General features: G+C 35.6%; 1 protein-coding gene and 1 pseudogene across 2 annotated transcripts; both read right to left on the bottom strand.

The window, feature by feature from the left end:
* Positions 1-10,154: 10,154 nt before the first annotated feature.
* LOC113083526 (protein-glutamine gamma-glutamyltransferase 2) lies at positions 10,155-18,481 on the bottom strand. 2 transcript variants are annotated; one of them, XM_026254567.1, is made up of 13 exons: positions 18,352-18,481; positions 17,210-17,389; positions 15,957-16,166; positions 14,813-14,931; positions 14,485-14,613; positions 14,019-14,196; positions 13,359-13,488; positions 12,988-13,091; positions 12,659-12,901; positions 11,987-12,262; positions 11,517-11,677; positions 11,159-11,295; positions 10,155-10,523 (listed from the first exon to the last, which is right to left on the bottom strand). In XM_026254567.1, the coding sequence occupies exons 1-13, from the start codon at positions 18,359-18,361 to the stop codon at positions 10,376-10,378; spliced, it is 2,025 nt and encodes a 674-aa protein (XP_026110352.1). In that variant the 5' UTR covers positions 18,362-18,481; the 3' UTR covers positions 10,155-10,375. The 2 variants fall into 2 exon arrangements, with proteins under 2 accessions (XP_026110352.1, XP_026110351.1); XM_026254566.1 differs by having other exon boundaries at positions 10,157-10,523; positions 15,957-16,181.
* A 1,157-nt stretch (positions 18,482-19,638) lies between these two features.
* LOC113083525 (pleckstrin homology domain-containing family G member 4B-like) lies at positions 19,639-39,296 on the bottom strand (annotated as a pseudogene).
* Positions 39,297-70,885: the final 31,589 nt, after the last annotated feature.

Here is a 70,885-nt window from a genome sequence, read left to right as displayed (position 1 = left end):
AAATCAAAACTGCCTGACATACAAACAACTGATTGAACAATGATAAGGTTTTGAATTAATGACAAGATCTTTGATTTCTTCATTTAATGGATGTCTGTTTTGTAGCACTAGCAGGTTTGACAGAACATGGTCTAAAAAGGGGTAAAGGAAATCGTTCTGTGGTTTCACACAGTGCTGCATGTGAAGGACAGATGTTGTTTCTTTATCTTGAAAAGTGAAACCATCAGCAGAAATGAAAATATACCACTCTTTAAACCGTCACATTAACAGATGATACATATTTGTAACAAATTACAAAAACAAAAAAACATTTCAAATTCAAATTAAATGTCTTTCTTTCTATCTTGCTTTCTCAGCAGGAAATAGTTATGTCAGTTGTTTTCTAATTTGTCGGTGTCATGACATCAAGAAATAGATTGCCACAGCTTGATTTCACAGCTGATTTACTCTAAATTTGATTGTAAAACAATGACAGACAAAAAACAAAAAACAAAAAAACAGTCAGAACATTCATATACTGTATAGTGTAAAGATTAGGTTGTTTTGAATTGTGTATATTTACTACATATCAGAAATCAATCATTTATTACTACTTGCTGAACAGGCCACTTATCTGCTTAACCTTATAATTCAATTAAAATATCAATATCATGTGTTATCTTACCTCCCACGCAGATGAAATATAAGATGAAAGCACACATAGTGATGAATGTGTTTGTTGATATTGCATTGAGTTGTGTTCTCTCGATGATACCTGAAACTCAACTGAGCAGATGGACTTGTGAGGAAGTGACCTGCAATGAAATCACTTACTTGACCTCTACCACAAGATGGCAGTTCTGTACTAAAAATTTTTCTCAAACACATTTCCACTCACCTTTATAACTTTTTTCCAAACTCATAGAAAAATGCATGTGTTGGGCAACGAACAGGCAGACAGATGTGCTTGAAACACAATTAACAGGTTTGTTTTCCACTATAAATAATTCCCTATGTAAAATTTTTGTGTTTATACTTTATCATGTTTTTATGTAATCATTTAACCCCTTTAAAAAAAGTGTGCGTGAACAAGTGAGGTGACGTGAAACCCGGCTTGCTGCAGCTTCCCATTTCTGTTTTCATCTTCTGTTTTCATAAAATAGCCACTAAAAAAGCAGTTATAAAAGAGCTCCACGAGTGATGGGGTGTCTTTTTAAAGATGTCTTTCCACTCGTGTGTTTCTGGATGTGGTCGCTTCTTGGCTCCATCTAATGGTCACGATCACTACAGTGAGGGCTTCCCTGCTGAGCAAATCCGTCACGCTGCTCGGATTGCGTCATATGATACTGCTTCATTGTTGGCTTCGTGATCGAGCTCCGAGATGTGCATGGAAACGTGGCGGATCTACCGGGGTGGCATAGGGTTGCAAATGCCACCCTAAAAGAAATCCACCCCTGCTGCCACCACAGTTGGCAGCAACGAATTAAAGGTTGTGGCCAATTTGAAAATTTACCAGCGCGAATCTTTCGTGATTCGTGATCCCGCTCCGAACTCCCAAACTGACTCAAATGATTTGCGATCCCCATAACTGACTCAAATGATTCGCGATACCGCTACGAACTCCCGATCTGACTCAAATGATTTGCGATCCCCATAACTGACTCAAATGATTCGCGATACCGCTACGAACTCCCGAACTGATTCAAATGATTTGCGATCCTGCTACGAACTCCCGAACTGATTCAAATGATTTGCGATCCTGCTACGAACTCCCGAACTGATTCAAATGATTCGCGATCCCCAAACTGACTCAATAGCAGCAGCAGGCCAGTGCCGCACGATTCTGGTGTGTAAAGACGTTGATAAAGACCGTCACCATAGACTGTATAAAAACACAGAAAACGCAAAGCAGCCGCCAGGCTCACTACAAGCAACCAGTGGTGTCACAGGCCTGAGACTCAGGAGGAAAAGGTAAAAATTGATTATCTATCAATAAATGAGGCTTTAATGAAAGCACAGACTTTGAGATGATATATAACTAAAGTTACAGTGGTGTAACGTTAATCTAGTACGTGATACTCACTTTTAAAAAGCGTGAGGATACGAATTCACCCGTTTGTGTTTGAAAAGCGAGAGGGATTGAATCCCGGAAATGGAACTTGCTGTATAAAGCAGAAAGTCACGTGATTCGTCCATTTTTGAATGAATTAATCAAAAGTAGAGCATTTAATCAAATCTCGATATGGATTAGTGTCTGCAATATTAAAGGTGTTCAGTACCGTGGATCCCTACACACAGAGTACGCAATCTGCCTAGGGCACCATCCCAGTTTCTCCAAAAAAAAAAAAAAGAAAAATTCCTCCATTCTCCCATCCGCCGCTCGCGACCGCTCGCACCTCATGTTTGCTGCTGAATGTTCATGATTGATGGATGAACATCTATGCCCGGGTAGAGTACATCAGCAATCCAGCGAAGAGAAAAGAAAACTAAAAGTTAAAAAAAAAAAAAAAACAGGCATAAAGTTGGCTTGACGTTGGACGTTTGACGAGTCTCAAATTTAGGGACCGTCTCTAAAGTTACATGCGATATTGGTATACACTTTTCCAACGTCAGTAGCATTTGAGGAGAATGACTTGTAGTCATAAAAACAACTGTAATTGTTCATGTAGGTGTCAGCTATGATGTACAATTGAATTAAATGTAAAAATAGCCTGTAAATCATATGTAAATTATGCTACTCTTTCACATGGGCTCAAACGCAAATTTGAAGCTCTGTTCATGTAGGTGTCAGCTATAATGTACAATTGATTTTAATGTAAAAATAGCCTTTAAATCATATGTAAATTATGCTACTCTTTCACATGGGCTCAAACGCAAATTTGAAGCTCAAGAGGATTTGAGGAGAAAGACTTGCAGTCATAAAACAATTGTAATGTGTTCATTTAGGTGTTAGCTACAATGCACACCTTATACATTTTTTAATATATATTAAAATAAAGTGTAAATCATTTAGGTAAAAACGAGGCCCGTTTATCACTTTCAGGCACATTCCTGTGAAAGTTTTTTTTTTTTTTCAGGTTCCCTTACGAAAATTACCCATGGTTTTAACAATAACACCACAAATCATAGTTCTTGTAGCCATGGCAACTGCAAATTAACCATGGTTTTGTTACTTCAAATAATAATTTACAAAGTATTAATATATCGTAATATATATATATTTTTTGTTATTGCTATAAAAACAGACATAAGCCATCAATAGCCTTTAAAATGACTTAAAATGCATTATATAAAAAAATAATGAGGCAATAATGATTGGTTAATAATAACACTTTTAAAATGCATAATGTTGGCAAATACAAAATAAACAATTTATGTACATGTTATTACAAATGCCATGTGATTGCTATGAATTTGTAATTTCGGTATTTCGGTTACAACCCACTAAAATAAGAGTTTGGTCTAACTCAAAGAAATTCTGTAAAAAATTGCTTAGTAAAATATACTTAAAAAAAGATATACTAAAACATTATTTTAAAGGAATATCACACAAGTTTTCATAGTTTTAATTTAAACTTGCCAAAACAATAACACCATATTTTTCAAAAACTATTTCTAAAAGTACATTTGTATTTGTGCCTATAATGCTTATTTATTTATTATTATTGTCAGTTAATAAAACCTATGCTTCAGGGACCATATTCATATAACATCTAAGGTTAAATGTAGCTCTTGACTGGTTGAGTTAGATGATGATTAACACTAAACAGTAGAAAATCAGTTGAGTCTCACCAGCTGGAAATGTCATTGGCTGTTAAAATCTTGTGTTTCTTATAATAAATTGACATATTGATAACACTGAACCTTTTATAACGCTCTTAATTACATGTCGATGCATACTGTATGCATTAGTGAGTTTGGTGGTGCTTATGGGGTATGGTCACTTATTCCTTATATGAACTGTTTCAAATGCAAGCAAGACATTGATTGCATGAGATTAAGTTTGTAAATGATAACCTGTGTCCTTTTGTAGTGTGCACATATATTTATCATCAAACTGTGATAACTGTGACTAATTCAGTATATATACATCTGCCATATGTTGCCACCCCTCAAAAATTCCTGCCCCCTTCTCACCACCACATCAATATTTTTTCTAGATCCGCCCCTGTTTGTGAGATTCTATAATCTCTGTGTAGAGTCAGTGTCCTCTCGTGTACTTGCCTCAGATGGCTGGTAATGCTGTACCGGCTCGGTGTCAATCACGCTTGCTATGCCATACAGGATACATGCGCTTAAGAGCTTCTCAGTTTAGTTTCCCTTTTGGCTAACCCTGTTGAAGTTCCTCCTGCACCCTCGGCAGTGAGGCGTGGTGGAGCGTCAGACGCCAGGTCCAGCACTCGTGTGTATGCCCAAGGTCAGCCCTTGTGCTGGGCTAGGTGCCCGTGTGTAGTGTGTCCCCATTAGGGTGATCCCACACGTGTATTCTTCCACAGTACGGCTTCCATCACAGTAAGCTTGTGTCTTTCACTAGCAGAGATTTCTCTGCCATCTCTGATGTGTAGTGATCTCACCCCAGGCAAGCTGAGTCTGACTGAAAGGGAATTTCTCAGTTGCGTATGTAACCCTCGATCCCAGAAGGAGGGAATGGAGACATTACGTTCTGTCACCACAATTGCTGTACCACCGATGTACGGGCGAAGCACACTGTTTCGACTCCTCAACGAAAAACTTAATGTGCGACTGCACATTAAGTTATATACCCTCACTGCGGGGCGGGGTTGGCAATGCAAATCTCGCGTGCCAACATTCATTGGCTTGTTTTGTTTACACCTGTAGGCGATTCGTCTCTTTAGCGAGATCCCAATTCTTCAGTCACTGATGTAACGTCACTGTTCCCTCCATCAGGGAATGAGGGTTACATACGTGAACAGACATTTCTACTGTACATCACTGCAGCTCAGTGTTGCCAAGTCTGAGGATTTCCCTTTGAAAGGGGCTATTTTAATACTGTTGCCGTAGGGTGACCATATGCGCAGTTCATACAGGACACGTCCCAGCCAGGATTTTAATAATGCCTAAAACATCCAGAGCAGTTTGACCAATAACATGCAGGTTTTGTACATAATCGACCAATCGTTGGGCTGCGTGTGAGCAGGTGAGATCTAGAGGGAATGATCAAAGCGATTCAAATATGCACATGTTTGTTTGTTCCATTGACTTGAAGCGTCGCTGCACACAAATCCCCCAAAAAAACAAAGTGCACCACAATGCTTCAAGTTAAATGAACGACAAACGCATGAAAGCAATTCGAAAGCATAAGGAGCCGTCTGCTCTGCTCTTTATAGCTCTCATGAATGTTACACAACGATCAACCTGCACAGTGCAAATAGCCAAAACCTGGATATTTTAGGCAATATTAAAATCCTGACTGGGACGTGTCCAGTATGAATGGTGCATATGATCACCCTATGTTGCCGCGGGTTGGTTTTCATGTCCGTGGGTTTAAGCGACCCCAATTAGATGTTATTTAGCCTCTTGCGAGTTTTACCAGGGAAACCCCACCAAAAACGTATATTTTACCCCACCGCAATGCGATTACCGGGGGATCCTCCTTTAAATGTACAGTAATTGGGCTAGTTTTGAGAAGCAATTGGGTGGGTTTTGTTGTGAAAACCTGGCAACCCTGTTGCATTTTGGGGGATTAATGGCTTAAGACAGACTGTCCATTTTTTTTCTCTTCAAATTAAGACATGCCTTTGCATTTGTAAAACTCTAATAAATCTATCGACAAAGTTTTTCCAGTAGCACTCCTTTAAACAGTCTGCTAAAGTGAACCAAGTTAAAAAATAATAATTAATTAATCGGAGACATTACAGGTAGCCTACAGGACAACTTTTGGGATATTTTTAATTATTATTATTTTTTTTGGAGACAATGGGTTTTATGCCCAATATTTACATTATAACATAATAGCTATGATGACACAACATATTTGAATTTAGTGATGCCCAGTGTATTGGTTCTTGGGTGTTTTGTAAGTGATCTTTATATGACAGGTTTTAATATGTGCAAAGGTGAATGGGATTTGAGGGTTATTGCAGATAGACAGAAGATGACCACACCCATCTTCTGAATCACTGAATGCCATTTCAATGCAGATTGCTCTTTCTGCAATCTGAAATGGTAAATGGTAGATGGTAAATGTTCAAATGCAAGGGTAAAACTGCAGACATTGGGTTGAGAGGTATACGCTATTCAGGTTGTCACATTAAAATGTTATTGCATGATGGTTTTCTAGGATGAAACACATTTGTTGTCGACACAGCTGTCACAGTAGACCACAATCGATTTAACATACTAGCACAACAAACTAAATGACTGGAAAATATGTAAATTGTGCAGGAACCTGAACTCTCTAATCTTTTGTTTTCATTTCATGTTGGTTCTTTTAGGGGGGTTGACTTCAATTGGAGCATTACATACAAGCCCAAACTAGTATGAATAAATCAGCCCAAATGCAGGATGATTTCATTTGGCATTCGGTTGAGGTGAAAGCAGATCTAGTAAGTAAGAGGAACATGTTCATTAAATATTTATCTTTATTGATATATTTAAAAACTTATTTAGGAAATATAAATATAAAATACACAATGAACATATAATTAGCTACATGTTACTGGTATTCAGAAAACAGTATGTTTACATCAAAGTACAGCAGATCTGCTACATCTTTTATACGTTACTACCAGACAGGGTTTTGCAAGTGGATTAAATGGGATATTCTCCCCAAAAATTAAATTACCCAATCGTTTACCCAACCTCACGTCATTTCAAATCTGTATGTTTCTTTCGGTCTAAAAAAAATCTATTGTAAAAGCCAGCTTTTGTTGTTTAGACCTCAGTGTTCTTTAAAATATCTATGTATTTGTGTTACACAGAAGAAAGAAATCCAGGTTTGGAATTACATGAAGTTGGCAAGAAATAGATTTTTTGGATGAACTATCTTTTTAACTTTGTGTTAGATCACATCTAATATTTCTCAAAAGAAAAGCAGTATTTGTTTTTCTAATGCTTTTTGGTACACCAACATATGGGAAGTACTTTTAGCAAAAGCTGAGTTTTCCAACTCTTTTGAGATAGAGGAAAGGATGCACAAACCCTGTCATGAGCCCAATACTCAATGCCCCAGACCAGGACAAAAGAAACCTCTTTAAATCTATAAGATAATAAAGCCCAAGAGAAATAATCATAGGGCCGTACATAAGCACTGCAGATGCCAACACAATCCGAATGATCCGAAAAGCTTTGAGTTTGTCTTGGTTCGTTGCCTCTTTCCTCTTGAAGTCGTCACCAGGTCCAGGTTGCTTCAGAGCCTTCAGGACCATCAAGCAGCTGAAAACTTTGATGCTGAAAAAAACAAGCAGTTCTGGCAAAACTAATTGATGAAGTTCAATGATGTTCAGTGAAACTATAAAGCTTGAGATGACTGTCAGAATCCATCCGATGATGGATAACGCAATTCTGTATTTCATGGGTTTGAGCTTCAAGAAGGTCACGGGATAGAGAACCCCTACGTAACGCTCCACACAAGTGCAGCTCTGAAACAGAGGACGGCCGACTAACAGCAGCATACCAGGAAAGTATACGCCAAACTTGCAATTGGTACAGTTAAAGAAATACTGCTGTATGATAAAAACATAAGAAGAGCAGAAGACGACCTCAACGAGTGCCGCATTGAAGATGAAGATTTCGGTCGACTGTCCCTGAATCATCTCTTTCACACTCAGCCACAGGATGTAACAGTTTGCCGGTAGACTGAGAACCATGTTGATGCTGAGAGAGAAGGTAATAAAGTAGTTGGGTATAACATAGCACAAGCTGTAGTTACCTGACAAAATCAATGGTGTGCATGTTGAAGTGTTTGTTTGGTCCCACGTCACCATTTTTTAATCTATAAGAAAACAATAAAAATTGGAGGAAGAGATTGGTATAGAAGAAAATAAGTGTAAACATTTTAAAAAACAAAATTTGATCTAAAGAAAAGTATCTCACAAGAAAGTGTTCTTAGGCTTTTAAACACCAACACGTCCAAAGCACGCTGCCAACCGTGCTTCAATTCAGCCGACTGAAGGTGGAACTGATTGTGGTTTGCTTTAAATGCTGCAGAGATGATTCATAATTCAGATTTATGACTTATTGAGGAGTTTCAGACATTTTGAGCAGTTTTGCATTGATGCAATATTCAAATTCACGTTTTTCTAACATGAGCAATGGATGTCAAGCATGCAAATGGATGGCAGTTTATTCCAACCACACTTGCATTTGTAAAGTTGAATAATTTTGTCTGTTCAATGTAAAAAATTATGAATTTACTGTACATAGATTAGTACAAAACAGATATGGACAAATGTATACATATATATTAAAGGTGGACATAGATTAATTTTTTAAATCTAGATTAATCTCACTGTGATCTTGAAATTAATCTAGATTAAAATGGCTCATTCGAATTCTGCCGAAGGCATTCAGAATATGTGTGTTACCCAAATAAAATTGACAAACAGTAAGTCTTTGAGAAGGGGTTTATCAAGCTAGGTGGTGCATTAGTAAAGGGGCTCATCTCCTGTTTCCGAAATGCATCACAAAGTGCTTGAAAAAGCTGTAAACTAATTCCACATTGCACAAGGTGCAAACAACTTTACGCCTGTTTCACACCAATATTTAAGTTTTTTTTTCAAGTTTGTAGGTGTCAAGGTACAGAAACCAAATAATTAGATGTAAAATTGCACTGGATAGTCTTCCATGTAAAAATGAAATATACAATGAAACCTACATTTATTCAGACACCTTCAACATTTCTCACATTATTACAGTTTTGCTATATATATATATCAAAAATTATACCTGGTGTCTGAATAATTTTTGGTTTGACTGTTAAAACTACAAAGTAATTCAGTCAAGAGCAGTGAGTGATTTTCTTTCATGTTCTTGGATTAACATTACAGCAGCCAGTAGCTAAATTAGACGCGGTCCCTTTAAGAGACGATGAACGCATCCAATATAATACACATCCCATTTTTTCCTAAACTGTTTACTTTCACTTAAGAAATAACTGACAGTTTTTTCGAGGACAATTTCCCAGATGAATATTTTGACATGTTTTGTATGTATTTGTCGGCACGAGAGCAAAAAGCTCTGCTCTGTTCACCTTTTCCGCGTCTTGTGTTCGGATGCTTTAATGTTTAAATCGACAAGCGGTAAGGCGTAAAAACATGACAAAAAGATAAGCTTTCGTGACGATGCGCAGCAGTGGCCCGTCAACTGTCCTGAGCATCTTTTTAAGCTGGCCTCAGCGAGTCAGTTATATAAAATATCAAGGTGAAAGTCATCATAGCTCGTCTAGCTCCCAACCGAACTTTGATAATAGATTAACGGCGATATTTTTTTTTATCACCCGATAAGAATCTCGCGTTAACGCCGATAACGGCCCACCACTAATATATATATATATATATATATATATATATATATATATATATATATATATATATATATATATATATATATATATATATAAATAATATGAAACAGTTGCTTAGAATTTCACTTATTTTATGACAACAACATTTTAGATGGCTGTGAAATTTCACAATCCTAGATCCCAATTTTGATACCACAGCAAACACTACTATCTTAAATAATTTAAACTTCAAATATTTAAGAGAAAATGTTTTTAATCCTCGTGAAAGGTATTCAGTTAAGAGCAGTGAGTTCTTCTATTTTTATATTGTTGTTTGATTGAAATTAATAACACAGAAAACAACAGGTTTATTAGGCTGCTGTCACTTTAAGACCTATTGCACTGGTCCAATATACTTATAAATAAAATTTAATGTAAATAGTGCAAAATATTGCAAAAGAACTCAATTCAATGTTTTGTGCACACAGACAGAAATTTCAGACAGCATGCAATTACAAAATTGAACCGTTTAAAGATGACTGAATGTTTCCGGGCCGTTGGGTAGTCATTATTGTTGGCCCTTACACCAAGATCTTATACTGCCCTGAAAGCATTTTCCCTGTTTCTGTGCTTTCTTCCATGTTGTAATGGTAAGCCCATACTGTTCAGTTTTCATACTAGATTTAGGCATGCTGATTGGTTCTAATTGCACACAGTCATGCCTTCTCATTTCATGATTTTATTATAATTTCATTCATTTACACAGCCCTTGTACAAAATATTCATAACTAATTTTTGCAGCAGAACTTGCATTTAAGGAGATTTCATTTTCAAATTGTGTGCATGTTTTTCATGCTGAAAATTCAAATTGATATCTGACTCCACATGAACTAACAGAATAAGACCTCACAAGCATAAGTAAAAACAGTCCATTTATTCATATATGACAAGATTCTCATAGGTCACAACATTGTGAAGTTTATCGCTGGCAAAATCTATCAGTATCTTCCTTTGTCCTGGCAGCTTTGGTGTGAACTGCACTTTGGCAGCGGCAAACTCTTTAGGACCAACTGTTCCAACCCTGTTTTAAAAAAAAAGTGTTACAGCTATACAACTTTTTATTTTTAGACTTTTAATAAACAACACAACTCTAAACTGGCAATAATTCATAAGTATCTGAAATGACATTAAACAAAATCTAAAATGTGATCTTTTTAAATGTCATCTCTCATAAGCAACAAACAGTATATGCTTCTAAATTGTTTCAAAAGGTGGCTATGATGCTCTATTTCCAAGTAGATGGATGGATGCATAGGGACTTGAGGAAACATGCACAAATTGCTGATTGATTGTGCATAATAAGCTTAAATACGACATGCTATTACTGTTTAGTGAATTTACCTCTTTTTAAGGTAAACACAGCTTTGATTGTAAAAATAATGTTGAATTAAAAACTTAAATAGCTAGCTGCTTTTTATGATTAAGTAGTAGTTTCTAACTATTTTTAGAGTAGTCTGCGAGGCTACGATTTCAAAGTACCTTCTCTAACACTGTTTCTTATGCTGATATGTTGTACTGATGCATTACCACCGCTGAAGTTTTTCATCTGTCTTTCAATCTGATCATGTGATGAGTTGAAATGACACCAGGTATGTCTACAGGAGGAATGAGGGAATGTATTTTCACACCCTGGTCCGGGGTGATCGGGTGACTTACTCATGAGTGATGGGTTTGCCGTCGGTCAGGTTGGCACCATGTATAGTGAACACACAGTTCTCCAAGGGCTCCGGAAGTGGATTCTGCAGTGCTAAATCTGCCACCAGGTTCTGGCCCACTTTTGGGACACCCAGGATCTGCGGGGGGACAGAATCACACCTTATTAGAGCCGTGAGCCTTCCTTACAGTATATTGATTCATATTAATTATGTATTGGCTGTTTCACTCCAGTGAGGAACCCAAGACTCTTAAGGGATTTTAAATTCAAACCTAACCAAATTTTCCACAATAACTGTAAGCTAATTTTCTAAAGCCAGCGTACTATAAATGTAAATAGTAGAGAGAAGTTGACGTTTACATTGACGATTATTTCAGGGCCATCCAGTATGATGGTCTTCTTTGCTCTGTAGAAATCCCGTGTCTCTGCATCGATGAGTAAAGCCAACAGTTTGATCATCCTGTCTTGAGTTATGGCTTTGCTGTACTCTGCATATTCCAGTCGAAGGGTTACTTTACCCCCTGAACATAAAACACAATGAGACGGTTACCTTTTTGAATATAAACTCTTACTGGCATAGATGGTTCCATGAAGAACCTTTAACATTCATGGAGCTTTCATTCCACAAAAGGTTCTTAATAATGAACCAAGGTTCTTTTAGATTTTTAAAATGTTCATCACACTAAAATAGTTCTTAAAACCATTAGAAACGGAATGGTTCTTTTGGGAACCAAAAATGGTTATTCTATAGTATTCATTTTATAAAAGACTTTATATGCATGTCCAAAGTTACAGTTACGTTAGTTAAAAACTTAGGGAACCAGGCTCACCTTCAGTCGAAGCCAAATTCATCTCTGTAAACTCGCCCAGTCCACAGGTTTCTCCAAGTTTGCCATTGTAAGAAACTGCTTGGGCGTAGAACATAACTCTACAGGACTTCGTGACCATGGTGTTGTTTTTTAACTCTGCGTAGACGTCAAAATCAGAGCCCATCTGCATGTCCGGGGTCACTTTAATTTTAATGTGCAAACCAGGCTCCTCTCCAGCCTGTGCTAGTTTGTTGTGATGATTTGCCTTCTCATAAACCCTTCTCTCTTCTTCAGAACCTGAACAGAAAACACATTTATCATATAGGGGGCAATGAAAAATGTTAATATAGCATATCGGTACCAGGAAAATGCTTAATCGTCCTACCCTATGTTTTGGATGATTGTGTCTCTATCTGGCTTTTAAACTAGCCTCACCAATAAGTCATATGCTAATACACCAGCTAGTATAAACAAACTTGACCCAGCATATAATCTAATATAATATAATATAAGCTGTTGTGTTTTAGGGCCTTATAGAAATAATTAGAGTTCAAGAGGATAGATGCTCCTACAATAACCTAGAATTAAGTGGCTTGCTCTGTGGTATACTAAAATCAGAGTTTATTTTCCTTTTGGGAATTGAATTTGCATCCAACCTAGATTCTTAACCCTGATAAATGAAAGGCTCCCTACCCTCTGGATACTTGTAGTTGTGTGTAATGTCCTCTCTCTCATCTCGACCCACTGCTTTGGTGCTGATGGATTTCCCGACCTCCGTAGTGGATCCGCCCATCTTAAACACCCTTCCATCTCTCAGTTTGATGTACTCCACCACATCAGCGTTCACCTCGGCGTACACGAACGGGACGTCATATTTGAAAGTGAGCTCGCCCTCTTTAATGGCTCTCACGGGGGCTGGTCCACAACAGAAGACGCCTGACCAGAAGATGGACAGCAGGACTGAGGTTCTCCTTCATTGACTCTACTTCTCCACTTCTATTAGGCATTGATTATTGGCTCACCTTCACTCCGATGCTGAGGTGTTGGGTCGCTCGATTGCCAGCCCTCGTACCCGAGCGTCAGGTCTGGACGTGTCATCCAGTTCTCCACCCAAACATGGAAGTTCCTAATGCAGAACAAGGTATGTTTTTCTTATTTGGATTATATTATTAATAATAAAAGTTCCAAAATGTTTTTTTTTGCAGCAGTGCTATGATAGAACCATTTTGGTTTCCATAAAAAAAGATGAAGATATTAATAATCCGAACTTATTGTGCATTGAAAAGGTTCGATGGATGCTCTTCATCTAAGGTTTTTCAATAAAACCGAAGATGCCCCCCAAAAGTTCACCAATTATCTTTATCTTGTTTAATTTTGGCTGTACAGTGCATACCATATAGAGTCGTTAGCAATGTTCTCATCAAACTCGTTGTAGAAACGCTCCATCACTAGGTCTCCATTGCTGTCACGTGCTGATCCATAGTTGGTGACAACTCTGCATGGGATTCCCAGAGCTCTGGACACTGCAACATCAATCAAACACATAAACAAGATATGGTTTTATCATATCTGAGATAATGTGAAAATGCATGGGATAAGTTTATATAATTGGGACATGAAAAGGAATGGGCCTTTAAAAAGTAAGCATGATTCCCAAAAAAGTGAAGGTTATGAGTCAGGGTTATGATTGTTAACATTTTAAAATTAAAAATAATTTTAAAATGTGTTCATTTAGGTCTAACCACTTAGTTACGAAGGCAACATTAAAAATGTTCATCTACTTTAAGTACAAAAATAATTAAAACTAATATAATAACTATATAGACATATTTATTATTATAAAGATTTCTCATGTTGAATATTCAGAGTCTTTTAATTTCTGGTCTATATTTAAAATTCCCAAAACGAGAAAACCGAAAACAATGGACAAATAAAATGAACAAACCTCCCTATCCTATTGAATTTTCCAGGATGTCAAAAAATATCTGTCTGCTAATCAGGTGAATGACTGTTAATTGACTTGTGATAATTATTGCAGAAGTTAATGGGTCACCTGTGCAGGCAACAGCTGCGAATACCCAGCACTGTCCGTAACGCACCGCCCTGCATTCGTCATTACTCCACTGCCGGAGGATGGAGCAGCTGTCCTTCCATACGGTGGGCTTCACGCCGTCCTCATAGTCATCTGACCAGTTACCCACCAGAACGCCTTTATCACCTAGACTGTTGATCTGGACGGTACAAAACAACACCACGGGGAGTTTTACACTCGAAAGCAGCTCTCACATTTCTTTAATGCATGTAAAAATAATGTTATCATGCTGCTATAGACAAATACATAACTATATATTTTTTTAAGTCTCAAATAAACAGAATTTTATCATTTTGCTCAGTCCGTCAAAAACATTTTTAGATTCCAATTTCAACTGAATAAGATTTGAGCTGGTGATAATCAAGCAGAACACTCATAACTTTTAAAATGAGTAGAACGTCAGTAATATTTGAGGTCTGTAACTGACCATGGCACTGAGGACTCGGGTCACATAAACAGGGTTCCTCCTCTCAGAACAGTCCAGCGCTGCGTCACTTATATAGTTTGGACTCTCATCTAAAATCTGCAAACAGATGTCCAGTATGCCAGGCTCGAACTGTGGAAACAGAAACCAAACATGTCAGTGAAGCACAGATGCTTTGGGCATTAATACTGTTTGAATGTTTTAATGGGTGCTTGGGTATCTAACAATTATTGTTTTAAAAGAAGGCAAATGAATGTATGAATTCGAGGAAGCTTCTGATGAACATGTTGCTACTGTGAAGCAACCCTAGAGATGTTTTGAGTTGTAGTACCTGTCCAAAGGTCCATGGTAAGACTGTGATGCGTTTGGGTATCCCGCGGAAGATCAGCCCGTCCTGACAGAGGACGTATTCCTCCCTCTCAGCATCACTCGCCAGAAACACTGAGTCCTCTGAAACAACCAACACAGACTGAAAATATATTCCATTTTGAACATGTTTTTTGTTCATTTTTATCGAAATTGACTTACAACTGTCAAATGTAAACAGTATTGGCAATGCCACGATTACAAACGTTAGAATCAAGTCAAAGCTAATATTATAATTAAAAAAATGTGTGGTAAGGTTTATAAAGTTCTGATCACTTGCAAAACTTCCTAATATTACATGAGTGAGTAAAAAAAAAAATTATATATAGTACAAAATAAGAATGGTGCTTTTTCAAATGTTATATATCTGTTTCAATGCAAAAATGAAAAATAACAAAAGCATCCAAATGTAAAACATTTTTAAAAATGTTTTAATTGCTTAATTTATTGTCAGAACTTATAATTATTTATAAATAACAAAATATAATTTTGAAAACTTAATCTTTGAATCAGCATCCCAACATTAGTAGAGAAAGAAGTGTTGGATTTTATTCAGCAAATATGATGAGGGTATTCTAATATTATATTATGCATATTGTGCCCAGGATGACAAAAAACATAATAATTTGATAGTTTACACTGAAACAAATATGCAAAAATCCTATTTTAACACTGTTCAGACTGCAAAAAACAAAAAAAAAGATTTATGCATAAAGCCAAAGTCATCTTGATTGTTTGCTCCGGTAAATTTAAATGGATAGTTCACCCAAAAATGAGGGTGACGCAGAGGAGAAGAATTGAATATAGTTGTTTTTTTTGTTTTTCTTTCAGCACATAAATTATTCTCTTAGCTTCATAAAAATTACGTTTTAACAATGTCCTTACTGCCTTTCTGGGCCTTGAACACATCAGTTGTGTTGCTGTCTAAGCAGGGTCAGAAAGCTCTCGGATTTCATCTGAAATATCTCAATTTGTGTTCCAAAGATGAATGAAGGTCTTATGGCTTTGGAAGGACATGAGGGTCAGTAATTAATGACAGAATTTTCATTTTTGGATGAACTATCCCTTTAAGTGCTTCATTATCGGTCACCGATGACAGAACAGCTTACGTTTGCACCAGGGGTTAAAGAGCAGGACAAACTCTCCCAGACTGACTCCTTCTCCCTGATCCAGGATCAGCTTATAGACTCCGATAGGAGCGTTTGGGTGCGAGCACACGGTCAGAGATACAGTGCTGTCAGACGCCTCTGCTGTGGCACTCCAGCTCGATCTGGAGATGAATCTGCTGAGGCTGAATTTGGCTTTGGTTTGTGCCTCCACTGAGGGGATGGGACCTGAAACCCAACAGAAAGACATGAATGGATGGGCACAAGTATTTCCAATGTGACGTGCACGTTTGGAAGCCTTTACGTCATGTTTCTAATAATATACTTGTGAATGATCTGATGACTGTGAGCAGCGTTACTGTCGTTCCTCGTAGCACTGTAAATCCTCTAAATACAGGAGGAACTTCACTGGCATGGAACGCCTGGAAATAAACCAGCCCTGATTTATTTAAAGTATTTTAACAAAGTCATTAACAAGGACTCAGTGCCCTTCATGCATGCTTATTTTATTTATTTAGTTGTTTTTTTTTTGGGGGGGGGGGGGTGATTTATCATTAACATTATAATTAACATAATTTATACACACACAAATGTAGCATTCTACAAATGTTCAAAATTACATTTTCTTTTAATTATAATAATATTTTAGTAATAAAAATGAAAGATTATAATCATGCTACTTATATCTTCTAAAATGTAATTTTATTAAAATAAATTATTTGTTATATTTTTATATTATTTGCTTTTATTTACATTATTATAAAATGCATATGCAATATTGTATATGTTTGTGCTTTTGTCTTTGGATATATAACCAATAAATCACATCTATACATCTTCTAAAATATCATTAAAATAAATTAAATATTTGTTTTCTTTAAATGTATACATGTTGAAAAATCTATTTTGATATAACAGTTTTTTACAATTTATATGCTGTCTTTTTTATATAATAATAAATGTTCAATATGTGGCTAGTTCTTTTAAGGTCATCAGTGCAAAAGCTGTTTTTAGTACATCAGTAGGGACTAATTATTGAAACTTACCAGCTAACCTCTGACCCCTCAACTCCTATTTCCAGACGGATCATGTTAACTTGGTTGTTAACCCTAACCCTAACTGCGTTCATTTGCTTATAAAGTTAAATCTGTCCAACTTTGTTGCATTGCCAGAGGCTGCTTTTACTCGTGATGGTACTGTAAGCTGCTATGGTTCATATTTGTAAAGTCTGAATAGGATGGAAGTGATTGAGGAACCTGTTTGGGCGATGAAGTTGATACTGTCCCCATTCTGAAAGTGAGTCCCCTGTCGCAGGTGAAGTGTGATGGTGAACGGCTGTCCTCTCCTCACGATCAGTCGGTCCGCACCGTTCTGCACCGTGTGGTGGTCCGTGTTGTTCACCTCACACACCAGATCAATGCGTTCGATCTCCACCACTGAGAAGAGAAGAGACAGAACAAAGACATGCAGTCATTTGTGCTTTAAGCTAATTATACTGCAAAGAATGATGATTCTTCTCAGTATTTCCGTCATGTTTTTCAGGATAAATAACTAAACAGTCTTGAATCTTAAACATAAATTTACTTGAGTAGCAAAATTACTTCATAAATTTTGTTTTCTAAAAAATGTTTTAAAAACTTCATGCTTCATGCCAGAGGGGTCAGAAAAATAACTTAATTCAAATTTATTTTTCCGACCACGCTGGCAGATATTTTCTCGTTTTAAACAAAGTCACTTCATTTGGACAGGTTTTCATTTCAAACTAATTTTGCTTTTCAAGTAAATGTATCTTAAGATATCTGTACTGGAAAATAAGACAGAATTATTATTATTATTACTAATGATTTTGAAAATTTTCAATGGCAAAGCACTTGTTAACACATGCTGCTGTTTAAGCATTTCTATTTTTGGTACATGACCCATAAATTCTTGACCAACATGAGAGGAATCAGAATGAATGGGTTTGCATGCTTTTCATTGCACAGGAACATCATGCACAGATAGAAATGAATGCAAAAGGGCTCAAAGTCACACTTTAGCAATCTGAGCTGAACATGTGTAGATATTATAAAACAGGTTAATACCACAGTCACAAGTGATAGTGCAAGATCAGCAACACAGATGCTATTGTAGAAGGAAAGTACTGAGAACTGAACAATATTTCAGCCTTGAGACAAACATTTGCAATGCAGATATCTGTTTGTTTGGATGCAAATAATCAGTTTTGCATGCTTCAGATATCAGATTTCTATACATTGAAGACACATATATAAAAGAACTGACCATGCTTTTGCGTTTCCCATAAATATTTTCTTGTGCATTTCCCCAATAAATATGCAAATGCACCACAAAATCACACTTTTATTTGTTTCTAAAGCTGCCGTGAAGGCGATCCTACCTTTGTCCATGGTCTCCGGGGGTAATGCTCAGCGTGTGACTCGTGTTGGGTGACTTCAGCTGGTGTTGGGGTCACTGGAGAGATATTTCGGGCGTAGCGTCCTAATGTTACGGTGGTGTCAGGGGACGTTCTGTAGACTTTGAACCCCGGCTCTTCCATGTCTTCCATGACTGATGGCATTAAATCACATTACAGCATGTCATATTACATGAGTCTATTTCTGACAAACGGTCTCTGTGGGCTTGTAGAAGCACATTAATTATGATCTCTCGTTTTTCAGTTTTAAATGTTCATTTTCGTTAATGCAAACAATGCAAACATCAACATTAGGGAATGTTCCATTTTTGAACATTCTGAGTTTACTTTCATTTGTTCTCTGAGCATTTTTAAACAATTAGTAGTATTGTATGATTAAAAATGTTAAATGAACATCAAACTGAAACAATTCCATGAATTATCTATGAATATATTACATTTTTGTGCTTTAATGTTTAACAAACATTATTAAGACCAGATAGCTTTAAACTTTGTTCTGGTATTGCTTGGACTTTTACTGTAGTTAAGATACTTCATAATTCATATTATTGTAGAATGTCTCAAATGAATGTCATCAGGTAAGAAGCCAGTCTGGGTGAGTGGATGTTTACTAACTTTATTTACATATATCAGTTTATTCATTCACTAGATGCTGATTGTATCAGTGTTGTGTATGTGTAGTTATTATCAACTAAATCTGATTTTAGTTAACATTAAAGTATAAGCTGAAGGACCAACATTATTTAAACTAAAACTGAGAAAAAAAATAAAGCTTAGTAGAAATAATTTAAATATATTTTAAAACAAAAAAACGAATATGATAAACATAAATATGCCAAAAATAAAAATGACAAACTAAAAATACAAGCAAATAATTTTTTTAAATACTTTTATAGTACATTAATAATAATAAAATAACACAGGATTGTATTACTGCTAATGCATGTTCATCTGTCTATCTGAATCAAGACACAAAACAGCAACAAGCTGAATAAAATTAAATATAACTTACTTTTAATGTTTAATAAAGTTGAATACAAATAAATATATTTTAAAGCAAAAAAGAAAACACAAAAATGACAAGCACAACAAATTTACAAAAACTTTGACTAAAATGTAAAATATACAAAAATCTAAATAATAAATAATACAATAAATTTAAATGATACTAAAACAACAGAAGATTATGGCTGCTAATGCATATTCATCTTATTGTCAATATTTCTTAAGAAAGACACAAAACAAAGCAAATTATAATGACCTTTTATTTATTATAATTTAATAAAATGCAGTTTCTCTCTCCACTGAGGTCCTGTCATCTGGTATATTAACATACACAAAATTAATTACATGCAATTGAATAATCAAAATTATTATTTTTTCAAGCAACTGTGTATATATTTTCAAAATTCCCCGAACCTCATAAACTATACTGAGGTTTTTAAGGTGGATACATGTATAAAGCACAACATTTCAGTGTTACAGCAGAAAGTATGATAATAGAACCGATTTTTGGTTATTGGTCTGAGTTGTGTTATTAAACATTACATATGCATTGCATCTGATTTAAAAATCAATTTCATGCAAATTAATTGCACAATGAAGCTTTAACAGAATATTTCTGTTGTTATCCAGGAAAGCGTCCTTGTAGGTCCACAGATGTGTCTTTCTCAGATGGTCAGCACCAGAAGTAAAGAACTGGTCCACAGTCTCAGATCTGGTCAATATCATCTTGTTTATGTTCTTTATTATTTCCCACTGCATTTTCTTCAAACAAATATCTAAAATCTGTTCTGTTCTGAGCTCTTCTTCATCAGGTGAATCCATCTTACATGAGTTTCCTGTAGATTTACCTGGTTGATCTGACATCAGTGAACTTCTTCTGGAGAGATGTAAGCATGCCTGTGGAAATGTTGCATCATTAGTATCATTCAGAAAATATGTAATTTATCAGTTGCATATATTTAATGTTTGCACATACTTAATAATTCCATTTATAGAGCAGGTACTAATCAAGTAAAATGTATTTGTACAGTATAATATACTGTATATTGTATATGTACAATGTACAATATGTACAATATACATTATGCAAAGCAGCTTTACAGAAAATCATGATGTTCATGTTTATAACATCTTAATATCTTCATGCATTATAGTTGCATTTAGCAGATTGGAGCTGGGCACCAATATAGTTACATTTTGCAATGATACAAGCAATCAAGCAGTTGTGATTTTCTGTATAGTAGCCCATAAAAGGTATACCACCCTACAAGAGTGTATTACATGATTGAGTTGGACATACTTGTATACACAGCTTTATGATTTGTAGCTGTATTAATATAGTGTGTAATGAATCACTGTCTGTAACTCACCTCAATCACAGCTAAACTTCTGTTGATGCCTTGGAACGAATCGGCTCTTGAAACTGACCATACAGTAAACACAAAAAACTTAATTAACATCCATTCTGAATTAATTATTTTCCTGATTGAATATCAGTATTCAGCTATGTCTCAAAACCTAGTTTTTGCTAATTTTAAGTGTCAAAATAAACACTTAAAAGTGTATTTTGACATTTTTCTTCCCACTTATAGCCCAAAATCTTCAAATTGACCTGTGCATGTGGATACATAACAATGTTTTTGAGTGCAGTGATCTGCTCTAACATCTTTAAAGTCAGCATGGCTTTGCCTGGAAATGTTGCCTAGAAAGGCAGCTCAGTGGGTTTTGAACACAGCTGACGTGTGTTTATTTCTCAACCTTGAGAGAGCCGTGAGCATCTGTTTGTGGACCGAGCTTCTTCCTGGACAGAGCAGGTGAGCCGTGGTGAAGATCATGAGCGGGAGACGCCTGACACGCTGAAGAACTGGAGTGAAGCAGTGATGACACAGACGCTCTTCTTCTTGTGGGACAATTATGATCCGCGCAGCTAAATAAACCTGTGTTCTCAGTAGAGGAATCTATAAAGAAAGGACGGAGAGAAAGATTTTAGATTCAGGCCTTTCCTGTATTATACAGAGACTATTAATTTTCCAGTAGGAGTCTTTGCTACCGTATTTTCCTTGGAAAACGCTGGGTGACATGGAGCCCCGCCCAGACGAGGATGATGAGTGGCTGCCTACGGTTGATGTGCTGCTGCCAGAGCCAATCGAATCTGGCCGTGGCAAAGCCACGCCCCTTTGAAGGACAGACACCAAGGGGTTGGGTCTTTTCAGTATTCCTACAACTTCTGTCAGAAAAACAGTAAGAGAAAATTCAGGTAATGACTGAAAATGGCTTTACTTTGTCATATAAAATTAAAGCAGCTAGAAAAGAAGCAAGTTTCTTCAGGGGCGTAGCAACTATTTTACTGTATGTTCTCACATTTAGACGACAATCATTAGTCTGCATTTGAGCAAGGCTGATTTTTAGGAAAGCTTGTTTCTGACAAAGGATCAATTAAATAAAAAGGTCATTGTGAATTGCAATTCTGCTATTTTTCCTCAGTACTGTGAGAAATAAGCCTTTAATACCTTTTCTTTTCTTCTGTGGCAGAAACAGGCTTCCATAGTTTAGTTTTTGTTTGTTTGTTTGTTTGTTGGCTGCAGTGCAAACTAAATGAAATTGTGAAGAGTTACTGTGTGAAACAACATTCTTCCAAATATCTTTTTTGTTCCACAGAAGAAGGTCATACAGGTTGGGAATGACATGAGGGTCAGTAAATGACAGAATTATAATTTTTGGGTTATTTCTTTGATCTCTTTAAGATCCAGCAGAAGCTGGGATTGGGTTGAACAAATGCACAAGTGTTAAACGGTAACTATATTATAGCTAGCATTCACTAACTATTATCTGCCTCTCAGCAAATTAGTCGCAGATTAGTTAGCGTATTATCCCAATGACCCAAGCCACACCTGGTAAAGCTTGTGTGCCAAGACTCTGACAGAAAATAAACTACCTGATGAAAAAAGACAACAGAAGAGAAGTCATCTTTGATAAAGCTATGCATTTTTAAAGGTAATTTTCATAATAAATACAGTGGAATAACTAGCATTTCAGAATATTTTTCAACCGTTCCTACGCCCTTGAGTTTACACCATGAGCTCAGATATATGCATGCAAACTGTCCCCGCCTGTGATTGGCTGATAAATACCTCTTCCTGTGACATCACCATTCACGGCGTGATTGCTAACGGCTGCGTTTCTGGGTTGAATATCGGAAAAAGGTTTCCAACCCATTCCCATGAACATCCTCTCCTGTCTCCTCAGCTCTGAAACACAAACATCTGTAGATCTACACGGATGTACAAGCACAAACAACGCACACAGTAACCTGTAAATGCCTAGTTTGATACATATATAGTGTTGTATGATGTCCTGACCTCTGCTCTTCAGCGCTTGTTCCCACAGTATGTGCTCCAGGTCTCTGGTCCAGGCCTCTTTGGCGTCCCGTGTCTCTGCCTGCAGGATGTAAGTGTCCTGGGACCGTCTCCTCCTGAACCAGATCTCAAAACTGCGGCCGCTCACCCCGCACGAGTGAGTCATTCCTATCTCACAGGTCTACAGACAAACATTAAGCAAACTTTAATCATAACTAAATTTGTAAAAAAGAAAATGAGTATTGGCTGTTTGCAAGATTTTCTGTAAATTTTGACTCTGGTGAATGGGCTTGACTCCCATGGAAAACACATGAATATAAAATATATATCTAGGATCAGTTATTATTACTATTTTATTTATTTATATGTTTGGGAATGCATTTGCAGATATAGTTATTATTTAGAAATTTGTTTTATTATACAGTACTGTTAAAAAAAATCTGGGGCCTGTAAGGTTTTTTAAAAATAATTTTGAAAAAAGTATTCTGCTCGTCAAGACTGCATTTATTTGACTATAAATGCAGTAAAAACAGTACAATTATGAAATATTATTACAATTTTAAATAGCTTTTCTCTATGTGAATATATTGTAAAATGTAATTTATTTCTGTGATACAGCTCTGAATTTTCAGCAGCATTTCTCCAGTCTTCAGTGTCACATGATCTTCAGAAATCAGTCTAATATTGTGATTTTCTGTTTTTATTATTATCAATGTTTGAAACCGTTTGATGCATTTGATTTGTCAGGATTCTCTGATTAACAGAAACACTAATATTCTCACACACGTACCTTGATAGACATCTTGTAAACGTACACATCATCTCCACGGTCGTTTTTTTGGTCTTGGTGAAGAGGATGACGTCCTGGAAGAGAAACACTCGTCGGAGGGAACGTTTCTTGCGGAATATTACCCAGAATTCATCCTGCCGAATCAGTTGGCCCTGCTCGTTCAGATTCAGCTAACGAAACAAAATGACAAATTACTTTACAATGACATTACTTCTTGCATTTAATGGAAAAACAGGAAAATCAGGTTCAGATGTGTGAAAAAAAGACCTAAATTTGTATCCCAAAAGAAAAACTATGTCTATATGGTGGAGTTTGTTAAACAGATTTTTCAGCGTGAATCTGGTAGCTTCACCACTAACATCGCAGCCGCGGATGGCGTCCATGGTGAGCAGGTCGTTCCCGTGCCGCAGCTGGAAGCGCACCACCTCTACAGCCGCCTGGATCTCCTCTCGCTCTCCGCTCTGATCCGGCACACATTCGTCCAGGATCTCCTGCAGCAGCAGACTGTATTTACTGATCCTCTGGACCGGCTTCAGCAGGTACGACGAGAGATCCATGCTGTCACCCAACTCCATCTGCTTACACTGGGAGAAAAGAGCCTTCAGTTCATTCCCATTCACTTCAGTTCAACTCAGAAGAAACAGCAACAGATGCAGAAATAAGTGTAGGATTCAAATATATAAAATATATTTAATTTAATTTAATTTAATTTAATTTAATTTAATTTAATTTAATTTAGCAGATGCTTTTATCCAAAGTGTATATATATATATATATATATATATATATATATATATATAATTTGTTTTCCATGTTTTATTTTATTTAAATATTTAAATATATTTTTTAATAAATATATTTTAAATATATAAATTATATAATACATATTATTTATATTAAATAAATATATATTATCATTTAAATAATATATAATTTGTTAATATTATTTAAATAAAAATACATACAAATGTAAAACATTGTAAATTATAATATAAAATTATTTTATATATTCATATTGTCCATGTATTATTTTATTTCAATATTTCAATATATTTTTAATGAAATATTTTAAATATATAAATTATACAATGAATATTATTTATATTAAAGAATATATATTCACATTTAAATAATATATAATATTTTGGTATTATTTAAATAAAAATATATAAAAATGTAAAATAATATATTGTAAATTATAATATAAAATACACTATATTATTTATATGAATATTTTAGTATATCAACCTTGAAGTATCTGTGATGTTGGATCAGAGCGTCAGACTGGGGTTTGTTCTTGCTGTAAAGGGCGTAAAGTCCGAAACTCTCTCTCTGTTTGAATAGATATTTATACAAGGTTAAAATGATATTCTGATGAAAATGAAAGTGTTAAATCCACAGATCTGTCTCACGTGGTTGAGGAAGCAGCGTCCGACTCGGAGCGGTTCTGCTCGACAGGCCTCCAGTTCCTGCTGGAAGTGCTGGCGGTGGAAGTCGTACAGTTTCTCCAGGTTACCGAAGATACGTCCACGCTGACCGCGCAGATCCTGCGGGACGTCCGGCCGGGACAGCAGGGGGAAGTAATGGGTCAAGATGTAGCCGAGAGAGCGAACATACTCCACCTCCGTCAGCAGGAGCTCCTCCATGATGCGATGAAGCTTCCTGCAGAGAAATTATAATAAGAATGCATTTCTAAAACAATCATAATCTATAATGCAATATCAGCCTTTAGAAAAGTATCCTTTTTATACGTGGCACCATGGAATTATTTCTATAGAAATTATTATATCATTATAGAAATCTATTATTATGTTTACCATTTGCATTACAATTGTAGTGAAACCACTACTTTAACATTAAACACTTTTAAAATCCTTGATTTACTCTTTACTGTAACTTTACCTTTCTGACATCAGTGTAAGCTTTTGGATAGAGAAAGAAATAGCATGAAAAATATTGAGACTTGTTTTTTTTCTCTCCCTGTTATACACTGCTGTTCAAATCTGTGGAGTCTATAATATTTATTTTTTGAAAGAATGCAAGGATGCATTAAACTGGTCAAAAGTACAGACATTACAGTAAAGACATTTTTCATTTTACAAAAGATTTCTATTTCATGCTGTTCTTTTGTATTTTAAATTAAATTAATCTGTTTCCACAACTGTTTTACAACGTTGATAATAATCAGAAATGTTTCTTGAGCAGCAAATCATCATATAATAATGATTTCTGAAGATCATGTGACACTGAAGACTGGAGGAATGATGCTGAAAATACAGCTTTGATCACAGGAATAAATTACATTTACTATATATTGACATAGAAAACACTTAAAATGGTCAAATAAATGCAGCCTTGGTGTTTATCAAATACATAAATAAATCTTCATGACTCCAAACTTTTGAGTGGTTCTAATAACTAGAAAGCAAAGTGCATCTTCAAGGTAAGTTAACGCAGTGATTTATCTTTATATTTAAAGAAATCTATTTATCTATATATTTAAATAAATTTAAAGAAACATTAAATTATTATAATTTTTTTAACTTCAATTGAAATTAAATTATTACACATTTTGATAATTTTTTTATTTTATTTTTATGTATTCTTAATTATTTAAACTGAATAAATGAAGAAAAAAAATCACAATTCTGTTTTCAAGAGCAGAGAAAAAGTGTTGCAGTGGATTTGGATTAAAGATTATACAAGTCAAATGTATTTGTCTTTAAGAATAATGGCCATAGTTGAAATGTTCATAATAAAACCCGAAACCCTTTTAAGTAACGTGAAGTAAACAGCAGCTGTTTGATTTTGCGGTTGTTTTTACAGAAGAACACTCACATGGTTCTGTTTGGGCTCTCTGGGCTGGATGCAGTGTTTTCTCCATCAGTTCTCCATCTGTCTGTGAACACAGGGCCGTCTCCAGCGTCCTCCGTCTCTTCACAGAAGCTGCCGTGGCCAGAGTTTCCGTACGGCTGGTTCTGGCAGAAGACGGGCTCTGTGATGTGGAGCTCGGGTCCCTTGCTGTTGGTTCTGGCTGCGCTGTGCCAAGGAAACCACTGACAGCCCACCGCACTCGAGCCTGTGATGGGTCTCTGCTCTTGGGAGGCCTTTCTGCCAACACTTTTGCCTCTCTGGACACAGTCTGCAGGAATTTCCTTCCCAGTCTGAGCGGTTTTGGCTTCTTTCCGGGTTTTGTGGTTGGATCTGAAGTTGAAGCAGGTGACGGTGCCGTGAATGCTGTCTCTCGCCCGACTCGCCCTGCTCTCCGACAGCTCGGGTACAATCCCATGCTCCTCTTGTACTGGGTGAGATGACCAAAACGTTATTTTACAACACACTGCAAAATACTGCATTTAGTACATTTTTTCCATTACGAATATCTAAACATTCTTGACTCATGATTCAGAACATACAAACAAAATGTATAGAACGTACTATATAGTTCCGTTCCTTGATTCTGATTGGTTGAGCCAAGTTCGAAATTCCTCTACCAACATACACCTTTGTTTACATTTGTGTGTTGCTCGGCAACCACTTTGTTGGAGCCACAACTGTTTCTGAGGAACTACATTGTTTGTCTGAAAAATAATGTTTTTATTAATACCATTATACGTTATTTGCTCAGTTTTATTTTGTGAAACCTTACTATGTTTGTAGAATAACATGTTATAAATTAACTGTAAACCATGGCTCCTCTGGGCTTATTGCTTTATTTGATAACTTGATAATTTTTATAATTTTTAGTCATTTTACTTCTCAAGTAAATATCTAGATCCATCCATTTTCCTTGTTTTTTCCCCCCTATTTTTTCCCATTGTTTTCCATTACAAATATCTAAACGTACTTAAATCAAGCAACATTTTCTTGCGAAACTAAATGACTGAAGATATTAAGTCTTGTTTTCTAAAGGAAAAATAAAATCTGTCAGAATGAAGAGAGTTTATTTAACCTATTGCCATTAGACAATTTTAGATTCCAAATTTTCTGATATAAACTTGCAATTGTGAGAAAGTAGTCTTAATTGAGAAATTAAAAGTCACAATTATATCACAAAATAAAACAACAAATAAATAAACCCTGCAAGATGTGAATTCAAAGGCCAATTCTGGTATTTTTTCAACTCCTAATTCTAAGGAAAAATTTTAGAATTACATGATATAAACTAAATAAAAAGTCAATAATAAAGTCAGTATAAAAAGTCAAAATTTCATAATGTAAACTTTATAACTACATTTCTGAGGGGAAAAGTCAGAATTACATGATGTAAACCTAAAATCTGGAGAAGAAAAATACAATTGCAAGTTTATATTATATTATAACCCATTTATATTATAACTCATTGCTAAGAAAAAAGGTCAGAATTACAGAATAATTAAACTCAGAATTTAGAGGAAAGAAGTTACAATTGCAGGTTAATAACTTGCAGTTCTGAGGAACAAGATGTGAATGACATAATATAAACTAATATTAAACTTATATAAAAATGTCTGATCTAATGCATGATGTAAACACAATTTTGAAAGTCATAATTATGAGTTTATAACTTGCAGTCATGAAAAAGTCAAGTTTGCATGATGTAAACTCACAACAGAAAGAAGAAAAATAATCGCAATTATGAGTTTAAAAAGTATGAATTATCAAATTAAATGTGGAAATTACCGTTTTAATCAAATATGTTGTTTTTTAAAAAAATTTCAAGCTTCCATGTCATACCAAACAGCCCTGTCTTGTAAGGACTCTGGTGAATCCTCACCTGGAGTGACCTCGGGCCAGTCAGAGTGATGTCCAGCGGTGGGCCAAGCTCCTTCCAGAAGCACCAGTCTCTCCTGCAGCTGTCGCCGGACGTCCTGACAGTGGATCCAGGCGGCGTCCCACACCTGCAGAGCTCTGGAGCTGGAACATGCCTGCGTTCTCACGTCCTGGAAGTGTTCGGGAGAAAACTCATCTAATCTCTGCAGGTAAGCCTGAAGATGTGTCCAGCGCTTCTCATCTGGAGAACTGCAGTGTGGCTCCTGTTCCAAAAATCGCCTGCAATCGCTGGCCACGGCTGATGCCTGGAACAATTGTGATTTCATTCATACATAGGGAGGATTATGTTGACAGAAATGTGTTGCCCAAAAATGTCAACATATCCCTTTCAAAAATTAACCATTTTAATACAATAAACTGAAACAAAACATGCCTACTATAGTTAAACCATGCATGGTGACCACAAATGAACCACGGTTTTGCTACACTAACCATAGTTTAATCAGGGTATTCGTAGTGAAACTGTGGTTATACAAATGGTAACCAAATGTAATTATTGAAGGAAGGCAAGTTTATGCTTTTTGACTAGTAATAGCGTATAACACTCCACTAGGTGGCAGCATGATTTAATGATTTATATTATCAGTGTTTCACTAAATAAGGAGACTATAGAGTTTTTTCCAGTTGTTCAGTTTGTAATCTTAAATTGTCAAAGAGAATCATATCAAACTGATGTTAAGACTAAACATTTGTATTTCTTTGACTTCAAGTCTCATAAGAATGATTGAATGAACATGAGTGCAGCTTCAGTGTGTTTAATGTTCTACTATATGATTCTACATCAAAGCCTGTTTAGCCCCGCCCACTGATTCTACATCAAAGCCTGTTTAGCCACGCCCCCATATTCTACATCACAGCCTGTTTAGCCCCGCCCACCGATTCTACACCACTGCCTGTTTAGCCCCGCCCACTGATTCTACACAACCGCCTGTTTAGGCACAATCATCGACACTGGATTTTCAAAAAGATTGAAACTAAAAGACGATGTTGTACCGACTATATTAAATTAGACAGTTTGAGTAACTATTATCATCTCGCGATCACTATTGCTTTGTCTCTTCTCACGGATTGTTTAATATGTTTTGAGATGCATTCTGATGAGGGGATAAAAACTATACAGAAAATAGCTTAATGCTTCTAAATCATGATTTTTTTTTAATTAAGGATCTTGATGGCATTATAAGTGGACCTCAGAGAAGAGCACAAAATAAAAACAAAGGCAGTTCATGAAGGCTTTAAAGTGTAAGCTGTACCCTCTCGCAGAAGTGGCAGATGTACACCATCATGCCCAGCTCTTCACAGCAGTGCTCGGCCCTCGACACAAAGTCAGCCAGACTGGATTTAAACACAGACACCATCCTGTGAAACACCTCCATCTCGGGATAGTTCGGCCCCTGAACGCTCTCTGCATCTGACACCAGCATCATCGCCTGATGCTTTCGCTCCTGATGTTGAACCAGACACGTTACAAGAAAACATACGCCACAAGGATAAACACTACACATTTTTTTGCCACTTAATGATTATGATGACAAAGTTGAGGTTTATTTTGAAGTCACTTATGTAGTGGCTCACCATCAGTTTTCTTCACTTTCACTTACGTTTGCTTCAGAGAGAAAAGCTTTGAAACTCTGCAGCGTTTGCTGGATTCGTTCACTGCAGTCTTCCACAGATTCAGCCTGCAGGAGCCGCGCTTCTCCTTCTGTGTCGAACCAGTCCTTAATCTACACAGAGACACGCTTTCTGAACTCAGTGCATCTGAACACAAAAGACCAATGTACTCTAGCGCTCAAAAGTCTGGGGTCAGATTCTCTTTGTTGTTGTTGTTAGGAATGAATGCTTTTATTCAGCAAAGACTCATGTAAGACAGTAAAGACATTTGTACTGTAATATTATAGAATAAATAATACTAGGTTATTTTTAAATATACTTAAATGTAATATAATATCAATTATAATATTTTACCATTAAATATAATAGAAAATAATTTATAAATAATTTATAATAATTCAATTATAATAATAATGTATAAATAAATATATGATAATAAATATATACTTTAATACAATGATATTATAATACATCGATCAAAAATGACAAGAAAGATATTTATGCCTAAAAAGTTTTCTTTAATAACTAAATGCTGTTCTTTAAAAAAAAAAAAACATGCATCACGGTTTTCACAAAAAATACGAAGCAAAAAATTTTCCTTGAGCAGCAAATCAGTATATTAGTGTTGATGAAAATACAGCGCTGCATCACAGAAATAAGATACATTTTATAATCTATCAACATAGAAAACAGTTATTTTAAATTGTAATAATATTTCACATTATTCCTGTTTTTTGGTCAAATAAATGCAGCCTTGGTGAGCAGAAGAGACTTCTTTTAAAGACAGAGACGTTTTGTCTTTAAAGTAAAAGTAAAGTCCATTTTAATTAAATGATTTTAAGCTTTTTCATTCGTCTTTTGTTTACAGCTCTCTACCTTCGCAAACCTTGACTCCATCTCTCTGAGCTGTAACAGGAAGTTCAGGTGCTGCAGGGAGACATTGGACTTCCTGGCCAGGATGTGCACCTGCTCCTCCATGGCGTTGTACAGATGTGTGACTGTGTCGATGACCTCACTGCAGGAGAACACAGATGATTTACTGCATCATGTCCCTTCAGTATTATCAGTTAGATCTGTCGAAAGTGTTTGAAGCTGACATGTGTGTGTTTACCGGCTCTGTTCACAGTCTGGAGACCTCACTTCAGTTTCTCTCCTCAGCCTCGCCAGCATGGCTCCGCCTCCCCTTTGCAATCTGACCAATCGTGCGTCTTCCAGCACATCCTTCATTAGAGCTCCCTGCTCCTCAATGCACTGCTGCACATCCTGATTCACACACAATAATTTCTGCCATTTAACATATTCATAGAGGTCTGTGCATCATCTTTACATAAGAACAGTGTGGTTTTATTTATAAATAATTTTGATTGGAGGTGGGAGGCTGGTTTAAGACAGAACAAGAGCAGAGCAAAATGTTTCATTACCAGCATTGTGTCGATCTTATGAACGTCTTCCAGTTTCTTTACAGCTTCTGATAGCAGAGCGGATGTCTCCTGAAGATCTGACACAAATGGATACAGTTTCTGTAACAGACAAATGTGTAATTGTAATTATAATTTAATGAAATGTTATTAAATATATACATATAATAATAAATCAAGATATACAAATATATCAATAATATATTTATAAGTAGTATTAAACATCAACATTGCATTATTAAATATTACAGTATATAATTTTACATACAGTATATAGTAATATATGATCAGTTATAATCTTGTATTATTGAATAACCTCCAAAAATATAATTCAATATAAAATAATATAATAATATCATTGATAATATAAAGTTATTTTATTTAATATAAAATTACATATATAAATATCATATATTATTAGATTAATATATTAATATAATAATATATTAATAGTATAAAACATAATAATAATAATAATAATAATAATATAAATAATATTAAATAATGTATAAAATACAGCAATTTAATGTGGTATAAATTTAAAATAGTATTAAATATAATATAATAAAATTATATATAATAATAATAATCATCATCATCATAATATTAATAATAATAATAAACTATATATATATATATATATATATATATATATATATATATATATATATATATATATATATATATAATCTGATAATAATAATTATTATTATTTTTATTTATTATTATTATTTTTTTTTTATTATTATTATTTTATTAATAATGCTGGTAGGGATCAGATTGCCTGCCCAATAATGCACCTGATGGATCTGTAGCCAGACGCAGTGATTGTACTGGAAGGATCCGTGTAGAGCAGCAGTTAGCTGACTGACATCCACTATTTTATAAAGAGCCTTAAGTGATGTCACAGTTTCCATCTGCAGAGGGTTGAGAAGATCAAAGTGAGACATGCATGCACAACAATATTATTAAGAAAAGCACTGAAGCCAGGTGTGTGCAATAATAGAAAGAAAAAAACATCTCTCCTGACCATAACACCAGGTCTTTTCTCATGACTTTGGCTGTTGTCTTTATTCAGCAGCAGCAGAACCCGATGCACAGCATGAGGATCGAGTTCCTGTGGACAAACACTCAAGATTTAGTGCCGAAAGAGGTTTTCAAGCTGCAGTTTTAACCCAAACACACCTGGAGCATTAGGAGAGCTTTGGCGATCTCTGGATGTGGAGGCTTCTTCCGTGCATCAAACACCACCGTCATCCCTAGATCTTTTTCTTTCCTAAAAATAACATGCATCAGTCTTTCAGCAGTGAACTGATCTCTATGGTGTGTTTGCAGGGCAGATGTTGTACCTGGTGATGGTGTGAAAGTACAGCAGTAGTTTGCAGATCTCCTGGCTTGAAATGGGTGCCGAAGCCCAGACCTGATGATCTCCATAAATCTCCACCGCTGCTCGGCCTGAACGGTCCTGACCCCCTGCAGGAGGCAGAAGAGGTCAGACGCACATTAGACCAGGACAAACACAGCACTAATGCTTTCATTACTGCAGTCTGGGATCGTCTGTTTCAGCTTGCCTTGTACAGTATATAGACATTAAATTTCAATAGAAAACACAACATGGGCTCGTTCCAAAAACATGTTAAAGGGATGCTATTCATGGGGTTCTTAGTCTGTAGGTTTCATTGCTCAAATGAGATATTTGGGGGTGGGGGGTTACCTGTAAGACACATCATTCCTGAGTGAAGGAAGCCGTCAGCTGTAAGTACAGGAGGTGTGGATGATCTAGATGGTGGTCTCTCAGTTTCAGCTTGTGCTGATGCGTCTGAAAGATTTATCCGTGCTCCAGTAAGAGGAGGGGACAGAGCTTTTGAGTCCTGAGACAGATCTTCAAAGGAATAAGTCAGCATGCATTAAAACATGATCAAAGATGTTGCTTTGCTTCTTAGAAGATTCATTAGATCATAACGACTTGTCTTTGAATAAAACATACTGAACACATTTGATCAAACATTGATATTTTCCTCTTTTTTTCCTACATTAGTCTCTTGAAAAGTGTCTGGATGGATGTAAAGATAGATGTAGAAAGGATGTATGCATGGATGGAAAGACAGCTATATATAGGATGGATGGATGAATGCGTGGAAAGATTGATGTATGGATGGAAATGCAGAGATGGAATGATAGATGATGGCTTGTTGTATAGATAGATAGATAAATATAGGATTATGTAAAGATACAGAGATAGGTAGATTGGTGGGTGTATGGATAGATACAGTAGATTGATCCTAACTGATCCAAACCTTGAGCTGTTAGTCGTCTTCTGTTTATTTTTGGAGACACGAGTCCAAAAGCGGTCGTCTTCTTCCCTGGAACCACATGCAGCCTGGGAATCATCTCAAAGTAGCTGCTTCTGTCCACCTCGTCTGTCTCTCCTTGGACAACAATGTGGCACTTCTCAGACGTCCCAACCACCGCTGGAATAAAACAGTGTATCTCGTCCTGAGAAATGCTGTGTGTTTGATCCTTATGTCCTTCACTGGAGGAGTTGCCTAATGGAGCTGTTTCTGAGGAGCTGAAGCAACCGGTGTTTTCCTGAGCAGGTCTGTGAAAGCTTCTCGGCTCGTTTGGATGCTCAGATCTTTCTTTGGGTTTAATAGGTTTCTCCTGTGCTTCCATGAACCGGCATTTTTGTGCTTTGGTCCCTTGTCCGTGTTTCCTCTGCATGCACGGCGTACAGGGTTCCTCTGCGAACCTCACGGTGCGAACACAAGCCTTACGTTCCTGAGTAGCACTGTTGGACCTCAGCAGAGGAGTATGAGTCTGAGCCCAAGTTTGTGAGTATCCTTGGGTTTCTTTGGTAAGGTCAATTAGATCTTTGCAATTGCTAACCAAACTTCTGCTGTCCCATGTGTTTGGAGACACCCATCCCACCGGTCGGATCCCAGACTGAGTTGGATCCATTTCAGCATTTCTGGAACTACTGCTTTTGTCTACCAAACGCAAGGATACTGCTATACCATCCCGTGCAGGACAAATCCTCGTCTCGACTGAGAAATTAGAAGGGGTAGGTGTGTGTGGATGGCACAGACTCAAAGACTCTTGTTGGTTTGACGTAGACGAGGAGGCCATCCTCCGATCGTCTTCAAATTCAGGATTGGCCACCTCTTCCCAGGGAACCTTGACTATGCCCTGCTCGGTTTTGAGGACGCAGCGAGCCAGAGGCGTTCCATGTCTCCCATTGTTGAGTTCCTGAAGCCAGGCTTCAGTGAAGATGCTGGGGTACGAGGTCTCGGGTACTGGGGTTTCCTCCAGCTCACGTTCCTCCTCCACCTCCAAAAGGCTCTGGGATCACAATACGAGCTGCCTGGTTTCCAAACGGCACGATCTGCAGGTAGAAGTCTCCTGGTTTGAGCAGCAAAGGGTTAACGGGAGCGAGCTGGATCACGATGCGATCATGTAAACACAGAGGCCACCCGGAAAACCTGAACACCCTCTGAGAGTACGGAGCCTGTTCAGAACACACAGAAAATCTATTTAAGTGGAGGACATTTAGAACTCAGTTGAGAATCCCTTTTAGATTCCAAATGGAATGTTACATTTAAATTTAAATTTGAAATTCGGAAGCAATATTTGGATCTAATGAATCCATTCATTAGAACTCATTATATATAAATAAAAGAAATTCTTATAACTGTAAAGTATAAGTCAAATGTGATTTTATGAAAGCCTTTTTCAAAAACATCTTGACTTTTTTTTTAAGTTAATAAAGCAATAAGCCTTGCAAGTGCAGCTGATATTCCTCAGTGTGATGTCACATGTAAGTGCATTTTTAAGTGTTCACACTCCAGCGTCAAATTCTGACTGCCAAGAATTCAATAATTACTGAAGATTATAAGACAAGTATCTGTGGAAGATCAGGCTGATAAAGAGCTTTATTAAAAGAGTTTATGAAGTGATGCTCTTGATGTCAAAGATGTCTTATAATCACTGCTCTGAGCAGATGAACATCACACGGCCGGCTGACTCCATCACTCAGTAATTGACCTCAGATTCTGCAGATCTTTATGAATGTCAGACAGCGGTCTGGAGCATAATGACTCCTCAAAGATGATCCGTATGGAAGACATATACTGCAGTCGCTTCACAGATCATCTGAGCTCAGACAGTCCCTGGATGACACTGCTGCTAACCATATTGTGCTACTGACTATTTTCAGACAAAAAGCTATTTTTCATCAAAGAATGAGCTGACATTTTGGTAAACTATGCAGAAAATGTCAAAATATTAATCAGTTTTATTTATAATAGATAAAATAATAGCTATGAAATCAGCACTAAAAAGAGTTTGACATTTTATTTTATTATTTAAAATGTTTTAAAAGATCATTCCCATTTCAGCTGAATATTTGGTAAATTATACAGAAAAAATGCAAATTTTAATGGATTTTATGTAACATACATAAAATGCTGACTATAAAATCAGCCCTAGCAGGGGTTGGCCATTTTATTTTATTATGTAAAATACCTAAAAAGCAGTGGCTTAGCCACGGGTGTGCCAGGGTGTGCCTGTGCCACCCACAGTGGCAGCTGACACACCTAAAAATAGATGCAGAATTATTTTTTATAGTCTCAATAATTTTTTTTTACTAAACTTGTTATTGTTGTATAGAATTTTTTTTTTTTTTTCGCGACTCGGTTGATTCAGATCGGCACTTCGGAGCCTGTTCGCGACTCGGTTGATTCAGATCGGCACTTCGGAGCATGTTCGCGACTCGGTTGATTCAGATCGGGACTTCGGAGCCTGTTCGCGACTCGGTTGATTCAGATCGGCACTTCGGAGCCTGTTCGCGACTCGGTTGATTCAGATCGGGACTTCGGAGCCTGTTCGCGACTCGGTTGATTCAGATCGGCACTTCGGAGCCTGTTCGCGACTCGGTTGATTCAGATCGGCACTTCGGAGCCTGTTCGCGACTCGGTTGATTCAGATCGGGACTTCGGAGCCTGTTCGCGACTCGGTTGATTCAGATCGGCACTTCGGAGCCTGTTCGCGACTCGGTTGATTCAGATCGGCACTTCGGAGCCTGTTCGCGACTCGGTTGATTCAGATCGGCACTTCGGAGCCTGTTCGCGACTCGGTTGATTCAGATCGGCACTTCGGAGCCTGTTCGCGACTCGGTTGATTCAGATCGTAGCATGTTTGAGATTTTTTTTTAATTCACATCTGGACATCGAAGCAGTAAGTGTTTGTCAAACAGTTAATTGGTGATAAATGAATATTTTGACTTGAGGCTTTTTTTTTACCTGTCGATTCAGCATGTACATGGGCCCACACTGGACACACTCTAGACTTAATCATCAGTAGAGCTCTAAACTTTTCATCCATTGTACAGTGGCGTAGCCACGGGTGTGCCAGGGTGGCAGCAAATTACATTTTATAAGAAGTTTTTGCTGCTACCATAGACATCAGTGAGTATTTTACAAACTACCAAAGTATTGTTTTACTAGTGATTATGTATATTTAAATGTATGAAACCTAAAATAAACATTATGTGGTTGAAAACACTGCATATTAATTGTGATATATGACAAGCGCTGAGCGGTCCGTCTCTGGCTCAGTGAAGCCAACGCACGAAAGCTGTTTGAATCTGGCAGTTCTGTGACGTCACTGAACATTCTAAATCATACTCTCAGGGGCACAGAAATAAGAATCCAATATATGGTGCAATAATGCTAAAAATGTTAAAATGTAATTTATATTTTAAATTATTTTTGTTTAAATATATCTGCTGACATTTGGACTGCCAACCAATCAGAAAACAGCAGCTGACTGTGACCCCAGCAGTCTATAAACAGATCAATTTGATTGCACATTGCTAGCTAGCAATATGTTGCAGAGCTCCTTTCTTAATTTTTTTTTAGCAAATAACCTTGGCTTGATGGACAGCCGGACACAAGGCCTTAACGTTACACCTGAATGAGGATGTTTCTCCCTCACCGGGCCCTACAGTACATCAGACATTAGAAATGTCCAAGTATCGTACCAGAAGTTAAAAATTATCGTATTTCGAAGAAAATGATTACCTTTAACAATTAACTACATTTTGACACGACCTGCAAATTAACACTAGGAGTATGGTTGGATGGAAGCAGTGTGACAAAAATACTATCCCATAATTTTGCACAGTAATCTGACAATAAATGTGGCACACCCAGATTTTCATATGCACACCCAGAGTCTCTTTTCTGGCTACACTACTGCTAAAAAGATCACAGAATGTTATTAAATACATAATTTAAGATTGAGTTTCACCCAAAAATTCTCTTGTGATTCATGCAGGTTCAATGTTGGACAAATTAAACCCCCAAAAGGGCCTATAGTTACAGAAGAAACACCCATATATTTAAGACCCTGTTCTTCATGATTTTAAACACCCACTTTCCTTCACTAGTGGCTCGTTGCATGCTATGATCTGTGAGGTCAGTTATGTATGGTTTTTCCCACACTCACACAGGCCGCCCGCTGCACGCTCTCCAGAAGGTGCTTGGCTGGGATGAGGAAGTCGCTCAGACACTGGAGGGCGTCTCCATGGAAACGACCCTCGATGACCTGGAAGAGCTGGCTGAGGACAGTAGAGGCAGTGACCTCAAACGGTGGATAGAGGGCAGACAGACAGCTCTGGATCGAGGAGTCCAGGGAATCAGGATTCTGTAAGGACACACATACAGGTGCAGTTTATGAAAATAAAAATATTATACTACTTATAGTATTTTATACGTTTATTTTATGTTTCAGACATTTACATTACTGTTTAAATGTCTGGGGTTGGTAACATTTTTATTGTATTTGAAAAAAAGTCAATAGTTCTGCTTGGTTCTGAAAGAAATATACTTCCAGTTTGTAGTAAACAGCTCAAGCTTGCTCAGTTGAAGGTTGTAACAGAGTGTAACAGACAGGTGTGGTCTGGAAGATTGTGAGACGGTCCAGGGGGAGTTTTCAGTTTCTCTGACTCTCAGGCCCAAATCTGACCCTTTAGTCTGTGGATCTGGATTTAGCCGCTGCTGTTTCAGCAGTGACGGACCGCAGGGTTAATGACATTCCTACTGTCCAGGGGGCTTAAGTGTGCACACACATACAGTACACATGCCATCAAGGGCCAAATTCATCAGAAACATGCATCTTGCTCTCGTTCAACCAGAAAAAAGTTACAGGGAAATTTCCAGAAACATGTATGTGCTAGAAACTAATTTAATGTAAACATGAAATAAAAATGGTTTATTTCCTTAATAAAGAGTCATCAGTGCACGCTATTTTAAGGCAATACACTATACAGACAAAGACATTTTTTAATGCACTGGTCAAATTTGAGAAGCTGGGTTATTTTACATGTCTTCTTTTTAATGGAAAGAAAACATCATGCTTATTTTTTTACACTTAATCTATTTGTGCCTGTAGATTTCAATTACGATTCATATATTTTAAGAGTTTTTTCTCCACTTCAGCAGCACTTACATACACCAGACTTATCTGTATTCTGAAGGTTTCTACCGTGGGGTTTGTTCAGATATCATTTGTACTGATTTATATAGCATGGTAAAATATGGTGATATCTATTAGTTATCAGTTAAAGTTTTGACTGCTTTTGAATTACTCTTGGTAAAGCCAGATTCCAGTTTTAAACAGCTTTTCGATCAATCTTTCTTTAGTGTACTTTTAATATGTACTTGACACAACATGTTTGCATCAGTGTCTTGAAGTGGATCTTGCGAAGTGTCTGATGTGAGAGTGGACACGTCTGTGATACTGGATCTGGTGTATTTCTGACTGATCTGTATTTATGTCAAGGCGAGAAACAGACGCCACGTTTGAGACTTGTTGAAATGATCTCACATCGACCTCCGAATCTCCTCTGACCTCAGGGGCCATCCATCAAATCACATGACTGTGTGTGTGTTTGTGATGAGATGTAGGAGAGAACCCTAGTTTTTAGTGTCCAGTTTCTCTCTCATATAACAACAGTCTGTAGTTCACATCCAAATCCTGTCACAATAGTTTTTAAAGCACAGCAGAATTAAATTCATTTTAAAACACATTTGAAACACTTTAGTTGCAGACTGAAGCAAGAACAGTTAGATTTGCATTTATTTTTCATAAATTTTATTGGCTTTCAGGGGTTGGATGTGTATAACATGTAATCACTGTAATCAATGACATTTTAGGGTGGCAAATAATTTTACAAATGAATGCAAAAAAATGTTTAACTATTTTTACAAGATTTCTATTCAATATTAAGTTACTTGTTAATTATTTGTAATTATTTGTGAAATTCACAGGCATTTTCTAAGTGACAATTTTTATAAGTACAATAATTAATCTTTTTAATTTTTGTTTATTTTAATAAAAAAAATGCACTATATTTATTGTTTTTCAAAAAACAATTAAAAAAAAGTGTAGACAAAAAAAAGTGTAAACAAAAAAAAAGTAACTATTTTTTTTTTCAATAACATTTATATATTTTTTCAGTTCAATTTTTGTAAAAGCAAGTAATTTTGTCTCTACTTTCCTTAAAAGTAAATTGAATTTCTGTCATGATCTAAAGTGTTCTAAGACACACAGATTGGTCAAGGATTCTGATAGCAAACACATTTCTGTGACTTATTCTCGATTTAATAACCTTAGAACTTAAACTTATAAACTTTAGGGCAACTAAACAGTAATTTAGTATCACGTGTCGGAGCAAATGTTTGCATGTTACTTAATCCAGGACAGTCAGGCAACAAAGAACATTCATGCTTCTTCTGATGCTTTAGGACCGGGACGCTTCCTCAGAGGAAGGTCATCATGAGTTATGATTCACTGTCCAGTAAAGACACGCTGTGCTTTTCTCTTGTCATGTTTCCCTCAATAAGTTTTATATATGTCAGAAAGTGACTCTACAAAATACAGAACAGCACTATAAGATCTATCTGCATTATAGTAAGACGGTTCATGACATTAAAGCACAGGCGCAGAAGATCTGAGAACAGAACAGAGTTACCGTACCATTGTGAGCAGAAGACAGCGCTTCTCCAGTTAAAGCTCCACGTCACTTTCTCTGAAGCGAGTGTGTGATTTATGTAGTGAAGCTGATCTGTGTGAAATAAATCCATCCATTCTGTCCGAGTCCAAACCAAACACTGAAGGACTCCTGTGTGTGTGTGTGTGTGTGTGTGAATGTGGGCTGTCCACATTACAGCGAGAGAGAGATAGATCCCTGATATTAGAAATGTAATTGTTCTCATAAAAGTAACGTGATGCTGTTATGAATTGGTGAATGTACCAGATTCTAATAACATGAGTACAATTTCTCTTTAAAGAGAATTTCTCTTTAAATGTCTATAAAACATGGTAGTATCTTCCTTTCACATTTCTTCTCTCATCTTCTGAGATTTATTAATAAGTCAACTTGAAAAATCATCATTCTGAAAAATGAATATAGTGCATATAAGAAAGTGGCAAAAACCTGTTTCACATTAAATGTTGATGAAATATTATGCAGTAATGAACTTTTTTTGAAAATGAAGTGCAATAAAATCAAAATGCTTAATTATTTATGTTTGTTTATTAATAATTATGTTATTATTAATTAAAAAATAAGTGATTCTTATTAATATTTACCATGAATATGAAGTGTCTCCTTAGGTTGTATCAACTGTTATTTTCAGTGCTTTCAGCTACTTTTTGAATCCACTTTCAAATTTGAAACATAAAAATTCAATCATAAAGGGATTTTAAGTGTAAGATACGCAGAGAACTTTAGATTTTTTTAGTTATTTAAAAAAAAATAATAATAATAAAGAAAACCTATTTAATGTGTTAAAAGAATCAAGAAACCACTATGCTGATTTGATATGGAATATCAATATCTGTGATATTAATAACCTCAAGAAGTTTTAATTGGGCACAAAAATTATCATATTAGAATGATTTCTGAAGATCATGTGACACTGAAGACTGGAGGAATGATGCTGAAAATACAGTTTTGATCACAGAAATAATTAGCATTTGGTAATTTATTACAATATAAAATTGTTATTTAGAATTTTAATATTTCACAATATTATGTTTAACTGTATTTTTGATCCAATAAATACGTATGCATATGTCCAAAACTGTGTAAATCTGTGACTGAACATGAGACTTAGAGCCTCATAAACTCTCGGGGAAGCAGACGAACGGTTAACAAGCGCAAACCGACAAATGTCCTTCATGACCCTCACAACAGCTGACCGCAGTCACAGACGAAACCCCATGAGATGAACGGAGAGAACCGGAACCACAGCGCTACATTACTCACAACTACTCATGAGGAGAAAACAGAAAAACTGTTTGCTTATTTGGGAAATGCAGATACAGCGATAATCAATCAATCAGTCAATCAAAAAAGACACAATTTGGCATTTGACAAACAAAAGTCTGCTTTATAAACCACATGCACAAATGCAAATGTCAGTCAGAGAGAGAGAAAGAGAGAGAGAGAGAAGCTTAGAGGCGTTCAGCTCGTAATTTCTCTACATGCTGAGTGAGAAATTACTGTTCCCAAGAGATCCATTAGATAAATAGCAGTTAAAGATAGCAGTCATTAAACCGACCCGGCCCTCCATGAGAGATGTGTGTGTGTGTGTGTGTTTAACTGATACAGGGAGTTTGAACACAGAACACAGGCAGAAAACTATAGGGACTAGACATCAGACAGTGTGTTTAAAGCAATAGTTCACCCCAAAAATGGAAATTTGCTGAAAGTTTACTCAGCCTCAGGCCATCCAAGATGGAGATGAGTTTGTTTTACTATAGCAAGACATCACTTGCTCACCAATCCATCTTCTGCAGTGAATGGGTGCCGTCAGAATGAAAGCCTTGTGGATTATTGTGATGTTTTTATCAGCTGTTTGGACTCTCATTCTGACGGCACCCATTCACCGCAGAGCATCCATTGGTGAGCAAGTGATGTAATCCAACATTTCTCCAAACCTGATGAAGAAACAAACTCAACTTCATCTTTGATGAGCTGAGGGTGAGTGAATGTTTACCTAATTTTTATTTTTGTTGAAATTCTGACCAAACGTGAACTTTTTTCGTGAGCTGTTATGCAAGATAAAGTCTGCGGTCTAAAAAGGTTTTGTCCAATTTATTAATAACATTTTTGACATCTCTGGTTGTCAAGCCATTTTAATGTTATATATATATAATATTTACTAATCTAGTAATTTTATGCATCATGCCCTGAGTATTATGAATCATAAATAAAACTATTTTGAATTAATTTTCATATCAGTAACAGTGTATGTGCATTTATAAAGCTTTTCTTTACTATTGGCTACAAGAGTTTTTTTTTTAATCTTTTAAGACTTTTTCAACAAAAAAGCAGCGTTACTAAATGATTCGGATGTTTTCGTGTTGTGGACAGCAGCGGACATCAGCCGTGTTCAGCATCAGCACATTTAGAGCTGATCGCTGGTCCCACGTGCCTCATCACATCTAAACAGTCTCGACCTCACAGAGAAAACAATGACTGATGCTCCTCTCTCTCTCTCCTCAGGGGAACAGGAAGTGCCACAGCACATCTCAGGAAGCCCATCCGCGGGTCACAGCGAACTGTGCGGCCCGGGGCAGGTTTGTCAGCGCTGCCGTGACTGTCCTTGGCCCCGTGACAAATTCACATTATGTAAGAATGTAAACTGAAGTGAATTGACAACAGCGCTAAAGTTAGTCCCGCTGTAACCGGGGAGTCCAGACCTATCATCCAACAGAGGAAGAGCCAGACACTCAGTTGTTACTCCGATGAAGTTCAGTTCATTCACACTTGACAGCGATTACGTAATGGGCTTGTATTATAAGATATTAGATTTTTTTTTTGAACTGTAACATTCACAGCACAAACTAAAGTGCAAAAAATGGGCTATTCACAGCGAAAATAAATAAAAAATTAAATTATATATATATATATATATATATATATATATATATATATATATATATATATATATATATAGACACACATACAGAATCATATATAAATATATTTCATACATAAAAATAAAATTTTTCTTAAATATATGCATGCATATGTGTTTATTTGTGTATACATAATAAATATACACAGTTCATACACATATATTATGTAAACAAAAACTTTTATTTTGAATGCAATTAATCACAATTAATAATTTGACTGCACTAATATGTATATTTGTGTTCCTCAGTATTTTTTTTCCCAGTACAAATTTCTAAATATTCCTAAATCAAGATACATTTCATAAAATATATTTTTTTAAATGTGTCAAATATATATATATATATATATATATAAATGGATATGGTATATTTAGTTTATAAAGTTTATCTTATTTCAAGTATTTATTTTTAAACATTTTTTTATGGTTTTGGTTTTGGCTAACTACAATAACCCTTGGAAGAATCACTGTAAGTTTGTATAAAAAGTGCAGTAGATTTAGTAGATTTGAGGAAGGAAACTAAAATAAAAAGCAAAAAAGAACAGTGTCAAATTTTAGGGGGTATTTGAATAAAAATCTTGAATATCATGCTGAAGTCATATGGATGACTTTTACGCTAAATTTAAGGTAGTTTGGTAAGTTAAACTATGTTTTCTATCCACTTTTATTGTATAAATAAGAGATTTATGTGTGTTTCACAGATAAAGCACAAGTTTGGACTACCATGAGGGTAAGTTAATGATGCCAGTTTTCATTTTGGGGTGTTTAGAAACTCCCAAATCCTAATCATTTTTGGTGTTTAGACCGATAGTGATTGACAAAGCCCTTTGTGAAGCTGTTTGTCATCTGATGCAGCAGGTGCAGAGTAACCCTCACAGCGGCTGTTTGGATGATAAACCGTGTGATCGGCCTCCACGCCAGCTAATCACAGATCCCACTGTAATTCCTGACGGTTGATGAGAGCACGGATCTGAAATCATAATCCTCAGGGATGTTAATATTACAGGCAGTAATGCGACTGACGGCGGGAATGTTACAGTTCCGCATCTGCCTCCCGCTGCCCTGCCATTCGTTTGAGAGACGGTGCTATTTTAACTCACGGTGAGCAGAGGTTCTCATCTATCACAGATTACTTGAGCCGCTTTCACGTAATGAGATCCGTTACAACATCCGCATGTGTTTGTGTGGCACTCTGGGCTTCAGTTGTTCTCTTCTGAGGCTTAGTTTCAAAATAAATTACATTTTACAATATCATCTCATAGAAAACAGTTACTTGCTATGCTTAGCAACACTCAAAACACACAAAGTTAAACTGGAATTGAATTTGGAATGACAGGATGAGGATTTATTGAAGTGCAGTTCAAAGAAACCTTTGTTAAATCTTTGTCAAACCAACATTCAGAGTTTGTCTTGATCAACTTGGCTTTTCTTGTTCAAGGTAACAGTTTTCAGAATTTCTTGGAATTCCAATTAATTTCAAAATTCAAATTTCAAATCTCGCATTCTCGGTGAAAATTCTTAATTTAAGAGGCTGCCAGATTTGTTCTTGTCCAAATCTGACCAGTTTCTTTGAGGGAAATGACAAAACGATAAATGTTTCATTACTGTCCTGTATGATGGGATCAGTTGTCTTGTCATTCATAATTTGTGTTGAATTTGCTTCAAATCCTGCAGTCTTTGTTCATGAGACTTGAGACGTTATCTTGTTGATGTTCACCTCTGATTTTAGTCTTTTGGACACATATTAATGTCATGTGTCAATCCCATGATCCTCTCTGCTGGTCCCTGTGACCACAGACAGACTTCTACAGCTGCAAACACGACAACAAAGAGCTGAACCGCAGACATAAAGACTGCTCTCTGATGGAAAAATCCCATCGTTTTCTCTATAGAGGAACTGATATATACTGTAACAACTATTCTGACTGGAGCATCTCTGTTTAATAGATCTGGCAAACAATCATGATGAAAGAGCAGTTCAACCCCAGAAAGTTACTCTCCCAATGCATTCACAATAAATACAAACATACAATTGTGAATATACTATATATTAAATTACTTGAATATATATATATATATATATATATATATATATATATATATATATATTTAATTACATATAAATACATATAAAAAAATAAGTAATTGTAATTAATTGATCATTTATATATGTTATATATGTAAGTTTGGTTTATGGCTTATAATACATCACTAAATGTAAATACAAATGCATTAAAAAAATACTAAAAATACATTTACATTTAATCAAATGCCTACATATATACAATATATTTTATAAATATATAGCGAACAGTGTTAGAAGTAGTTACGGACCCACTTTATATTAATTGGCCTTAACTACTATGTACTTACATATTAATTAATAATTTAGTACAATGTACTTATTGTGTACATGTTTTTACATTGCACTTATATAAAAAAAACTACATGTAACTACATCTGTATTTAATTTCTGTAATTACATTTATAATTACACTGTTGACCTATACTTTACATCTTAACCCACCCTTAAACTTACCCATACCTCCAACCCTCTCCCTAACCTTAACCCATCCCACCTCAATAGCAGCAAAAGTATTTTACAATACAATATGAACACAATAAGTACATTGTACTTATTTTTTATGTAAGTACATAGTAGTTAAGGCCACCTAATATAAAGTGGAACCGAAGTTACTTTTAAAAATAATGCATAACAACATTGCATTACTCCCTTAAAAAACAACTAATTGCATTGGTTACTTTTTATGGAAAGTGATGTGTCATGTGTCTTTTGCATTACTTTTTCTCATCTGGGCTGGGGATACTTGTTTGTTTTTAAATGTAAAAAAGTTGTATTTTTGGAAAATGAGGTATTATTTTAGACTTGTCTCACAACTTTCTTGTCAGTGCTTTTAAAAAAGCCTTCATGTTATGTTCTTACGATGTTCACTGATTCATGTAAAATGTTATACTAAACCATCTGTCCTGGCCATATTGTGTAGATTTCTGCTAAACGACTTAATGTAGAAAACATTTTTGTAGGATAATGATAGTCTGAAGAGACATTAAGCAGCAGACATCACACTCCAGCAAACTCCTACAAATATAGATGCTGGTTTTTTTTTAGTTTGTGTGAACTATTCCTAATACATTTCATAATTCATCTTATAACTTAACTTATATATCGTTTAACTTATAGATATCATTCATAACTTGTAGATCGTTTGTTGATGTTTTGTCATCTAGCATGATCGTGCTTCAAGAAACTCACATTAAGAATCAGAAAGAGATGACTGTTTCCTCTGTTGGGATGTTTTTTTGATTAAAAAAAAAAAAATGCCAGATCAACTCTGAAACCAACACTTTAACAGAATATTTCCACAGATAACGACTTTATACTAGCAGAATCATGTGGAATTATGTATAAATATATATTTGTAAAAAAATAGATAGGTTTACTGTCTGATCATCAGCTGAGATCGTTCTCACAACATCTCAGTTCTTCAGTTCTTCAGTTGATCCTGTTATATAATGAAGCCTCAGTATCATTTATTTACAGAACATCCTCCAGGGGAACATTTGATTTCCTTCTCATCTGCTTTAAGATGATCCACTACGCTGCTGTTTAGTTTGGTGTTATGTTGTCTTCTGTTTATATCATTTCTAGTTACTTTGTAAAGTCATTAATAAGAAAGTTTATCTAAATCAAGTTGTTGGGTTTCTTAACAAAGCAGTACATGTACAATGAATAGTCAGTTTACAAGTTGATCGATATCTGTGCCATATCGTTTTTATTGGAGTCTTTACATTTTTGTGTGAAGAAGTACAAGTATGTTGCTTGTATTTGTTCAGCTGCCTCTTTGTTTTACGACTCACACAAACTGGCACCTGTTTTACAAAGAAAAAGAGACTTCATTATAAATATATAGTTTAAATATTGTGCGTATGTGCAGTTTTCGGCATGCCCTTTAAAAAGACGACTTTAGCATTAAAAAGAGTAGTTATTATGATAACAATAACTTTAAACGTATATACTAGTAAGTTGGTGTGAATTGAATGTAATGATTTTGGACACTTAATTGCAATTAACTGATAATGCATGAGAGTTGACATTCATATTAACTCAAGAGTGTTTTGTTTTTACTTAAGTACATCACTAATTGTAGGTTTATATGTAGTATATGTGGTTAAAGTGTACTGCTGACAAGCAATTAAGATAATTCTGCATTCGGATCATAGCTGAGGGCGAGAGGGAAAGATGCGAGAGATGTTGCTGATGTGAAAAAAAGCAAACGGCTCACGAGAACAATCAATCGTCATTATCGGGACAGAAGCGCTCTCTCTCTGGGAAAGCAGATGAGGCTCTGAAGACACATTAGTGTGTAATGTACCTTCACTGTGTCATAAACAAACAAGCCTCTTCAGACAAACACACAAGGCATTTTCTCGTTTTACTGACTACAGCAAACCACCGTAATGAAGCTTTAAACTCTCATTCCAGAATCCCTGGAGCGTTCCAGCGCTTTAACCCTGTAAAGCCCCACATATCAGATAATAGTCCGAAAAATATCAGTTTTTGTAAATGGAACAGTGTATTGAAATGTAATATAAATCAAACAAGTTTTTTGAGTATCATATTTGATACATCAGGCTATTATTGCACATAATATGATATAGCATAGCAGATATTCATCACTCTGTATCTCCCAACAACATGTCAAGATATTTAAATGCTTAATTTGGTGTTTAAAACATATGATGCAATTCAAAACAATACAATGAGGATTGAAAGAGGAAGAAATAAACCCCCCCTCAATATGATCCTGATGGATCATTTTAATACATTTGAATATGATTTTTCCAATAAAAAATTCTGGATAACCAAGCAAACCAATGCTGCTTCAGTCCAGTAATTGTTCATCTTGAAATAAAACCATCTATGAACTGTTGCCTCAACAAGAGAAGAGAACCAACTAAGGATCTCTAGAGCCAAAGATAGTTGTTTGAAAAGGGTTATTTGAGTCAATAATTCATAACAACACTTCCTCCAGTGAAAAAGTCCATCTCATGTTATTTTCTCACGTCAAAATTCACAAACATATACGTTTTTATCTCTTTTGGCTTTTAAACAGCGTTTGATCTGTGCAGATTTCTCTCCTGATTCAGCAGTGATGGCTTTCCACTTGAGGAAGCGTTATTATGAATAGATGACTCAAATTTTAGCTGGAAACAACACTTTAATGATGGATTTGTTTCTTTACAAACACACAACTTTTCACTTCACAGGACATTAACTGCTGGACTGGAGTGATTGGGACTACATCTGGATTATTGTGATGTTTTTATCAGTTTAGACTCTCATTCCGACGGCACCCATTCACTTTTTTTTTCTTTTTTTTTTTGGGTGAGCTATTCCTTTAAATCATCTGTATGACATCAGTTTGTTAGTTTGTGCTTATTCAGCTTCTTTTTGAATTGCATTATTTATTTACTTTTTTTTAATTCCATAGTGCCAAATATTATACTTTACATCGAAGATTAGATATTATTCTTTGCATTATGTTATAATATCATAAAGCAAAATGGCAATGTTTTGTTAACAGAAATTGTAACCATTTTAGTTTTTCTCTGAATAACTGTTTTTCAGGAAGAAGATGGATGTCACACATTTCTGCCCCAGAGATGAACCGAGTGCCCACAAATCTGTGTAAAGAGCAGGTATAAACCTTCAACCCATAAGCCAGGACTACAACAGGTGAAGAAAGCTGCCAGTAAAAGCTCAGTAAATAGTGCTCCAGATCTAGTTCAGCTGATGTTTCTCAGCACCTGTGCTGCTCATGTCACAGCGCCACTATTTTTACCCTTCACTCCTGAATGCTTTTACTCCTGTCAGTGCCTCCTACAGCACAAAATCACTGGCGCAAACATTTGGGTGCCAAATATCATTTGTGAGATTGCATCACAGTTAAATGTATGTTTTATCTGTCACTCAGTGATGTGACTGACAGCATTCACTCTCACTCATTTACAAATGATCAGTGGAAATTACCTAAAGCATGTGACAACATGAACATTACTAAACTGAAACTGCAGAAGAACACTATAAATACCCAGAAAACATGTTTTGGATTTTTCAACAACATAAATATCATATAAATATTTTCACACAATATTTTATGTCACATAACACGGTTTTGAGTTTCAACTGAATCAGTAAGTATTTATAAATTTAATTTATAATTTATAAATTAAAGGCTGAAGAATTGCAATCAACACTGCATTGAATATTGGCGCCAACATGATTTGACTGAAAACTGGAAAGATAGCAATTAAACGATAAAGTTTCCGGTTCGCTTGTATTTCTAGAGCACACTGAACTATAACAAACAATGCATGACGCTTAAGAAACGATCAGTTCGTGCACATACAACGAGTTTGAATTTCAAACACTGGAAAGATTCGAATCTTTTGATATTTGGAATGTAATGTGCATCAACTGCTGATCTTGTCAAATGTTTGCGACGTAGGCTAATTCCAGTGACTTTAACGCGTTAGAATAACAAACTCTTCTTCGCGCGAATAAACTTTTTAAGTTTTAAGTGGTTTAAACACCAAAAGTTATAAGAAATCGTAATAAATTAAATGCAATAAACTCTTGAATAATTTCAGCTTGAGCGTTGGCGCGTCTTACCGGAACGGCGCGTCGGAGACTCCAGGTTCCCTCTGCTCTGCGTGACTTTGCGTGTCGTTGCTTGTCTTGATCTCGAGTGCAGTGGGATGGTCAGTCTGTCAGACGTGTGAGAATGTGACTCTGAAGTGCTCATCAGTAATGATGTGGCTGACAGCAGCTCCGGGTCTGTGCCAATCACCGCGGGACCGAGGCGTCTCCAAACCCGCCGGAGCGCCACCGAGTGACCCGCAGCTCGAGCCGCGTCCTAAAATAACTCCTGCTCTGCTCTGTCCTACAGAGAGCCGTTCAGTAACACAATAACTCACAGTGATCCTGTTATCATCGATAAAAAGTTTTTTTTTTTTTTTTTTCATATGCATAAATAATAGATATTAGCTTATAAATTACAGACATTTTATTAAAAAAAATGTCTAGGATAATTATTATAATTATTATGTACTAGAATCAGGCTGTATTAATGTTATAATATTTATTAAATATTTTAACATTAATGCAGTTTAAAGTATAATTACTGAATGTATTAAAAACTCTTGAATGGTTACATATTACATTTATAAATTAATTTAATATATACAATGTTTTAATTTTAAATAAATAAAATATATTTGTAAACAAATTATGAATATGTTTAATACATTCATAAACAAAATAATCTATGTGTAGGCTAAGTGTTATTATTATTTATTAGAATTACAATAGTGTATATATATATATATATATATATATATATATATATATATATATATATATATATATATATATATATATATATTAATGTATACAAATATTTATAATGGATATTATAATGTTCATGCACTATCCTTGAAACTATTAATCATTTTAAATCATTCTAGGTATTTGCAAACTAAATAAGCAAAACAATAATTTTATATTTTAGACTAATTATTATCATTATAAGAATTAGGATTTCAGTATTTAGCATGCTGAAAATGTTTGCAGAACTCATTTCTGATAAGTTCAGAAGCATCCCACTCACCATCCAGAGCATTATAAATGATCATAGAAAAAATGGACACCAAGCAGTAAGTTATATGCAAAAATGCGGCCTATTTTCCCTTGGTTTATTTGAATGCCAGTTTTGTCTGAGGAATCTGTGCCACATATAAACTGAATTCCTGATGAGTGACATACAGGAGAGTGTATCCCAGATGAATCCCATCTCTCTCATAACTCTGTTTTGTTTGTGTATAATGTAATTAGGACTAACAAGCTCTTCCGTCATGACTTATAATGAAAACAGCTCATGGATAATTCAAGAGCTTCTCGTGGGAAAATCCCGAGCAAAGCGGGCTATTTAGATCATGTTTACATCACAAATGAATTCTTCTCTTTTATTTATTTGTCTCCCAGCTAAAAGTACATGCTTCAGAGTTATTTTAGTATCCTTGAGATAGTATTATAGATTTTATTCATATTTTACATTTTGCTGTTTTCATTTTCATTGTTATTATTAATAATACTTTTTAAACTAGATATTGTTAATTTCAGGTTTACTTATTTCTTAACAGTTGTCTCCAGCATCTGTGATATTCAATATTCCAGTAGGTGGCGCTGTGACGTCACACATTTGATTTGACTCCAGTGTCGCAGCCGTGTAATTAATATTCATAAGCGTCTCTTCTGTAAAGGTGTCAGTGCTGTGATTGGTCAGTGTTCTCACGCAGTGAAGCTGATTGGCAGATGCTGTTCATTAAATAAATCTTCCTTCTTTCATTAATATATTCATGATATTTGCATGGTTCTACTATTCATGTATTTACAATTTCAGTTCAGTTTTTCCCTCACAGTAAACGTACCATAATTTAAATACCATAACCAGATATATCAATATCAGCATAAGTTTTTCAGATTGAATCCATGTAAAAGACTGAAAGGTCACGTGTAACATATCGCAACCCAGTGTGTGTATATTAATATTCTTAAATGTGTTTAAAGTATTATTATATTTACCTAATTTCAACTTTAATTATTGAATGACTGAATAATAAAAATATGCATAGATTAATATAATATATGCAGTAAATGCACTATATTTAATCTATAAATACATTTATAATAATGAATTTGTGTATGAACTAATAATTATAAATATTTGTAAATGTGATATGCAGTAAATGCACAAGTTGTAAATTACAAAACTGTAAATTACAAAATCTTATAAACAATATATTTTAATATGTTTTTAACAATCTATATATTTGCTAATAAATTGCAAGTATTTCATACTTGTATAAACAATAATGATTATTAAGTATTGGCTGAATATTATAATTATTTATTGTAAATAGGACATATAAATATTAATATAATATAATTCTTGAATGAATTAATAATAATTTATAAGGTAATATGTACAATTAATTCATTACACATTCACTAATATTTTTAATAAATTATGAATAATTTTAAATATTAAATTATAAATATTTGCAAATAAATTACAACTATTTAATACTGTACTTTTTTTTGGAAACAAAATGATTGTGTTATGCGTGGGCTAATTATCCTTAAGATTATTTACCAGAATTTCTATAATTGCATTTTTAGAATTTCAGTATTTGTAAAATAATAATAATAATAATAATAATAAAACATATTAAATATAAAATTTAGTCTTTAGTAGCAGTTTGCATTAGCTGCTCAGTTTCAGTCTGTGTTATGATCAAACAGGAACAGCCAGTTTAATTCTCTATATATTCACAAAACCTCAGAAAACGAGCGCTCATAAATCGTCCCGGAGTAACGACAACACGTCTCACTTTTACTGCATCCAGTCCTGAAATACAGAGCCGTCCAGCCTGTGAAGGGAACGCTCAGATGGAGTTTGCTTGGTATTTATCAGTGTTTTAATCTCTCGGCTCAGATGACTGCATGAATCACTGTGAAACCTCCACATGATCAGATGCAGCTCATGAAAGCACTGCACAGCTGATGAGACACAGCAGGCTTCTGTGAACAAATGGAATCATATATTTAGAGCCAATCTTTTGTATTTATTTACATAAATAATAACACATGCATGTAACTCTAATACCACCGTAACTGAGGTTTGTTACTGCGACAGTAATGGATGCGTGCTAATGTGTTATATTACTGTAAAATGGGATTGTGCACATGCAGCATTTTAGAAAACTAGTATTTGAGTATTAAACTGTCCAACTAAACATGAACTTGCAATATAGTACAAAAAAAGTGTAATTAAATAATTATAAAAATGGTTTATTTTGATGTCCTTGTTACAGTGTAATTACACATTTAAGAATTAAGTAGAGTTAATTAACTATATAATTAGGGTTTGGTTTAGGGGTACTTGCATGTAATCATGCATAATTATATATATATATATATATATATATATATATATATATATATATATATATATATATATATATATATATATATATATATATACTGTAAATAAAGTCAAGACACACATTAAATGAATTCTAAAAACATTACTTAATTTTTTTAATTTAAGTATTTAATTTAATGTAATTATTAATTATTTAATTTAATTAATTTAATTAAAATTATTTTTTCTTTCTTTTTTTAGGAATTCTTTTTTTTAATTACCTAAAGTATGTGATAAATTAAACTGAATATTTATTTATTTATTCTTTATAGTCCAAAAAGTCCATTCAGGAAAAACAGGATAATGGTTGGCAACAATAGACTATAATACAAAGCTAGAGCTGTAACGTAAACGGGTCACGTTCTGCGTTCGTCCAATCATCAGAGCTTCTCTACCGTGGTTTCAGGGCCCCGGTAGAAATTAAGACTAAACAGCAGTCTAAAAAGAGTCCCTCAGACCCACACCTCACATTCAGGGTGATCTCTATATCTGCTGGTTTGAACGGTAAATCCAACAATAAATCTGGCTTACTTTCATAAAGCATGCCACACTACAATTAGCTAACAGGACGTTCATACTGGGTTCAAAATATCCTCTGAAATACTACCCATAAACCCCTGCTAATCCACACAAAAGCCTCTATAGACTCGATGGGAAAAGTGGCAAGCTGTCCTACTTCAGACCGGGATATCATCCACCTTGTTAGATTTTAGACAAATCCGTGTGTTTGTGACCCTTTCCCAGCAGCCTTTGAGGTGGAGCTGCTGAAAGGTGAAACTGCCTGCGATGTATTTTTCACCATGTTTGTGTGATCAGATTGTATTTAGCACAATGTGGCGAGTTCCTGCCAGCCCATCTGTGTGTGTGTGTGTGTGTGAGCTGAAGGCTCGATTACGTTACTGATGGAGTGCATGCGTGCCGTTCCTGGCACACGCCGCGTGCGTCCATGTGAGCCAAGTCCGCTGGGAAGCTGCTCTAGTTCTGGTGTGTGGGAACGGGTCCGGTTGTGCTCCACGCTGGGATATTCTTGTAATTGATTTCTGTGGAAGCGGTTGTCATGCACACTGTACAGTCAAACACATATAAGTGTTTTCTCACTGCACTTAAACCTGGGTTAGTATCATCCTAAACCTCACTTTTAAATGCGAGAATAAGAACATTTCAGACTTAGAAAGCATGTTCTTAGCCAGTTGTTTGCAGCATTAATCCCACATTGTGCTGTATGTATTTTTAGCTCAATGAAAGCATAAAAAATCATATGTTTGCAGATAATTAGGAAATGCTAAGTTCACATACTTGTTTCTCTCAGAAACAATGCTACAGCACATTGTTCTGTTTCTGAAGTGTGTGTTGCGTTGTGGAATGTGTGTTTTCTTCTAGTTTGTGTGATTCAGCCCACCGCCAATTTACCCAATAGTATTTCGACACCCCAAGTTGCTGGAAAACGCAGCGTATCGCAGCCAAGGAACTGGCTCAGAGATCACAGAGTCTGTCCGACCTAACAAGTCTTGGCATCCATCTAACAGGCACTACGGCTAGAGACATATTAAAACACTGATAAATCAACTCATCAGCTTACAGTCAGGGTTGCCAGGTCTCTGAAACAAAAACTAGCACAATCATGTTTTTACCCCTCACAGTTTTCCCCTCCATCGGGGGTCTGCGCCATCAAAAATGCATTCCTTTATAAATACAGTATAAAAGTAGCCCAATTCCATGGTAAAACCTCAGACTTGGCAATCCTGCTTATAGTGTAAGGCTTGTTGCCCTCCATTGTCAGTTATGCTCCTTCACTAGATACTGCACCTTTAACCTCTGCAGTGTATATTATGGCTAGATACTTAGCAATCGAGAGCCAATCAAATGCCTCGAAAGCGTTTAAGGGGAAAAATGTAAAATGATGATGAAAACGCGTGAATTGGAGTGAGAACTTCTTACCTTTTTAGTCCGTAAAGTCTTGTTGCTTTCAAGATCTACGTGGGTTTTAATGCATTGTTATGCAGTTGATTCAACAAGTCTATTGGTTATTTAATGCTTTAATTTATTTTTAGGATTCTTAGATGAATAGAAAGTTAAAAATAAACATAATTTTTTTTATTTGTTAAGAAATTATTTTTTTTATTAAGTCAATACTTGCAGAACAAATGTCTTCAAACAAAAATTAGTGCCATCAAAATGTGCCCTAAAATGTGGACTTACTCGAACCATTACAGTTTGGGTTAGCAGGCTCTGTGTGAGACTTGAGGGCTTTTTTCAAGGTTTTCAGGATCAGATCTTTTGAGGAACCTTCAATGCATGTGTGCATGCAGATGCATGTCCAGTGGAAGCTTGAGTACAGAGATGCTCACAGACCTCAGTAACATTATTACAGCAGCGTTTAGCCGCCTGCTAAATAACACTGATGGATAAATGGACTCTAATGTGCTACATTTACCTAGCAGGGCCAGATTCACTCCGGTCACTCCTAAAGATCAATCTGCAGACTCTCCTACAGGTCTGTATCATTTAATTCGGCCCATTAGAGCAGCACTCTTAATAATGGAGCAATGGGCAGTTTGCTTAGAATAAAAGCTTCCCTCTAAATAGGGTCTGCCTTGTGTCTCTCTCTCTCTCTCTCTCGTCGCTTGCATAATGATCTGCTCACTGTACTAGCGCGGTGTCTTTCTCTATAATTCACTCATTTACTCAGCTTTGTGCCCTTTGCAGGGAATGCCATTATTATTATTATAATATTCATAAAAGCCACATTGTATTATATAATTGGGGCCTCGTACAATGAGTTCCACAATAATATGTCATATTCTTGGCAAGATTAGTATTTAGAGATGTGGTTAAATTATTTTCTTGCTTAAATGTTGTTTTTCTGAACACAAAATGGTCTTACTTTCCGGTCATCATCCTGGAAATGAGATACAATTACAGAAGAAGCAAAACTGAATATGGTTGCTTTCAGAAAATATGTTAGATGTTTATTTAACGTACAACAAGAAAAACATATTTACTGGGGTAAGTAGATGTTTGGTAAGGTTTATGATTAAAAGGTAAGAAAATGAACAATTAAAATATCTGCATTCTCTGAAAACATTAATTTGCTTCTCAAGTAAATTAACTTTTAAGTATATTCAAATATTTTTATTATAAATCTTTTTTTAAATTATACAATAAGGAATTTTTATTTTATTTATTTTTTTTTTTTCTGTGTACAAAATTTGCAGCCTCTAGGGGTGGGAGATGTAATCAAAATCTTATATCACAATACGAGTCATTTTATTTCATCATAATGATATATATCTTTTAATATGATTTTTATTACAGTATATCACAATTTTGGTTACTATAGAATTTTCATAATTCTTGTCAGCAGTGTCAGTATCACCAAATACATACACAAATAAATAAATAAATAAATAAATAAATAAAGAGAAAAACTCAAGCTCACAGAAGAAAAGTAAATAAGTAGTGATGAAATAAGAATCAGAAACTAATTACAAGCAATCTGAAAAAAAAAAAAATATATATATATATATAAATAAAATAAGAAATGCTATACACCTTTTAAATTAATCAAAAACACTGCATTGTCCTCACTGTGTAAATTAAATATATTTTTACTGAAGTTACAAAAGTGATTTAGTCAGTAACCGTGAGAGGTCATGATATCTTTTGTTGTTTGATTTACATGAACGAAAGAGAGCAGGGATATTAGACTGCTGTCACTTTAAGAGCTGTATACTGTTACACACCTGTTTTCTTTCTCCGCTGTTTGCCTTCACTTTGGCCCTAATGACTGTAGATGCTTGTGATACTCGCAAAGATGGGTGTTTTGACACATATGAGTAGGGTAGGCTCGACTGAACATTTGAGACATTTGTTCAGTTGAGTTCCAGGGCTTCACGATTGAGACAGCCCTTAAAGATGGCTGACTCCCTGATCAGTGCCCTGACTACTGAACAAGGGAACTGATTGAGACGCACCCAGTGTGTTCTAGTTGTTGCTTCTGTATGTGGTTGCTATGAGGTTGAGATGGAATTGTTATGTGGTTGTTACGCAGTTGCTAGGGTGATCTATCTGAGTCAGCAATTTTCCACAGTCGTGATTGGCTGAGCTCAGTATGAGGGGGGCGGGATGTCACCGTGGTGCCGCAAGGTCCTCCGACCCCTTTAGCTTATTTTAAGCCAGAAACGCCTCCGTAAATAAGCCTCCCCCACCGAGAGGAGTAATTGGTGCAGTATCTCCCAGCACTAGCATGAGCTCACTGCCAGCGCTCCGCGGGACAGACCCATTTCCATGAGCCACTGGGCCACAGACTCCAAACTTAATGACCTACCGTTTCAAACTCAAATGCTCTCCTTTTGTGTGAGCGAAAGTTCACTTTGTATTTGTGAAAAATTATCTTTTCCAGAATAATCCATTTAAAACTGTATTAGATGATATTGTGTTAATTGAATGCCAAAGCTGCATACGGAGGAAAATAAACGGCGTTACTGTCTTTCACCAATATACAGAATGTGTGCAATACACAGGCGACCTATTACAGGACATTTTGTGAAAGTACATGAAATACTTCAACTATTCAATAATGCACTTACACTTACATTTATTAATTCAGCCGATGCTTTCAAAGTGTTGTAGAAATAGGGATTTCTAGTGCACAAATGAATTGCATCAAATGTTCGTTCTGCTTGTGTTTCATGAGCCATTATTTGACTGGACTGAAAAAAGAAATTATATTATATATTTAACATTTTTTGCCAGGACGCTTCAAGGAAATACAGAAAACAATAGGCAATATGAGCACACTAATTATATTGTAAAAGGTATTTATTTATTTAAGTTAACATCTAATAATATATATATATATATATATATATATATATATACTTACTTGAATTTAATGATAGCAATTAAAGCAATGAATTAAATTAAATTAAAGCCTTTTAGCATTTTCCCATTTTTTTTTATATGATTAAACTATTAAAGGTTAATTTAAAAAAGTTTATTATAATAATAACTTTTATTAGAACAATAACTGCAAAAAAAGTTTCTTCATAGAATTTTTGACATTCCATTACAAATATCTAAAAATTCCTAAATTTACTAGGAAGGAATACGACTTAATGCCTTCAGTCTTTTCTGACAAAAAAAAAAAAGTATCAAAAGAAAAATACACTTGTTTTCTGTTTAAGTTAAGTTCAATTTTCTTATCTCAATGGCAGATTTTGTTCTTGTTTAAAGCACAAACTCACTTATTTTGCAGAAAACAACACTTAATATGTAAAAGACTGAGATATTTGTAATGGAAAACAAATAAATAATGTTAAGAACAAAAAACATGTGACTGAAAGCTATGAATATTAGCTTTGAAAGATGCATCACAAAATAATGTGTCAACTCTTTTTCTTTTTATGAATACAAACACTGAAAATCGGTGTGTAAGCATTTTTTACTTTAATAATGTTGAATTACACAATTACAAAGAAATAAGAAGTAACACAATGAAGGAAAAACACTAAAATAGTATTTTCTGTTAAAACATGATCCAGTAATCTTAAATGGAAATAATCCATTGCTGAAATGAGTGTAGACGAGCAGTTTTTGATCAATAATATTTGACCAGTGTGTTCACAGTGCGTTTCGGACCTTGTGGGGCCAAAACTAAATACCACGTTAGCATTTGGAGTTGGTTTAGAGCAGGACCAGATCATGATTAATGCAGACGCGGTCATGATTCGAGTGGCTTGTGGTGAACAGAATGCCATTAACCTGTGACGAGAGTGTCTGTAGTTAATCTTTAATGCAAATCGTATTTCTCTAATTGTAGCGTGCTGATGTGACATGTCATGTCCCTGAATCCTGCCGTGTGTTTCATGAATAACTGAAGAGGTGAATGCTTGCCTACAACAAACGCATGCTAATTGCCGTTTCTGTACTTCTATTGGTTCATGTCGCCCATTTCTTCTGGTCTCTGTGGATTCGGTTCCTCATCTAAGAGTTTCATCACCCAGCAGGTGAAAATAGAGCATCTGATCAATAAAAGCACACGTGATTTGAGGAAGGACACATTCTGCAGAACATTTAATACTGTTAGTTTTAGAGATACACGTACAAAAACACTTGTTTTCTTGACTATATGGAATGATTTCTGTTCTCCTTCTGAGGTTTTGGGAGCTCAGGAAGGGTTGCAACATGCACTCCAGAGAAAATATTGTGCTGTGAAAATAAAAATTGTTCTCAGTGGGGGTTTGAGATGAGTCACGTTCACAAAAGTCCTTTTTTACAATCACACTCCGGTGAAACAAACGCCGTGTTAGGGCACAATCGCTTTCTGATGGTATTTTATTTCAAAATATATTTATTTAAATTCAATTTCAATCATTTTTTTTTATATAATCCGGTCAACTTGACCTTTTATTACCAGTGAGGAATGAGGTTGAAGTTACAGCCGTGACATTTAACATCTATTTTGTCTCATTATTTGATTAGACTGCCTGAAGTTAAGACACTGTATGCAGAATTCAATGACAAAAGCCTTTTTTCATCATAATAGCTGGACCCGAGAGAAAATGAATGTAAAATGTAATAAAGTCACGTGACAATCACTGAATAATGTTTACTGGGTCACTTGCTCTTTAAAAAAATTTTGCAAATATTATTGTATCTGTGACAAATTGACTTTGTTCCTCTTTGGATTAAAGCATCTGCTAAATGTGTAAATGTAAATGTTTAAAAAAAGAAGCAAGTGGTACATTAATCATTCCATTCTGAACATAACCCAAGGATTGATCTCAGAAAGCACTTGTTTTCCTGGAAATCTTCCAGTTTTGTCCAAAATGTATCCATTAAATGATTATTCTACAAAAATAATTCAAAAAAGGTCTTTTTTTTTTTTTGAGAAGCTTTTAAAATTTCTCTAAAAGCATTTTCTTTTACAAAAATGCGTAACTTCCCTGTCCTCTTCTCAAGAAGCAAGATGACAGATTATTAAAATAAAAAAATCCTTATTTTCTTTATAATAACATGCAATGATGTCTTTTTATTAATTTGTTTATTTATTTAGTTAGTTTTTTCATTAGTCATTTTTATTAAAATAAAATAAAGGTTAACTGTGACAAAATTCCATTTCAAAAACGTAAACAGTTTTTCTTCAGCTAGTTATATAGTTAAATGAAAAAAATATATATATGGCAAAAACACAAAAAATTGCTACAATTTTAACTACTAGTTAAATTTTAATTAAAAAAGAAAATCTATAAACTCATTATTTAAATAAAACTATAACAGAATTGCAAAAATAATAAGATAACACATATTGTTTTTGTATTTGACTTATTTTTGTTTTGTATATTTTTGTTTCATATGTTAGAAATTCACTTCTTTTATCATATAACAGTATATGAAGGCAAAAAGCTGCTTGAGGCTGGACATTACAGTGATATTACCAGTAAGGGCTGCTTCATGTTATGCCTAAAAACACCCCTTAACCATCATAAAATCAGTGTAACTTGGCCTAAAGTGGCTTAATCTTTAATTAAGTCTATATGGAGCTTAGTCTGTATATGAGTCTGTTTGTGTTTATTCTCTCAGCTTTATATCTGTGGGCTAATTCATTGAGTCTGTTGTAGTTTGGGCTCTGAAGGGCCGGCCGTGATGACACACTTTACTCATGAGTTTCACTCGATTTCTATGAGCTCTAGATATCAATCTGATTAACACACACACACACACACACGTCATACGTCACTGATAAATGCTTTTATTACTCTCCCACTTTGAGAAATCTGTATCGCGATGCCACATTGGAAATGAGGTCACTGTAACAGTGATAAAAGCAAATATGATAAGAGCAGCAAAAGTAATATTCTCCATCTTATTTTATTACTTACGAAGCCAGACAGTAGCCAATATCACTGGCGTACACATCTGCGTTCAGATTCATAGAGCTGAGATTATGGATTTAACCAAGGAGTGATTTTGTTTTTGTGTCTGAAATGAGTTTAGTAATGGCATGTTGAGAAATAATCAGTCTGATTGTGTATCTTCCCTGTCCTGAGCTAACCTCTAGTGTGTTTGAGTCTAGTAACAGTAATCAATGGCCAGCACTTCAATCTCTCGCTCTGATCTGACCTCTTTCCCTGCTTTAATAGTCCATCTGTGAGTGACTTGACTGTAAATGAGCAGATTTCTCCATCGCCCTGCACAATAAAGACACTCTAAAGAAACGCTACACTCATTTGCATTCTCCGCCCCTCTCGACCGTATCCCATTAGCAGGCTGCTTTGAAAAAAAAATATTTTCTGGACCTGCTATTCTAAAGATCTGATGTGTTTTCCCCCTCTCCGTTTCTCCTCATTCCCAGCTCCACTTGAGCGTGGTGGGGTTATTTATGAGGACGCTGGAGGAGATTTCAATCACTGCAGATCCGTGGCTCAGGCCCTGACCTTCCTGTAAGACACTCTTCCTGGAACGAGGAATGGGGGGCGGGTGAAGACTGGGATCCAAAGAGAGAATCTGGGGGAAATCATTCACACAGCCACATTTACAGTCACGCAGTTAATGTGAGTCGCTGCTGAGCATGAAAACATCTTGATTTGTACTTGAACTGCTGGGGAAATCATAAGCACAATCATTGTTTACCGTATCTAATCTATTCTATTTCAGTGCTTGAATATTGAAATGGCTCGTTGAAGCTAAAAAGCTATGAGCTATCTTGTTTAAGATTCTCATCAAAAATGAAAACGCTGAAAAATTGAAATAAAGTTAAAGTTGAGGTTCTAAAATTACTAAAAAGGAAATAAACAAATAAAAAAAAAAAAAAAAAAAAACATTATTAAAATTATTCAAAATATAGCTAAAATGTAAAAAAATAATAATATAAATGAAAAATTAAATAAAGATGAATAAAAAAATTAAACATGAATAAAAATCACTAAAGCACATAAAATGAAAACTAAAATGAAAATGAAAATAAAAATAAGATAAAATAAAGAGGAATATAAATATCTGAAGAAAAAAATAATAAAAATGGCAAAAGCACATAAAAAAATTACTAATACTAAAAAAAAATTATATAACAATAAAAAAAGAAATTTAATAAAATGTATAACAATAGTGCATAAGAAAAATTACAACTGAAATACTGAAATAAAAAATAAGTAAAAATAAAATAAAAATTTATAGAAATATTAGACTAAAAAGCATACAAATAACAAAAACATAATATAATTACTAAAACTAAAATTGAAATAAATACAAATAAAATAGATGAATATACATTTTGCAAAAAATAATAATAATGGCAATAGCACATAATAATATTATGCCCTAAACAATTTTTTTAAGCAGAAATGAAGGCAAAAAAAAATGAATTTAAATATATATATATTAAATATATATGAACATATATATATATATACATACATATAAGCTAATTCAAAGTATTAAATAACACAGTACATGTACATAAATAATCCTGAATTAACACTGGGGATGATTTCACTGGGATCTGTTGGCATTGGTGACCTCTGTGGATTTGGGTGTTAAGCAGACGACCAGTATTTCTGATAAAGATAAACAGTTAATCCATGACCTCTGAGAGTTACTAACGCATCATTACTCTTTCCCGGCAGCTCTGAGTGATGCAAACCACGTCTACAGTCCTCCAGACGGATCTGATGCTTTCATCATGTGCTTGAGAGGATGGTGGAGCGTTCAGGGGTTATGTGGAAAATAACAGTCTTGCCTCGTTACCATTGTGTCCTTGAGGAAAAAACACTCCACCCTTGGTTTTTCTCTATAATTAGTGTACTGTAAGTCCCTTTCTATAAAAAAGCATATGTTAGATTACCATTAGCACATGCAATGTCTGGAGTCGTGACATTGAAAGCTTATCAGCAGCATGTTTATTTACAGATTTAGATGCATATCAAGTTAAAAATGACCAAAGATTAGACAAAATGTATTTTATTTTATACAAATTTTTAATATATATTCACACACACACACACATACGCACGCATGCACACTTTTTAATACATCAGGAAATATTTGAAATAATGCACTGAACAGTATTTCTGAGACTTTTTAGATATGTAACGTTGCATAACACACTCTCAGTCAGCAGGAATGGATGTAATCTGATTTCAGGACTGTACGACAGGTGCAGAATGGACCCCGACATCATCTAACCGTAATCTACCCTAACTTATCTAATCTAATCACATTAATCTTCCCTAGCTGAGGGTCCGTCAAAGGTCAGAACTTCTCCGAATCGAATGAGTCAACATTCAGTTGGTTTGGGTGGATGTTGGTGCACCTGTAATGCAGATCTCTGCTGAACGCCTGATTGTTTTTCCTCTCTGAAGAGCAGCAGATGAAGGATGCAGGAGAAGCTGAATGAGAGAAGCGGAGGCATATGGACTCAGCAGCTGAGGGTTTGTCCCTGCTGGTTTGAGCTCAGATCTGTGTCGAACCCGACTCGGAAGCTTTTTGATGTTGGCCTAAATAACATCTAGATCTATAATCTAGATCATTTGAGCTACTTTTAAAGTTTGAAAGCTGAAAGTGGCCTGTTTGTGCAACTTATGTTATAGATATAGGAGTTTAAAAGCATCTTTTCTTCAACTACAGAAATGTTCCACATAGTTTGACTACCATAAAGTATCCAAAAGATTGTTTTGTCTTATTTACTTTTTTTTTAGGTTGGGTAATACATTATATGAGATACCATCTCCATAATAGTCTGTGGCAATGTTTCCATTTATCATAATGTTTGAAAAGTGAATGTAAATGTTCATATTTCATGGGATTTATTGGGTTTTCATAAACTTTGTTTCATGTTTCTCCACTAACAGAACTATGAAATTAATGTAGGTAAAATGACTTAATCTTGTAGATGTATAAAAAAACTGTGATATTACATTCCATCACTTGCTCACCAATGGATGCTCTGCAGTGAATGGGTGCCGTCAGAATGAGAGTCCAAACAGCTGATAAAAGCATCACAATAATCCACACCACTCCATCAGTTTACATCATCTGAAGTGAAGTGCTGTATTTGTAAGAAACATAAATCAAGATGTTTGAACTTCAAACCATTGCTTCTGGCTAACAATAATCCAAATCCATGTTTCCTCCAGTGAAAAAGTGCATCAAAATCCACACGTTTGTTTAAAACAGTTTTAGCTTGTAAACAGTGCTTGTATTCTACATTTTTCTCTCCTGATTCAAACAAGATGACTTTATGTACAGTATTATGGACTCTCAAACTTGAAATCTGAAACCTTGATGTATTTTTTTAATTATTTTTTTCATAGATGCTGTTTTTCTCTTCACAAAATGTAAACTAATGGACTGGAGTGGTGTGGATTACTTGTGCATTGCTGTGATGTTTTATCAGCGGTTTGGACTCTCCTTCTGACGGCACCCATTCACATCCATTGGTGAGCAAGTGATAGAATTTCTCCAAATTTTTTTCCCATGAAGAAACAAACTCACTTTCAACAACATTTTCAGCAAATTGTCATTTTTTAATGAACCTCAAAGAGATGTAATGTGTGAATTTTCTTATACAATATAGTCTTTTTTTTAACATGCATGTTTTGCATGTTGTATGCTTTTGCTTTTTAATTTGAAAATCAAATGATTTATGCTCTAAGCTAACAACCTTCTTTTTTCCTTTGATATTTTTTAATTGTTAGTGTCTTCAAGTACCTTACTTTTCATAAAACAAAGTGTCACTTTACAGTGCATTTACATTTATTCATTTAGCAGATGCTTTTATCTGAGCGCTTACACAGAGAACAGAAGGCAGGAAGCAATAAGTCTATTTACCAGTGATCTAATGTGACCTTCAACTATCAACATGAAACTGGCTCTTATAATTCCAGCGTCTAGTTCATCATTTAAAACCCATGTGCGTTATTTGCAAATGCTCTTGCCTTTCACTTGCCCTTTAGGTGCAGATGAGCATTCGATGTGCAAGTGTGTGTGTGAAGCGGTCGAACCTTCTGCTCACCCCCTGAAGCGCTGATGATAACAGCGACAGCAGAAACATGACGTCCGTTCCAGTCGGCTGGGAATCAGAGGTCAACCTTAAGAAAGGAGGGGTCAAGACATCAGAGCAGCCATTGCACTGCTTAATAACACGCTGTAGCCTATGTGTGTGTATACCCTTGAGCACACGGTATACATGTGTGCATTTACATGCAGCGTCCTCATATAGAGAGTCTCTGATACACACTTCAAACATTAAACCTGAGTGCACAAGGGCCTGCGGACGTGAAGGGCTCTTGCTAACACAAGAAGAGTTCAGTGCTAAACCACACCGCTCGACTCTGTGCATGCCAATCACTCGTTCATCAGTTCACACACGTCCGTTCTGCCCTTAATGCTGAGCCCAGGGGCGTTTGTCTCCTTGAGCTGAGCTTAAACTCCATATGAAGAGAAGTCAGGTTTACCAGAATGAGTCCGAACCCACCACTTCACTTATTTTTTTTGCAACTCTTAGTATCAAAACAACATTTTTTAGATCTTTTCTAAAATTTGATATACCACTTGCAGGTAACACTTTAGTATAGAGTCCAATTCACACTAATAAGTAGTTGCTTATTAGCATGTCTATTATTAACATATTGTCTGTTTATTAGTGCTTATAAAGTACATACAATGCATAACATTCATAATCATACCCAATACCCTAAACTTAACTACTATATAAACTATTATAACTTATAAACTATTAATAAGCAGCAAATAAGGAGTTAATTGAGGCAAAAGTCATAGTTAATGGTTAGTTAATAGTGAAAATTGGACCCTAAAATAAAGTGTGACCCACTTGCATAGTCTGCTGTAGCAATATTTCCATTAAACAATCAGTCAGTGTTTGAGTAATTAAGAAATTTAGACATTTCTGAAATTCCCAAGATATTTAATAAGTGAGACAAATCTGAGAAAAATGCGAGAGTCTAATGCTGTTTTTATTTCATGGCTTTGATGACTGAGATGATGAAGAGGTTTCATTTGTTATTACTTGAGTTTGTAATGAAGAATCTGACTTTTCAAAGCAATGCAATCTATTTAGAGGGAACCTGAAGAACAATCGGAGAAGCAGGAGACTGTAAATCGCTGTCTGTGAGAATGGATTGAGATGTTCAGGAGGTCTCATTGCTATTTTGTTCTCTCCTCTGGGATGTCCAGTCATCGCTACACCCCCGTGTTTACCGTGTGCTGTAGACTGAGACCCCACTCAAGCCTTCTCTCTCGCATTCATCCAGTGGTTGGTGTGGGATCCGCTCGCAGCATCCTCCTCCTCCTCCTCCTCCTCCTCCTCATCACCAGCGCTCGTCATGGAAACCCGTCTTCCTCCTTCAGTGATGTGATGCGCGCTCGCCGTTTGTCATCCTCAGTGTCGGCGGTGGCGGTGGAGGACAGACAGCAGCGGATTCTTCTCTAGAGGATGTACCGTGTTACCGGAGGGAAACGGCGGAGAGTCTTTCCGGGGGCCCTTCCGTGAGAAACGAACGAGGACGGAGCGAACAGACGCGGATTCTGGACTCGATCTCTGCGGTGAGTGAGTCTGATACTAACGCCAAGATGCTAAACATGCGCCAAAATGAATGACACACGCATGTTTGCGCGGGAGAGCGCTTCACGCGTCTGTCAAACATGCATGTAAATTTCTGCTGCATCGGGTCTGACGCATTTTGCAGTTGTCTGTGAGCCAGGGGCCAAAGCTGGAGCTCCATTCAGTCTCGGTGCTCAAGTTAGTCATTTAGTATGCGTTTATTTCATTTTTAGCATTGGCATCCATGCAATGATTTGCTTGGGCATCAATAACATTTTTTTTTTTTTAAGGCTGGTGTTCAAGTTGTTTTATTCCATGCATGACAATTGCCACACATCTCAGATATTAATGCACCATATATATTTTTGTAAATATGTCAACTTAGCGTCTTTTTGTCTGTAGTTTGTCTGAAATGCATCACGGTTAACTCTTTAATGCCTGTGTAGTTACTGTAAGAGATGCTGAGCTGTCTGTTGACATGGTTTTAAGGTTAACTGTCAGTTTACGTGGAGACATTTATGATATATAAATATAACACACAATTGCTTGGGCTTCTTTGCTTTTCTTGTATTTTTACAGAGTTAGTGCCATTTAATTAAACCTATTTGTATCTTGTTTAGTGCACATTCAAGAATCAAGATATAGATGTGTATGAATATGAAATGACCCTTAAATTGGCTTGGCTTATGTTTCCAGGTTCTTTCAGACATTAATGTTTTACTTGAATGAAAATGGGCTATTTTGCATATGTTTCTGTAGAATGTCTGGCTGTAGGTGTTTAAGTATTTGTCTGCAGTGTCTGAAACGCATCATTAACACTTTAAGTTAATTGTCTAAGGAGCTACTGTAAGAGAGACTGCTGTCATTATATCACAGTCAACAGACAGTTCCTTTCATAAGATGTTAATTCACTTATTTTGTTGATACTGTAACTGTTAGAGATACTGGTATTTGGTTTTCAGGGTTTCAAACTAACACGTCCTTTGAGAAAGCAGAGATTTAGTGCATGGCAAGATATTGTCTATCAAGGTACTTAAAGGGGTAGCTCACCCAAAAATTGAAAATACTCTCATCACTTACAGTACCTGCACTCAGCCTATTTTCTGTGGACAACAAAAGATTTTTAAGCCACAATGCCCATCCATAGTGATAACATCTGTTCAGCTTCAAGTGTATACAAGTTTTAAAAACACAAAAAATACTGTGGTCTAAATCTAAGATTATGGATTTGAATTGCATTAAAATTTTAATTTTGCAGTTTTATCATAAAAAAACAATATTATGTGATGCATATTTGTCAGTCATACTTTCTAATGAACTGAATGCATTTTATAAATACAACAAAGTTTATTTTATTTTAATATAGCCTACTGTAAATCCAATCTCCAATCCAGTTTATCCGTAGTATAGACCTCCAATGCCAGAGAAACAAGTGTGCAGCCATCTTTAAAATTGTATTTTTGAACTGCCATTTTTCTCATAGGACTGGAAAGATTTTTAAAACGAGTGGTTCATTCATAAATTCTTACAACCTTGCCTTAGCTGTGGACATACACAGGGTAGACTAGATAATAGACAATGAGTGGCTTCGCTGAAAGGAGCCGGCTTACAAATATGCTAATTAGACCACGCCCCCCCTGATTCTGCACATAATTTGTTTTTGTTTTATTAAGCATGTTGCAGCATATTAAACAGCATTTAAAACTTGATCTTTACCACAATGGGTCCAAAATAGCGCACCTGAATGGTGATTTCCACTGAAGAACTTTTTAATTTATGTTATAGGTCTATAATGTTGGAAAGAATCTGTTTAAGGATTCTTAAACAATTCTCCTTTTGATTTTCCACAGCAAAAACAATGACATACGGGTATGTAATGACATTAGGGTGAGTAAATAATGACAAAAAATACATTTTTGTATGAACTATCCCTTTAAGCCACCGTTATTTATTCTCTCATTCTCACAGACAAACAAGAAATTGTTAAAACAGAATTCCACGACTGTGTTTTAGTTTCCTTCAGGGTGTCTTTCACTGCTGGTTTAAGCTCGAGAGACTCAAACCGCTGATAGAGTCTCTTTCTGTCGCTAAACTGTAAGCAAAAAGCAGTCAGCGATTGATCCAGGCGTCCCACAGCTGCCTGATTTAACACATATTTAGGGCTTTTCTCCCCCAAGATGTTCCTTCCCGCGCTGGCGGGGCTCCAGCTGGCTGTGATTGGTTCTCCCCGCAGGTTTCTGACGGGGTGAGCGGCCACGGTTGGACGGGACCTGTTGTATCGGTGGGGGGTTTGATTGATTGCGCTTTTGGATGGTGAGGCAAATCTAAAGGGTGTCGCTCAGCTCTGTGAAGGGCTTGAGAGAATAAATCAGTATTTATGCCGTTCGTCTCAATTAGCGGAAGCGCGGTGGGTCATCGGCACTGTTTAGATGAAGATGGCCTCGGATCTCGGATCCACACAACCATTAGACAACAGGCGCTTTTAATGAAACACTTTTGATATGTGTGATGTCAACAGGGATGTATCCTTGGGCTGTGATGCAGGATATGCCTCAAACAGTGCGAGCAGCATCCAAAATTAGCCTTGTACACACGTGCCAATGGCATGTGGATGGAGAAATTTACTAACCAAGCATGCAAGCATGACATTATTGTGCATTAATTCTTATAAAAAAATAAGTTTTGTGCAATTGACAATGAGTTACTTGTGAATGCTAGTTATTCACTCACCAATGCTGCATGTTTGAAAAAATAATAAAGTGAAAACAGTATTAATGTGAAATATTTTATAATTTTCGTCCTTATTAGCCTACAGTCTTCAGTGTCACATGATCTTCAGAAATCATTCTAAGATGCTGATTTGCTGCTCAAGAAACATGTCTGATTATTATCAATGTTGAAAACATTTGAAAGCGTAAAACATTTTTTTCAGGCTTCTTTTTATGAATGAAAGGTCAGAAGATCAGCATTTGCATGAAATCTTTTGTAACATTATAAATTAATTTACTGTCACGCTTGATGCATCTTTGCTGAATAAAATGATACATTTCTTTCAAAAACTGCCGTTTACTGCCTCCAAACTTTTAGATAAACCTTTGATGATAAACTATCCACTTTGGTTAGAATATGTGCGGGTTGCATCAGTCGCTGATGTTTTCTTCAGTAGATGGATTGCATTTCTAGTTTTTGAATCGGTGAAGGTCAGACTATCATCTTACAGTTCAATTTATGCCATATACAATGTTGCCAAATGGCCAGTAGCTGTTTAATGTATTTGCCAAGGCCAGTTTTTACTCATATTTTTCACTTGGCAAGTGTTCATTTGGACTTTGTGTTCAATGCTTTGAAATGAACAGCACAGTGTTAAAATATTTTTTTAAAGATGGCATTGCTGTCAGTATTGCGTTGTTTGAAAATTGCACCTGCATACTGGGCCATAAAAAAATAATAATAAAAAATGGTTGCCTATAGAAAATCCTAACGGTACTAATGGTGACTGTTGACTAAAATATTTTTCTAACCCAAGAAAAAATTTCTAGAATATTACCAGCTGCAACAATGATTGAAAAAAAATGATTTCAAAATATAAATAGTTTTTGCTGTGTGTTTAAAGGAATATTTAACATTAAAAAAAAGAAAATTTGCTAAGACTTTACTTGCCCTCGGGCCATTCAAGATGTAGATGAGTTTGTTTCTTTACAGATTTGGAGAAATGTAGCATTTCATCACTTGCTCAGCAATTGATCCTCCGTAGTGAATGGGTGCCGTCAGAATGAGAGTTCAAACAGCTGATAAAAGAGTGGTGTGGATTACTCGTGGGTTATTGTGATGTTTTCATCAGCTGTTTGGACTCTCATTCTGATGGCACCCATTCACTGTACAGGTCACTAAAGA

The sequence above is a fragment of the Carassius auratus genome, unplaced genomic scaffold (genome assembly GCF_003368295.1).
Source record: "Carassius auratus strain Wakin unplaced genomic scaffold, ASM336829v1 scaf_tig00038609, whole genome shotgun sequence".
Classification (NCBI taxonomy): Eukaryota; Metazoa; Chordata; class Actinopteri; order Cypriniformes; family Cyprinidae; genus Carassius; species Carassius auratus.
The sequence above is the reverse complement of the archived record's forward strand: the minus strand, read 5'-3'. Positions and strand labels throughout refer to the sequence as shown.

Excerpts from the sequence above, each read along its gene's own strand:
- LOC113083526 (XM_026254566.1), bottom strand. Across the intron at positions 14,614-14,812 it reads TACCATGGACCTTTGGACAG|TTCGAGCCTGGCATACTGGA; the intron begins GTACTACAACTC and ends CTGTTTCCACAG. Across the intron at positions 11,678-11,986 it reads GAATTTGGCTTCGACTGAAG|GGGGTAAAGTAACCCTTCGA; the intron begins GTGAGCCTGGTT and ends TTTTATGTTCAG.